This window comes from Hemitrygon akajei, chromosome 10 (genome assembly GCF_048418815.1).
Source record: "Hemitrygon akajei chromosome 10, sHemAka1.3, whole genome shotgun sequence".
Lineage (NCBI taxonomy): Eukaryota > Metazoa > Chordata > Chondrichthyes > Myliobatiformes > Dasyatidae > Hemitrygon > Hemitrygon akajei.
In genome coordinates this window covers 156,301,720-156,373,808 of record NC_133133.1, presented here as the reverse complement: position 1 = coordinate 156,373,808, position 72,089 = coordinate 156,301,720, and the positions used below count along the sequence as shown (strand labels likewise).

Genomic DNA, 72,089 nt, shown 5'->3' with positions numbered 1-72,089 from the left:
TCTGCCGCCTGCATGGGATGACGAGTCTATCGGGACCCTGAGGACTTGATTTAACGACTATCGTCCAGTAGCACTCACATTTATGATAGTGAAGTGCTTTGAGAGATTGGTTATGGCTAGAATTAACTCCCTGCTCAGCTACAGACAGACAGACAAACAGACATACTTTATTGATCCCAAGGGAAATTGGGTTTCATTACAGCCGCACCAAGAATAGTGAAGAAATATAGCAATATAAAACCATAAATAATTAAATAATAATAAGTTAATCATGCCAAGTGGAAATAAGTCCAGGACCAGCCTATTGGCTCAGGGTGTCTGACACTCCGAGGGAGGAGTTGTAAAGTTTGATGGCCACAGGTAGGAATGACTTCCTATGATGCTCAGTGTTGCATCTCGGTGGAATGAGTCTCTGGCTGAATGTACTCCTGTGCCTAACCAGTACATTGTGGAGTGGATGGGAATCATTGTCCAAGATGGCATGCATCTTGGACAGCATCCTCTTTTCAGACACCACTGTCAGAGAGTCCAATTCCACCCCAACAACATCACTGGCCTTACGAATGAGTTTGTTGATTCTGTTGGTGTCTGCTACCCTCAGCCTGCTGCCCCAGCACACAACAGCAAACATGATAGCACTGGCCACCACAGACTCGTAGAACATCCTCAGCATCATCCGGCAGATGTTAAAGGACCTCAGTCTCCTCAGGAAATAGAGACGGCTCTGCCCCTTCTTGTAGACAGCCTCAGTGTTCTTTGACCAGTCCAGTTTATTGTCAATTCGTATCCCCAGGTATTTGTAATCCTCCACCATGTCCACACTGACGCCTTGGATGGAAACAGAGCTAGGACATGGACCCAGTGCAATCTCCCTATCTCCACAATAGGTCACAGTGGATGAAATCTCACTGGTCCTTCGTGCAGCCTCGGTTCTCCTGGATAATACAAATACCTATGTCAGGATGCTACTTATTGACAACCGCTCAGTGTTTAGCACAATCATTCCTACAGTTCTGACAAAGAAAGCTTTAAAACCTGGGACTCTATACACCCACTGCAACTGGATCCTTGACCTCCTAACCAGAAGACCACAATCTGTGTGGATCGGAAATAACATCTCCACTTCACCACAATCTACACTGGTGCACTTCAAGGATGAGAGCTTAACCCACTGCTCTACTCTCTCTACACCCATGACTGTGTGGCTAGGCACAGCTCAAATCCCATTGCTGATGACATAGCTATTGTTGGCAGAATTTCAGACGGTGGTGAGAGGGCGTACAGGAGTGAGGTATATCAGCTAGTTGAGTGGGTGTTGCAGTGACAATCCTGCACTCAACGTCAGCAAGACCAAAGTGCTGATTGTGGGCTTCAGAAAGGGTAAGGAGAGGGAACACAAACCAATCCTCATGGAGGGATCAGAAGTGGAGAGATTGAACAGTTTGAAGCTCCTGGGTGTCAACATCTCTGAGGATCTATCCTGGGCCCAATATATCGATGGAGTTACAAAGAAGGTCCTACAGTGGCTATATTTCATTAGGAGTTTGAGGAAGTTTCACCAAAGGCACTGGCAAATTTCTACAGATGTACAATGGACAGCATTCTAACTGGCTGCATGACAATCTGGTATGGGGGTAAGGGGGGGCTACTGAACAGGATCTAAGTTAGCTGCAGAGAGTTGTAAATTTACTCAGCTACATCATGGGCACTAGTCTCCATAGCATCAAGGACATCCTCGAGGAGTGATGCCTCAAAAAGGTGCATCCATCATTAAGGATCCTACCACCCAGGGCATGCCCTCTTCTCATTGCTACCATCAGGAAGGAGGTACAGAAACCTGAAGGCACACACTCAATGATTCAGGAACAGCTTCTTCCCTTCTGCTATCTGATTGGACCCATGAATACTGCCTCACTACTTTTTTGCAGGATTTACTTAATTTAACTGTTATTTATATTTATATTTACTGTAATTAAGTTTTTTATTATTATGTATTGCAATATACTGCTACTGCAAAAACACCAAATTTCACGACATATGTTGGTGATATTAAACCTGATTCTGAATCTGGTTTTGACTAATCCGGATCACAGAACTTCACTCTAGTGAAGCCAGAACTAATCTTATTCTCAGTTGAGCTATTCAAAATATTTGCAGTGCATTTGAGTGAAACACATAAAAAGGAGGGAAATATCAATTAGATTAAAAGAGAATAAAAGAGACAGAATTTTTAAAAATTCTATTTTTGAAATTTGCAATACTCCCATGGCAATTAAAAACGTAAAATGTCAATCTCAGCAAGGTTGGCTGGTAATGTTAAATATTTATCATGAAAAGAAATGCTTATATTGAAACGAACGAGACCTTTTGTGGCTATTTCTGTTCATATCAATTAAATCCAGCAAATTCATCCAGTCAATATATTTTAATGGTGACCCTAGATGCCAGATGCAATTTTCCTGAAGCTGACAGTGGAATAGTTCATCTGAAATAACAGCTTATGGATTTTCACTTTCAACCTCAAATATGCCATTGCTTTAAATTGCTCTTACATACATTTCTGCATAAATAACACTGAATAGCATTAACCTTACAATTGATTTGACAGTATATTGCAACCATTATAAAATTACAGTTCAATTAACATATCCTGTATATACAAGTGAGGAAATTGTTATCAATCTGAAAATCAGAAGGAATTATAATGAGAAATTATAAACTATCATCAACATATTGTCTGGCCCGCAGAGGCAGGCACCTCCCAGACTCCACCCAGCTAACAGGAGCCACCTGTCACTCATTTCCAAATCATTAACTGCACCCTATTTAAACCCAGCTTTCATCTAAAGTCATTATTCACTCATTGAACCAGCTGGCAACTAATTGTTTCCAGCTTTCAGTTACCTTGTTGTCTATTGTGTTTAGTATCTGTTCACTCTTGTTTTGTGGCTCCTCATAGCTTGTCACTTTGCACTTTATTAAGAAAGGGCTGTTTATTCTAAACCCGCTCTGCTTTTGGATCAAGACTCCTCTATGTTTCCTGACAGAATGGGTGAATCTAAGATTGCATTTGCTTGCCTAAAGGAAGTTGTCTGTTGACATAAGCCCCCATGATCCAGGAGCAGCAGGAAACCATCAGCCATCTGTTTGTCGTTTGTTAATCAACCCTCTGTCTCGAAACAGCAACTCCGCAGCAGTCAACTTCCTTCCTTGGAGCCCCAGTTTCCGGTGCCAGAATGCTTCAACAGATCCCCAACCTGAAGCCACAGCTTCCCATCCCTGTGTATCTTGCACTTCGAGCTCCAGCTATCTCTGTATGCTATGGACAGAGCCAAGTTTGCCTTCATTATCTCCCTCTTGACCGGGTGCGGTCTGACCTGGGCTGCCTCTCACCAGGACAATAAGACCCCTACTTGCAAAAGATGTGAGGATTTTACCACTGAGATGCGCTGGGTTTTCAACCATCTGGGAAGCGGAAAGGAAGCAGCAGATCAGATACTTTGCCTGCATCAGCGCTCGTGCTTGGTGCCAGACTTCACTGCGTAATTCAGGATCCCCGTAGTGCAGTGTGACTGGAATGTGGAAGAACTGTTGGCCCATTACCATCATGGACTTTCGGAGCACTTGAAAGATGAGCTGTCCACCTGGGAGATGCACACCAACCTCAAAAGCCTCATCATTTTGGCTCTCCAAATTGACATGTTTTATGGAACAACCCTCCAGATCATCAGCCAGACCCCCCTTTCTGTTCAGCTCCCTTGAGACCCCAAAAGCACGAGCATATAAAGAAACAAGTAGTGTGCCTACTGCAGAGCAGCTGACTACAAATGTATCAAACAGCCACAGTGTCTGGCACCTCCAGGTAGAGACGAGGCAATATAGCAAGTTCTCCCCCAGCCACTCATTTCAGCACCATAACCCAGCTCATTCTCTCTGTCCTTTCCCAACACTCCAATGGTTATACAAGTACAAGAGGTTCTCGTAGATTCTGGCGCAGCAGGCAACCTTCCGAACTGGACTGGACTACGTGCGTGAAGCTTGAACTCCCTCCTGAGCACATCTCTTACCCCTTCTGTGTCATGGCTATCTTGGGGTCTGGGATAGTCAGAGAGAGCACAAGGCCTGTGCACATCAGCATGGGAGAGCATCACCAGTTCATCCAATTCCTCCTGTTCAACTCACCGAAGACTCATCTCATCTTGGGTTACCCGTCTCTTCACTCATGACCCTTATTTCACCTGGTCATCTGGTTCACTGCTGAACTGGGGACCCACCTGCCAGACCATCTTCCTGCAGCCTCGGGTGACTTCGTCCAATAAATCCATGGAGACTGAGGGAGCACTTGACCTCACCAGACTCCCGAAGGAATACCACATCCTTACCATCACCTTCAGTAGCACCCTGCCACCTCACAAGTCACATGACTGCCAGATTTACCTCCTCCCAGGAACCAGCCCTCCCCGAGGTCATCTGTTCCCCCTCTCCCCTCCTGAGACCCAAGCCAGAATAACTACATCGCCAAAGCGCTACACCATGGCTTAATTCATCCACCCCAGTATTCAGCCAGTGCAGGATATTTTCTTTGTCAATAAGAAAGATGGGAGTCTCTGTCCCTACCTCAACTACCATGGCCTCCATAAAATCCACATTACAAACTGCTACCCTCTTCCCCTTGATGGATAGTCCATTTGAAACACTCCGTAGGGCCCTGATCTTCACCAAACTGGATCTATAGATCTCCTGTAACCTGATCTGCATCCGCCAGGGATGAGTCGAAGATGACATTCATAAAACCCATTGGCCTCTATGAATAGTTGGTGATGACTTTAGGACTTTCCAGTAGTCCAGCCATTTTCCAGAACTTCATTCACAAGATCCTTGGAGATGTGTGTTCGTCAACCTCAGCAACACTCTTATGTTCTCCAAGTGCCTCCAAGACCACATCTGTGACATCCATTCAGTTCCTCAGTGTCTCCTCAAAGTACTGCGAATTGTAGATATTCCAGTTCCACACTGGAGTCACTTCCTTGCTGGACCACATCTATTTATCCAAAGGCAGAACAATAGACCCAGAAATTGTGCACCATCAAGTTCCCTCAAACAGTTACAATGCTTCTTTTGGGCTTCCCCAACTTCTACAGAAATTTCATCAGTAATTACAACCAAATCACCACTCCTCTCGCCTCTCACCTCCCTCAGCAAGTCACCTACCTCACAGATAAGTTGGCCTGCTGTCATAGACCATGTTTTCAAGGCACTCAAGATGCTTCACACCACTTCCAATCTCCGCCATCCGAACCCCTCCAGACCTTACGTCAGAGGTGGGTACAAGCACAAGCAAATGATGTACCTGCTTTTTTTAAAAGGATGACCCATGTGTTTGTAAAGATCCAAGCATTCTGTCAATTTTGTTTTGTCTACTGGGTTTTTTTCATTGAAGGCTAACACCTTTAAAGTTATTTTTAATCAAACATATTGAATACAAAGTAGTGACAAATAACAACATTTGTTACAAGTTTTAAGTGGAATTGTGAGCATATATTTATCACACAATAAATTCATGAACTTAAAAATGTTAAAGTTGAGTTAATTGGCATATACAAACAGGACAGCAGGCTAGGGGAACCTTGGATATCAAGAAAGATGAGGAATTTGGCCAAGAAGAGAAAAAAAAAGAGAAAGTAAGTATAAGGTTTAGGAAGCCAAAACTAAACAGACCCAAGAAAGAATTCGAGAAAAGAATTAGGTGAGCCAGGAGAGGCCATTCAAAGTCCTAGGCAAGTCGGATTAAATCAAATTTCAAGCCATTCTATATACATATACAGTACGTCAAGCCATTCTATAAACGTATACAGTACGTCAAGAGCCAGAGAATAACTAGAGAGCTGGTAGGATGACTCAAGGATAAAGGAGGAAACATGCACTTGGAGACAGAGGATGTGGGTAAGGTCCTCCAAAGGTGAATGCAGCTCTTAGACCATGCCCTCAGCGTGCCAAATACCGGCCATTTGTGAAACCCCGAGAGCGGGTCCTATTCCCGCAATGAACCGTAGTCAGCGTGTAACTCCAGGTCAGGGTCTTTAAAAGAACCCTGAAAGGGAGAAATAGAGATTTTAAGAATGGAAATAGAGCTGTTTCTGAAGATGCAAGCAAAGGAGTCACCATTAGGCACCATTGAGTCTCCTAAGCACCTCTATACCATGTATTCAACCTGTTTGATTAAATGAACTGTAAAGGAGTTAACCTTCAATGTAAACACACAGTAGATAAAATAAAATTGGGGCATCCATTACAGGGAAATCTTTACTCACAACATTTCAGACTTTCTATATCTTTTCGGATTGCTGCTGTGGCTGTCGCCTCGTTTAGGTGGTGGATGGTCATATGAGCAGCTGGTGCATATCGCAAGTCCTGGTTATGCAACCACTGATGCCAGGCAGACAATCTCCAAAGAATATTAGTAATGGCTGGGGTCACCTGTCTTGTAAAGACAGTACTGAGAAGAAAACAATGGCAAACCACTTCTGCAGAATAATTTGCCAAGAACTATCATGATCATGGATGCCCACGTCGTACAACAAGGCACGTAATGAATGAACGAACTTCTATATTATTAAGGAGATCAGGCTCTGGCTCAGAACTTAAGCAAAACATCCATCTTTCCCACAGTTCATTGAACTAGCTACATAGAGTCCGTTCCACTTCGGAGTCCCTGAAGCATCAAGTCTCACAGACAATAGACATTCCTTAAAGCATCTGCAATTTGGAGATAGCTGCATGGTTGCTGTGTGTTGATCTCCAACTGTCACTGTTTGGTTGCCAATCGGTCTGCCGGAAGTTCAACGTTCCGCCACTCTACTCAATTCCCAGCTCTCCTTAGATATTGAATAAAAACTTTTTTTTGGTTAGAAGCAAATCACTCATGTGTTTTTGCTTCCAGGACCTCCTCCTCGCCTTCTTTATTCATCTCATTTCCCATTATACCTGATCCCAATCACTAGATTCCCTCTGTTGAGTTGATTTTACTAACCTTTGGTCCCAATCTGTGTGATTACATTGAATACCCAAACACTAACATGTGGAAATCTGAAAAAAGAACAGAAAGAGCTGGAAACATTCATCAGACCTAGCAACATCTGTGGAGAGAGGAATTGAGCTAGCATTTTCAGTCAATGACTTTAATCAAAAGTGAAGAAATGTGAAAATAAGTGTTTTTTTAATTTGTAGAAAGAGGGAAGAATGAAGTAAAGAAAGTGAATGTCTGTGATGGGATGGAGACCAATGGTGTTCAGGTGACAAAAATGCTACTGGACCCATCTGATTAAGGCCGTTAGAGAATCTATAAAAAATGAAAGGCACCTTGCAGCCCACAGGATGCAATATAGAATTCAATAACTTCAGATAGCCAGACTTTCCTGTTTGTGTCAGTCTGAGCAGTTCTAAAGTCATCCATTTTAACTCATTTTCCTCTCCCTCAGATGTTGATAGGTACTTCAAGTATTGTTTGTTTTTTTCTGATTTCCAACAAATGTTCCATTCTCCTATTCACGGTTCCAGTGTGCCCTTTTGTTTTTCCTTGTTCATTCTAGTTTCCCCTCAATAGTCTTTTAAATGGACAGGTCTGAAAGCAGTACCTACCCTGGACAAACTTGGCATCCATTTTATTTACAGACATTCTCTGTGTTCCTTCCACCATTCCCCATTTTACCAATTGAAAACACACTTGTTTTCTCAAATACTCAAAAGCCCTCAAGAAAATGAATCTTCGGGTTGTATAAGGTGACATATACGTATGTATTTTATTAATAAATTTACTTTGAGCCTTTGAATACTGTATATAAAAATTGAAAAGGCTGGAAACATTCAGCAAGTAAGACAGCATCTTTACAAGGAGAATATTTTAGGTTTAAGACTATAAGAAAGAAAACATGGTAGTTTTAAGCTGTAGAGGTGTTGTGGGAGGGATGGATAAAACAAAAGGAATTCCTGTAATAGGCTATGGACCGACTATAGGGATAGGTTGCAGGGGAACATCCAGCCAATGGATTAATGAGGACAATTAAGGAGAGATTATTATACAAAGAAGTGTAAGAAGTATGTGAAATTCACAAATGAAGATCATGTCTTGTAAGTCAAGTTGTGCTAATTATGGTATCACAAATTGATGACTCACCATAAAAACCGACAGTTTTGATATAACTAAAGAAGTTATTTTAAGTTATGGAATTTGAAACTGGTTTGGCTTATTATTGATCATGGTTTATTAATATTTTTGTGTGTGCTGAGATATAGTGAAAAGCTTGTCTTGTATATTGTTCATACAGATCAAATTATTGCATAGTGCATTGCGGCAGAACAAGATAAACCAATAACAATGCAGAATAAAGAATAAAGTCTACAGAGGAAGTGCAGTGCAGGTGAACAATAAAGTGCAAGATCATAATGAGGTAGATTTTGAGGCCAAGAGTCCATTTTATTGTATTAGAGGAGTGAACAAGAGCCTGGTAACAGTGGGATTGAAGCTATCCTTGAGCCTGGGGGTATGTGTGGTCAGATGTTGTATCTTCTGCCCCAATGGAAGAGGGGATAAGAAAGATAGTCTGGGGTGAGTGGGGTCTTTGATTATGCTGGCTGCTTTACAATCCGGCAAGAAGCAACGACAGAGTCCACAGAGGGGAGGCTGTTTCCTGTGATGTGCTGAGCTGTGTTCACAACTCTCTGCAGTTTCTTGCATCGTGTGCAGAACAGTTGTCATGCCAAGCCATTGTGCATTCAGATCAATGTTTTCTACGGGACATTGATGAAAATTGGTGAGGGTTGACAAAGATTTGCCAAATATCTTTAGTGCCCTGAGGAATTAGAGGCATTGATGAGCTTTTTTGTCCTTATGATCAATATGGTTGCACTCCAACAGGCTATTAGTGGTGTTCACTCCTAGGAATCTGTAAACCTCCACACTCTCAACCTCAACACCACTGACATAGGCAGGAACACGTGTACTACCACCTCCCTGCTCCTTTTTTTCACTTCTTTAAAGTCCATTCAACAGGAGATTGTTCAAATCAAAACATTATTGTAATAGAATTATAGTACAAGTTGTTTCCAAGACTGACATTCGCCACCAATCAAATTATACTACCCACACAGACTTGATCTTAATGAGAATGTGAAAGATGCTTCTGTACAAAATGGTTCAATGCCAACGTTTAATTTCTCATAAATTAATCATGATTCCAGGCAATTTCTAGAGACATTGAGGTTTCAAACACATGGAGTGAATTTGGAATCCCACACAGGCCATACTGAGTAAGTATAGCAGATTTCTTCCTGTTGAAGGACATCAGATTATTTGTAAAAAAAAAACTTCCAAATTGTTTTTATGACAATCTGGAAGTCTTTACAGTCCTCATTACTAGCTAGAGTTGATGTATTTGTCCAAATTCCAAATTATTAATGGGATATTAAATTCCACAGCTGCCATGACAAGATTTGGCCTTGGTTTCTGGATTCGTAATCCAAGCCTCTGGTGGCAAGTTCCCAATTTAGGATGTTTGTGCTGCCAGTTAAATTCTATTAAGTTTGTCAGTCATTTTCTGTCATTTTCTTTAGTTTCACTACCATGAATATCAATATGTCAGAGAAAGGGGTATCACTGCATTCTCTAAATATTCCAAATATTATAACACATGTCATTGTAATCTTAGTTAATACAATGTTGGTGTGATGGCAGGAGATTGCCCTGAAACCAAAGAAAGTAATGTCTCTAATTCTACTATGCTAATTTATAAAATGAAGAAACACCTCAAACATGTGGATTTTATTTGCAGTTATCCTCCATGCATTGTCTTGAAAGCATTCATTAATCAAACACACTCTTTGCTTCCCACCAGATGGTAAGTATCTGACAACATAAGCCTGAGATCATTTTTACTCCAGCCAAAAATGTATTGACTTTTTTTCTGTAATGGATGGCTACCAGATGAGGGTACTGGAATTCAGAACTTGGAGCAATCATTCATCACATGGAAAACTCTACGGATGGAAAAGAGCTAAGTAATTGGATCGAGCTGTCGTTTGTCAATGTGCCATTGCAGATTTGAGAAATTCACAAATAGGTTAAACTGAGAGGATATCCCATTCCAGTGGAAAATAATTACTTAGCCTTTGATATATTGATGCAATGGTGCATGAGCACCGACTGAGTTAGACACACTGAAAAACTGGATGTCTTTTGAATTCCTCTGGCCTCTTCATAAGGTATGGCTTTAGTTTTTGAGAACGCATCTCAAATTACATTTCAACTATCCAATAAACAGAAAATTGAAGTATCACTACTCGTATATTTGACTAAAAATATTATCAGACCAAAACTGGGGTAATGCAATTCCCTGAGTCTGATGACTCTAAATGTTCAACAATAGGAACTCTTTCTTTCATGTGAATAAACTTGGAATGTGTCAACTCAAGTCAGCATGAGTCTAGAGTTTAGATTGGACCATTAACGTCTATGTGTGGATCATGAATTCTTCATCTGTTTGTGATTCTGTATTTTGAACACATATGGGCTCTCTCCAATTCACTGCACAATTTGTGGAAAATCATGAAGCAGTTTCACCAGCAGAACTCAAGATGCTTACAAATCCTGCACCTAATATTGTTCACTGAAGGAGACAGTGTTGAGCTAGGGTACAGCTGAGGTCTCAATGGAAAATTTGGTGCTTTAAAAGTACATTATGTTATTGCTGAAAATAGAATGTTTATGTAGGCACGTGACAAAAATTCAGTCCCATTTGCTTGAAAATGATGTATTAGCCAACTATTTTATGCTCACATTCATATTTTTCCACATAATAAAACATTTTGAATATAAACAGATTAATAAAAAAGTAAATAAAATCTCCTGACAAGCTCCTCTCCAGTTCAAATAAATATTCTTCTTGAGGGTGAAGTTTTATATTGAATAGCATTCCTCAAGTATTTCAAGTGTGATGATAATTGAATTAACACGTTAACTCTTTGATTATGGAAGATAACTTGATCCTCTAGTAAATTTACTTATTGATTTCTACTGACTTTTGATTGTGGGAGCTTTCTCAATACTTCTGGTGGACATTTAATGTCAATTATTCCTTAAGGATGGTGCACTATTATTTACCACACTGAGCTCCAGGCTCTATTTGGCCTGATACTGAATATGTACAAAAGGGGTCGAGGAAGGAAATTGCCAATGAAGAACTTCAGTTGCTGGTAAAATTTAACTATGTACACCTCTTACTGTTAAGTGAAAAGACCTCAAGGTCCCAGTCCATGTTTTTTTTATTTATTGAGAGATACAGCATGGTAACAAAACCAATTATACCCACGTGACCAATTAACCCACTAACCCATACATCTGCGGTAAACCTACACAATTGTGGAGAGAACATACAAACTCTTTACAGACAATTGAACCTGGTTGGTGATGCTGTAACAGCGTTGCATTGCCAATACAGTACCATCACTCTACTGGACTAACTTTATGGGGAGAAATTGGATAACCTGTTATTGCTTTTGTAGTGCTTTAATTCACAAAGATTTACATTGAATTTAACAAACAGCATCTGATCCTATGCTTATTACCAAGGTCTAACCAACAAAAATTGTTGGCAAGAAGAGCTTCCTTTACCTTAAGAGCCTCTTTTATTTCTGCTGCACTTTAGTAAATTATGGGCTGGGTGCACTCTGGTTTGTACACGCCAAATTTAATTAAAAATTAAAAGTGAAGTAACCGGAACAGAAAATTACACATGGAACAAAGTCAGCACGGACTGAACAGGATTCCAAGGGATGAAATTTCATCCAATTGCACGTGACTACAACATGTCACTGTAACAAGCTTGGCAGACAGAAATTGGCTCAGTCTGAAATAGTTTTCATTATTTAATCATACTGTTATAAAATTAAGGCAAGAATTAATATAGTCTGTTTCGACCCACATCACACCCTGACGCCCTATAATCTACATTCAAAGTACACATTTTTACCATTCAGCCAAAGACTTGCTATGAAAGCTGGAGAGTGTACTGTATATGCCGTTGAGCTCTGGATCTGGAATTCTCATCAACAAAACCTGCTCTAATAAACAAGATGTAACAGTTATCACTGCTCTCCCAGAATAGCTTCTTGCGTTTTGCTGAAACTACTGAATGATTTTGAAATTAATTAGATGGAACAGCATGTCAAAATTTAGCCATTTAATCCTGGGATCTAATAACAATATATTAGAGCCAGTGAAATGAGTTTACACAGTCTTAATTTTTCTGTTGCTTAAATGACAAAAGAGGCTACAGAATTGCTTTTTGCAATACATTAACAATGCCAGCAATATCAGTTAGCTCATAAAAACATTTCAAATGGAAATAAACTCTTTAGGTATTACGGCTTTGCAAAACTGGATCTCAGGGTCCATTTGTTCTGAATAACCAGGAAAATCCTCACTGTCAGGCTATCGAAGATTACGATTAGCTTCATTTGTCACGTATACATCAAAACACCTAGTGAAACGTGTTAGTTGCATCTTCGTTTGCGATGCGCTGAGGGCAGCTCACAACCTGATCTGTATGTCTTTTTGGAATGTGCGAGGAAACCAGAGAACGTGGAGGAAATCCACTCAGTCACGGGGGAGGAAGTACAAATTCCTTACATATAGTGATGGGAATTGAACCACGATCTCAATATCACCAAGACCAAGGAGATGGTGGTGGACTTTAGGAGACCTAGGCCTCATATGGAGCCAGTGATCATTAATGGAGAATGTGTGGAGCAGGTTAAGACCTACAAGTATCTGGGAGTACAGTTAGACGAGAAGCTAGACTGGACTGCCAACACAGATGCCTTGTGCAGGAAGGCACAGAGTCGACTGTACTTCCTTAGAAGGTTGGCGTCATTCAATGTCTGTAGTGAGATGCTGAAGATGTTCTATAGGTCAGTTGTGGAGAGCGCCCTCTTCTTTGTGGTGGCGTGTTGGGGAGGAAGCATTAAGAAGAGGGACGCCTCACGTCTTAATAAGCTGGTAAGGAAGGCGGGCTCTGTCGTGGGCAAAGTACTGGAGAGTTTAACATCGGTAGCTGAGCGAAGGGCGCTGAGTAGGCTACGGTCAATTATGGAAAACTCTGAACATCCTCTACATAGCACCATCCAGAGACAGAGAAGCAGTTTCAGCGACAGGTTACTATCGATGCAATGCTCCTCAGACAGGATGAAGAGGTCAATACTCCCCAATGCCATTAGGCTTTACAATTCAACCGCCAGGACTTAAGAACTTTTTAAAAGCTATTATTAATGCTTTTTGAGATAGTGATTTAGATGCATATCATATTTTTTACTGAGTTAAGTCTTGTATGTTATTAGTTTTGCTACAACAAGTGTATGGGACATTGGAAAAAAAAGTTGAATTTCCCCATGGGGATGAATAAAGTATCTATCTATCTATCTATCTATCTATCTATCTATCATCGAACTGCAGGTGCTATAAAGCATGACACTAACTGCTATACCACCGTACTGCTCTCAATCTATTGCGACGAATCATCTACAGGAGGAAGTCAGTGAGCTGAGCTGCTTCTCTGCACAGCAGCTGAAGTCCTGGTGCTGGGCTTTGACCCAAAAAAAGGGAAATTCTTCACCCCCACAGATGCTGCACAACCTGCAGCACATTGCTTGTTGCTCCAGATTCCAGCATCGGCCGTTTCTTGTGTCTAATAACTTGATTACCTTATTCAGAAAAGTAGCTAGTCCAAGAAATTGGGGGAGTAAGATCACAGTCAGAAAATAAGTTACGGGCTCTGCAGCTGAAGTTGGGACATGATTTGGGGCTTCAGATTCTGAAACTGGCTGACCCAGGACAGTTCATGTCCATTGCCAGTAATTCTATGATTAAGCACTCCATTCCCATCAACGTGTTTCATCTTCATCATTATATATTTTTTTTAAAAATCATTCAAAGTTCAATTTATTATCAAACTACATATATGTCACCATATACAACCCAGAGATTTATTTTCTTGTGAGCATACTCAATAAATCCATAATAAAATAATAACCACAATAGAATCAATGAAAGTCCGCACCGACTTAGGCATTCAACCAGTGTGCAGAAGACAACAAAACTGTGCAATTCAGAAAGAAAGAAGTAATAATAAATAAATAAGCAGTAATTATTGAGAACATTATATGAAGAGCCCTTGAAAGAGAGTCTATAGGTTGAGGGAATAATTCAGTGAAGAGGCAAATGAAGCTGAGTGAAGTTATCTTCTTTGGCTCAAGAGCCTGATGGTTGAGTGGTAATAATTGTTCCTGAACCTGGTGGTATGAGTCCTGAGACTTCTGTGCGGAGAGAAGTAAGCAAGAAGGGGGCAGTTAATGTGGAAAAAGTTAGGGTTATTTACCTTGAAGGAAAAATAAAAAAGAACCTTGTGAAGTGGTAAGAAATTAGTAAGTATTAGTTTAGATAAGTATTTTGGTGCACAGCAAGTAAACATGAAGGTACGTTAAATAAACTGGAAAACAAAAGGTTTATTAGGCATAATTGCAAGCTAGTTGGAGCAGAAAAAGGGATAAAATCTTGCTGCAAAGATTAATGACAGGACTCCTCCTGGAGAAATGTGTCTGATTCCAATGTCCACACCAAGGAAGCTTGCACATGCCCTTGAGGTAATTGACCAGCTTGGATTCACTCGGTTGATTCTAGTTTGTGGAGGTTGTTCTGTGGACACGGATTGGAATACCCACAAACAAGAGAAAATCTGAAGATTCTAGAAATCCAAGGAACACATACAAAATCCTGGAGGAACTAAGCAGGCCAAGCAGCATCTCTGGAAAGGAGTACAGTCGACATTTCGGAAGAGGCCTCTTGTCAGGACAGTCCTTCATCAGAATGACATTTTAAAAGAATGTGAACAGATGTCAATGAAAAATAAAAGATTCTCAAACAACTATGCCTCATTTGCTTGTTGGAAAGTCAGATAATGTGATTAGTTGGGTGATACAGCTGTTTTGAATTCCTAATTTCAAGGCTCTTGGAATTTGTGACCATTGAAGCAGTTGTAGCAAACATTGTCCAACTGAGATTCACTATGGAGATGCAAATTTCTCATTTATGATCCTGTTTGCTCATCATTTGCTTATCAAATTACATCAACTGAATTTCAAAAAGGTTCTACATTTGATATCTGTTGAATATATAATTGTTCCTGGTACTGGAACTTCGGGAAATGAAACCGAATCAATTGTGCTGCTTTTCAGTTCAGACAAAATGATATATATACAAATAGATAATCTATGAACATCCTGAGGTTTACCATTGACAGGAAACTGAACTAGTCTAGCCATATAAACACTGTGGCTACCAGAGCAGGTCAAAGGCTAGGAAGCCTGCAGTGGGTAACTCACCTTGTGACTCCCGAAAACCTGTCCACCATCTACAAGGCTCAGGTCAGGAATGTAATGGAATATTCGCCACTCACCTGGAGGAGTGAATTCTATCAACACTCAATAAGTTTTTGTCACCATACAGTACAAGGCAGCCCACTTGATTAGTACCCCTTCCACAAGCTTCCAATCCCTCCACCACTGACGAACAGTTTCAGCAGTGTGTACAAGTACACAACAACACACCGAAGTTCCTAAGGCAGCACCTTCTAGACCCATGACCACTGCCATCTAGAAGGATGAGAACAGCAGATACCTGGGAACACCACCATCTGGAAATCCCCTCCAAGTCACTCACCATCCTGACTTGGAAACATTCTTTCATTGTCGTAGGGTCAAAATCATGGAATTCCCTCCCTAACAGCACTGTGACTGTAACGGCTCAAGAAGGCAGCTCATCACCGCCTGCTCAGGGGCATCTAGAGATGGGCAATAAATACTGGCACAGTTGGCGATGTCCACATCCCGTAAGTGAATGAAAAAATAAGTAATTGAAGAGTTACAACGTGTGGATGATGTCGATTTTTTTATGTCTTTCTGATTATGGTCCAGTTGTGCATGCCCTTATAAAACAAAGTACATAATATTTCCCAGCACAGGCTGAAGTTAATGAGGTAATTGTCCAATGACTGCAGACTGATAATAGATAGATGTTATTATGCATTCAATTTTTCGAATTTGTGCTCTGCATTTCATCACCACATCAAATTCAACTTGATAAAGTCCTTGAAGAAAAATAGAATTCATATATGTATGTAGGACTTCAAGACTCCTGAGCACATAGTGTATTGTCATTGATGAAATTTAACTTTGAACAAAATTAGCAGCATTTGAGGAGATCTCAACAAGTCCATGAGATTTTACAAGTTCCTCATGGAATGTCTGGGAGGAGCAATGGATGTCCACGTTGTGTCAAAGAGCTAAAAAAGTACTTCTTTAGTGTATGCTTTTGATGTGATATGCATTATTATATAGACTAATCATGGTGTTTCTTGAGTTTCTCAAAGAAGATATTTAATGATACTTTAAATTAGTCAATATAAAATAATATTGTGACAAGAATGCACAAATGTGTTTTTACAGAATGGACTAGATATTGTTCCATGCTTCTTTGGCATTAAAATAGCATTATGGGTACCCCATTGTCATAGAGTATGTAAACAGGCCATTTGACCCAGCATGTCCACACCCATCCATATTAATCCCATTTTCCAACATTTGACCCATATCCTTCAATACCTAGGAGTTAAGTGTTTATATAGACCACTCACAGATGCTATCAGTGACTTAGCTTCCACCACTCTCTCACCTGGCTCTCCTAGGTACTCACCAGTCTCAGGTGAAAAAGATCCCTTTGAGATCTCCTCTAAATCTCTTATTGCTTACACCAAATCAGTGTTTTCTAGTTTAGTTCACTTCTGATAAACAGAAAGGATTCAGCCAGTCTACCCTGTCTATACCTCATAATGTGTTTATGGAGTTATATGAACAGTGAAAACTTCATTGCCCATTCTGGACCGTCTATTTACCTGCACAGACACTGCCTGGTCTGCTGAGCTCCTCTAGCTTTCTGTATTACCCAGATTCCAGTGGTCTCTTGTGTCTGTAAGAAAACTTCAAGTGTTGGTTCCATTGTGTAACTTCAAGCATAAACAGGCATTGTCATTTCCATACAGTATCTTCCATTGATGTGTTGTGAGTTCTTGCAATTCTCAGCGTGTAACACATCAGGTTGCTTTCATAAAGGGACACTCCACAATGCAAGTTTCATTCTTCTGGTTGCTGATTTAAAATGAGCACACTACAATGATGGGAGGATGTCAGAGAGTTCTCCCAGGAATAAGAGGGACATAGACCAGCAGATCCATCCAGGAGGGATGTTCTCTTTGAAAATGAAAACCTTCCAGAGCCACAGCCAACCACTCCTGCCAGGATGTAGCCAAAAGTTTTCCACAGGAACTGCCTGAACTTTAGAGTGATGGGTTTATACAATATAGAAACAAGCTTTCAGCCCACTTATATTAATCCATGTGACAACATTGGATTTGATTCCTGCTCTGCCTTGCATACTCAAGTGTCTCTTAAATGTAATGATTCCACTACCTCCTCTGGAAACAAGTTCCAGCTGTCATCTACTCAATGTGTAAAAACTGGTGTCCAATCAAATTCCTTTAAAGCTTCTTCCTCTCACCTTAAAATGATGTTGTCTTGTTTCTGACACCTCTCCCAAGGGAAAAGGATCCTGACTATCTGTCTTGTCCATGCCTCTTGTAATATTTAAACATCTCACAGTAATCCACTGCTGGATCTGCCTGCCCCAGCAGGGGAAGGGGAAACCAGCCCAAACGACATTTCGAAGGATCGACATCATAAAAAGGAAGAACGGGCAAGTTCCAAAATCTCTCTCTCTTGACTCCAACCAAAGGCTGCAGCCTGCATGAACTTGAGTGACTTTTATATTTCCATCGGACAATACATTATCCCCTAGACAACAATAGAGCTATTTCTTATTGATTATTATTATACCTGCGCTTTTAGATTTAGTATTGACGACGTATATTATCTGTATGTTTGCATTGATATTATTTTTGTGTATTTTTATCAATAAATACTGTTAAAAATAGTACCATCAGACTTCAACGGACGTCTCTATCTTTGCTGGTAAGTGACCCAGTTACGGGGTACATAATAGTACACTTGAAAAAGAGTAAACAGTCGACATCTCAGGCCTGTTCACTCCAGCATCTTGTGTGTGTGTTGCTTGGATTTCCAGCATCGGCAGACTTTCTTTTGTTTGTGACTGAGTACAATTACATGGAGCACTGCCACAAGAAAGCAGCATCCATCATCAAATATCCTCACCATCCAGGGCATGCTCTCTTTTAATTACTACCATTAGGCTGGGGGTAAAGAAGCCTTAGGTCCTACAACACCAGGTTCAGGAACTGTTATTACCCTATAAGCAGCAGGCGCCTGAACCGGTCTGGATAACGTCACTCACCGCAATTCTGAACTGATTCTATGACACATAGACTCAATTTCAAGGACTTGTTACAACTCATGTTCTCAGTATTACTTTTATTTGCACAATTTGTCTTCTTTTGTACATTGTTTGTATATAGATTTTCGTAGATTTTGTTGTACTTCTTTATTACTGGAAATGCCTGTAAGAAAATAAATCTTAAGGTAGTATATGGTATTATATACGTACTTGGATAATAAATTTACTTTGAACTTTGACACAGTTACTTGTACAAGAAGAAGCTGAATCTCCATACCTTTCCCAAGCTGAACTTTCCCAACATTGAACTGAGCATATGCACATAACTAATTTCAAGGCCTTTTACTGAAAGCATGTTCAGTCATCTGTATTAAGACTTAGATGTACTGTTTTGAAAAAGTTGGACACAGGTTATATTTATACTTTCTCAAATGGTAGGAGCCTAGGTATGTAGTGAGGACTGGCAAGCAAACAGGCTTCAGTAATCATATTTACGAAGTATGAGATTATGTACAAATATGCGCACACACACACACACACACACACACACACACACACACACACACACACACACACACACACACACACACACACACACACACACACACACACACACACACACACACACACACACACACACACACACACACACACACACACACCCTTTTCCAGCAGTTGATAATTGAAATCCTACATGCCCCACTATCACTTGGTGCCACTTTGACAGAGCTGCCTGCTGAAATAGTTTCTGATGTGGCAAGAAGTGAGAGACCAATACAAAACAACCAGATCCCTAACACCACCAACACTGCCCTTCTTCCAGCACCTTCCCAAGCATCTGCAGCAAATACAACACCTGGCCCTTTATTTCTTCTCTTCCTGATATCCAGGAACCCAAGTCCTGCCAAGTGAAGAAGCGATTCACTTGCATACCTTCCAGTCTAGTGCGCTGCAGCTGTTGTTCATGGTGTGGTCTGCCCTACACTGGCGAAATAAATTATAGACCGGGTGACTGCTTCGTGGAGAACATACATTCAGTCCATGGCAGTGACCCAGAACTCCCTGCTGCCTGCCACTTTAATTCACAATCCCACTCCCACGCTGACCTATTTCTGTATAGCCTCCTGCAATATTATGATGAAGAGCACCTTATTTCCATCTGGGTACTTTGCAGCGGTTGGGAACCAGTGTCAAATTCTCCAGCTTCAGATTATTCACTTTCTTTGTCTGTATTAGAACTGGTCATTCCAGACACAAGTCATCCATCAATTATATTGGTCCTATTTAACTCTTTCTCTCTCTATTGGCATAGGTGAACCTACATCCCTAAATGTTGTATTTTTATGTTCTTTCGTTTGAGCTCTTAATCTCTAACGACCCTCATTTTACAGCTTTTCTCTCTCTCTCTCTCTCTCTCTCTCTCTCTCTCTCTCTCTCTCTCTCTCTCTCTCTCTCTCTCTCTCTCTCTCTCTCTCTCTCTCTCTCTCTCTCTCCCTCCCTCCCTCCCTCCCCTCCCCCCCCATATATATATATCTCCCACCCTGCACCTATTTACCAGGTGACCTCAACAACATACAACATATCTCATGGCAACCTTGGTCTCACCCTATTATGGATTTCTCTTATCCCATCCATTCTTCCACCATCCTCTCTGCAAATTAATAATAACATTTTTTGCCTCTTCCCCAGTACTAACAAAGATAATTTGACTGATATTCTGGTACAGTTTTACCAGCATTTCTTTTATTTTATTTCAGATTTGCAGAACCTGCAGCTTTCCATTGCCATAAATGTGCAAGTTTTGTTCACGGGGTTTATAGCTGCCAGTAAAATCTATTTAATTGCTATGAGCATGTTAAAGAAAGCTAAGTCAGTATTGTTCAAGTGTAGGAACTCACTTAACAAAATCCTATTTAACACTCTGATGGATATTCCCTTTCCAGGACCCAAGAGACTTATTGCCAACCTCAGCTTTCTTGCACAGCAGCATAACTTTTCCAAAGGGTCAGAGTTCTTTGTGACAAAGTTAAACTTTTAACCAATATTCCTTGCTCAGCTTCTTGCTGTAAACAAGTAAACAGTGAATTCTTATAAGCCCATGTTTAATCAATGTAAAACCATGGGGCTATGTTAATTGGCCTGCATCAAAGTAGATATGACTACTTTACACCATTGTGATTGAGTTTAAGGAAGCTTGATCTACCAATAGTTTGGATATTTATACACACAGAAAGTCAGCCTTCACAATACTAATCCTGGGCACCTAGCTCTCTGTCAACACCATCTGTGTGAATTACTCTGTTGTCACAAAAATATTTGAAAAACATCACATGCAGATAATGTCACCTGGTAGCAAAGGAATATAAATGTTAGAATGCATTGGGGATTGTTAGGAATGACAAGGAGAATGACAGTAAGACAGGATAACAGAAAAAAGAACCAGAATTCATTCCTCAACTTTCCATTTCTGCGATGGATGACTCATTCATCTGCAATGCTTTGATGTATTCTTTCAGTTTGTAAGAATTGCACCTGTCCTTCGAAATCCTCTGTTGTTTGTAAATCTTTTGTAATTCAGAAATCTTTAGTAAATCAGAAATTCTCTGAGAATGTTAGATGTGTGTTAAGAACTGGTGACGATGATGGCATCCGTTAGTCTCGCCAGACCATGGATCTGCGCCTGGAAAGTCTTGCTTCAGTCTGTGGTGGTAGAGCAGCGTCTGTTGTGTAGAAGCCCACACAGGAGTGACAGTCTCGGCTGCAGCAACTGCACATAAAGGCGATGTCCTCCGCTGTTGTCTTGGTGCTGTTCTTTCGACCAGTGCGCTTTTCTTCAGCAGCAAGCCTCAGCTTCTCTTCTCCTCTTTTTAGACCTCTGCGTAGTTCCAGCCTCCAGCGAGAGCGATCGCTTGCAATGTCCTCCCACCTCTCAACATTCATGTTCAGTGACTTCATGTCTCTCTTGCAGACATCTTTGAAGTGAAGATCCAATTTTAATCATGTTTCAATAAAAATAAAATAAAATGTATTTGAATTACTTTGTTAACTGGAAGTATCTTTTCCTTGGTAGGAAGGGAGGGCCCACCACTCATATAGTGGGTACTTCCAGCAAGACTTCACCAAAGAGACTAGACAGGAACATAAGCTAGTCTTTGAAGTGTAGGTTGATACAGTATAACCTCCCTATACTGAAGGTACCTGTAGAAATCTATATCAGATAGGACTTAAAATCTCCTTTTGAGTTTAGAGTTTTGTGGACAGTGAAACCAATACCATCACAATACCCGGTTCAGTATTCCTTGGGTAGTTATTTATCATTCGGCCACTTCTGCAGTTTGACTTGTATATTCCCTCAGTGGCCATTTTATTAGGTACTTCAATAAAGTGGCCATTGAGTCTATGTTCATGGTCACTTCTGTGGATGTTCTGTGACTTAGAAGGGAAAGGGGGAGAAGAGGTATACTATGGTGATGGGAAGATTTGTTGGTTAGGGGAATGGACAGGAGGTTCCATGGGCAAGAACAAGGTTCTGGATAGTATGTTGCCTCCAGGGTGCCAGGGTCCGGAATATCTTAGATCAAGTCCCCAGCATTCTTAAATGGGAGGGTGAACAGCCAGAAGTCATGGTCCACGTAGGTATCAATGACATGGCTAGGACGAGTGACGAGGCTCTGCATAGGGAATTCAGGGAGTTCGGAGCTATTTAAAGGGCAGGACCTCCATGGATGTGATCTCAAGATTTCTACCTGTGCCACATGCTGGTGGGTCAGAACTAGGAAGATTATACAGTTTAATACGTGGCTAAGGAGTTGGTGTAGGACAGAGGACATAAGATTTTTGGATCATTGGGATCTTTTCCAGGGAAGGTGGGACTTGTACAGAAGGGATGGTTTGCACCAGAAATGGGGGTCTGATATCCTGGTAAGAAGGTTTGTTAACGCTGCATAGTGGGGTTTAAACCAGGGTTGCAGGAGGATGGGAACCAGAATGCCAGAACAGTTAGTACAGAGGTGGTGGAGCCAGATATTGGTAAAACCTCAGATGAAGTCAGGAATCAAAAGGTTGAGCATGGTGCCACTAGTGTCCTGAGCTGCGTATATTTCACTGCAGGAAATTTTGTAGGAAACGCAGATGATAGCGCTGAGGATGAGGTGCTGGATTACAAACAGAAGCAATGTGCAGTGAGGAGCGGCTGTTGATAGAACAAAATTGCAGTCAACAGGATGAGTTGCAACGTAAAAGGCCAACAAAGTCAAAAAGGGTAAATACAGTACTGAAGTTGTTATATAATAATATAGATGAATTTGCAGCACAGTTGCAGATTGGCAGGTATGATGTTGACGGCATCAATGAATCATGTTTGAAAGAAGATTATAGGCAGGAGCTTAATATCCAAGTTTAACATTCATTGTATTGAAAAGACAGGCAGGAAGGCAGAAGAGGCGGCATTGCTCTGTTGGTAAAAATGAAATCAAATAACTAGAAAGAGGTGACACAGGGTTGGAAGATGTTGAATCATGGTGGATAGAGCTAAGGAACCACAAAACGACCTTGATGGGAGTTGCATGCAGACACCCAAACAGTCGTAAGGATGTGATCTACAAACTACAACAGAAGCTAGAAAATGCATGCCAAAAGGACAATGTTAAAATAGCCATGGGGGACGCAGGTAACAGGGAAAATCAGGTTGATGCTGGATTCCAGGAGGGGGAATTTCTAGAGTGCCTACAAGATGGCTTTTTAGAGCAGCTCACGGTTGAGCCCACTACAGGATCAGCTATTCTGGATTGGGTGTTGTGCAATGAACCAGAATTGATTAGAGAGCTTAAAGTAATAGAACCCGTAGGGGAGAGTGATCATAATTTGATCGAATTCACCCTGAAATTTGAGAAGGAGAAGCTAAAGACAGATGTATCAGTATTACAGTGGAGTAATGGGAATTACAGAGGCATGAGAGAGGAGTTGGCCAGAATTGAATAGAAAAGAACACTGGCAGGGATGATGGCAAAGCTGGAATTTCTGGAAGCAATTCAGAAGGCACAAGACATATACATCCCAAAGAGGAAGAAGTATTCTAAAGGAAAGATGACACAACTGTGGCGAACAGAAGTCAGAGCCAGCATAAAAACAAAAGAGAGGGTATATCATAGAACAAAAATTAGTGAAAAGTTAAAGGATTGGGAAGCTTTTAAAAATCAACAGAAGGTAACTAAAAAGTCATTAAGAAGGTAAGGAATATGAATGAAAGCTAGCCAATAATATTAAGGAGGATACAAAAAGTTCCTTCAGATACATAAAGTATAAAAGAGAGCTAAGAGTGGATATCGGACTCCTGGAAAATGACACTGGAGAGGTAGCGATGGGGGCAACGAAATGTCAGACAAACTGAATGAGTAATTTGCACCAGTCTTCTCCGTGAAGACACTAGCAGTATGGTGGAAGTTCCAGATATCAGGGGTCATGAAGTGTGTGAAGTAACTAGATGGAAGGTTCTTGGGGAATCTAGAAGGTCTGAATGTAGATAAGTCACCTGGACCAGATGGTATACAGCCCAGGGTTCTGAAAGAGATGACTGAATAGATCATGGAAACATTAGTAATGATCTTTCAAGAATCACGAGATTCTGCAATGGTTCTGGAAGACTGGAAAATTGCAAACGTCATTCCACTCTTCAGGAAGGAAAAAAGGCAGATGAAAGGAAACTATAGGCCACTTAGTTTGACCTCAGTAGTTCGGAAGATGTTGGAGTCGATTAGTAAGGATGAAGTCTCAGGGTACTTGGAGGCACAGGATAAAATAGGCCGTAGTCAGCATGGTTTCCTCAGGAGAAAATTTTGCCTGATAAATCTGTTGGAATCCCTTGAAGAAATATCAAGCAGGTTAGACAAAGGAGAATCAGCTGATGTTGTGTACTTCGATTTTCAGAAGGCCTTTGACAAGGTGCCACACATGAGGCTGCTTTACAAGCTACAAGCCCATGGTATTACAGGAAAGATTCAAGCATGGATAAAGCAGTGGCTGATTAGCAGGAAGCAAAGAGTGGGAATAAAGGGAGCCTTTTCTGGTTGGCTTCTGGTGATTAATGGTGTTCCACACGGGTCTGTGTTGGGATCAATTCTTTTTGTGTTATATGTCAATGATTTAGATGAGGGAATTGATGGCTTTGTTGCAAAGTTTGCAGATGTAATGAATAGGTGGAGGGGCGGGTAGTTTTGAGGATGTAGAGAGGCTACAGAAGGACTTAGACAGGATAGGAGAATGAGCAAAGAAATGGCAGATGGAATACAGTGTAGGAAGAGTATGGTCATGCATTTTGGAAGAAGAAATGAAAGTGATGACTATTTTCTAATTGGAGAGAAAATTCAGAAAACTGGGGTGCAAAGGGATTTGGGAATCCTTGTGCAGGATTCCCTAAAGGTTAATTTGCAGGTTGAGTCTGTAGTGAGGAAAGCAAATGTGATGTTAGCATTCCTTTTAAGAGGACTAGAATATAAAAACAAGGATGTAGTGTTGAGACTTTATAAAGCGCTGGTGAAGCCTCACTTATTAGAGTATTGTGAGCAATTTTGGGCCCCTTATCTTAGAAAGGATGTGCTGAAACTGGAGAAGATTCAAAGGAGGTTCATGAAAATGATTCCAGGATTGAATGACGTCATATGAAGAGCATTTGATGGCTCTGCGGCTGTATTCTCTGGAATTCAAAAGAATGGGAGGGGTGACCTCACTGAAATCTATCAAATGGTGAAAGGCCTTGATAGAGTGGATGTGGAGAGGATGCTTCCTATGGTGGGAGAGTCTACGACCAGAGGACACAGCCTCAAAATAATGGGGTATCCTTTTAGACAGAGAGGAGGAGAATTTCTTTAGCCAGAAAGTAGTGAATCTGTGGAATTCTTTGTCACAGGCAGCTGTGGAGGCAAAGTCTTTATGTATATTTGATTATATATATGTTGATTGGTCAAGGCATGAAGGGATATGGGGGGAAGGCAGGCGATTGGGGCTGAGAGGAAAATACGATCAGCCATGATGAAATGACAGAGCAGACTCGATGGGCCAAATGGCCTAATTCTGCTCCTATATCTTATGCTGCGCTACTGCTGTAGTCCATTCACTTCAAGATTCAATGTGTTGTGCATTCAGAGATGCTCTTCTGCACATCACTCTTGTAAGGCATGGTTACTTGTGCTATTGTCACCTTCCTGTCAGCTTGAATCATTCTGGCCATTCTTCTCTGACTTCCCTCATTTACAAGACATTTTTCCACACAAAACAGCCATTCACTGGAAGTCTTTTAGTTCTTCACACCATTGTCAGTTAACTGCAGAGACTGTTGTGCGTGATAATCCCAGCAAATCAGCAGTTTCTGAGATTTTCAACCCACCTCAACTGGCACCAACAATCATTCCACAGTCAAAGTCACTGACATCACATTTCTTTCCCATTCGGATGTTTGGTCTGAGCACCTTCTGAACATCTTGACCACGTCTGGATGCTTTCATGCATTGAGTTGTTGCCGCAAGATTGGCTGATTAAATTAAATTAACGAGGTGTACCTAATAAAGTGACTGCTGAGGGACTTGCATATACAAACGTTTGTAAAATAGAGTCATTAACCTTAAATACTTAAGGAACTCAAATAAGTACGTAGTTAAAAGCACAAGATGCTGGCAGAACTCAGCAGACCAGACAGCATCTACGGGAGGAGGTAGTGACAACGTTTCGGGACGAAACCCTTTATCACTGCCTCCTCCCATAGATGCTGTCTGGCCTGCTGAGTTCTGCCAGCATTTTGTGTTTTTATATATTTCCAGCATCTGCAGATTCACTCGAGTTGCCCTCAAATAAGTAGTTATTATTTTTTTGCATTTCCAAAGATCAAAGTAGACACGAGAAAAATAGTGAGTTATATGATTGCCTTACAGGTATCACTATTATCCCCTGAAGGTTAACTTGCAGGTTGAGTCAGTGGTGAGGAAGGCAAATGCAAGGTTAATATTCATTGCAAGAGGAGTAGAATATTAAAGCAAGGATGTAATGCTAAGGCTTTATAAGGCTCTGGTGAGGCCGCACTTGGAGTATTGTGAGCAGTTTTGGACCACTTGTCCAAGACAGAACGTGCTGACATTGGAGAAGGTTTCGAGGATGTTCGCGGGAATGGTTCCAGGAATGAAAGGGTTATCTGATGAGGAGCATCTGATGGCTCTGGGCTAGTATTTGCCGAAATTTAGAAGAATGGTTGGGGAATCTCATTGAAACTTATCGAAAGTTGAAAGTCCTGGATAGAGTGGATGTGGAGAGGGCATTTCCTATAGTGGGGAGCAGAGAGCACAGCTTCAGAATAGAAGGATGTCCTTTAGAACAAAGGTGAGGAGGAATTTCTTTAGTCAGAGGGTGGTGAATCGGTGGAATTTGTTACCTCAGGCTGCTGTGGAGTCCAGGTCATTGGGTGTATTTAAGTTCTTGATTAGTCTGGGTGTGAAAGGTTACAGAAAAAAAGACAGGACAATGGGGTTGAGAGGGAGAACGGATCAGCCATGGTGGAGCAGACTCAGCAGTCCGAATAGCCCAATTTTGCTCCTATCTCTTATAGTGTTATGGTATAAATTATTGTGAAGAAAGCTGCTTAACAAGATCAGGCATACTGTGACATGGACTTCCAGTTATCTTGCAATTATTAGGTACAGGCTGTTAGGGATTGCTGGCATCCAGACACACTGACATTTGTGTGGACTCTGAATAGCTAATCACATTGAAGAATGCATGTGGAAAGTATCGAACATGCACACTGACATACATTTAAAGCTCTTTTCAAAGATTGGAACAGTGCAGGAAAAAAAAGAGGCAGCTTAAATATCTGATGCAATGGCTACCACTGTTCCATTATGGCCAAGCTAATGCCAGAGGCATGTGAATATTGCAGCTGCTTGTGTTTGAAGAAAGTGCATTCAAAGCACTGTTTTAAACATTAAGGCACTCACTCTAGATTATATTACCCGGTCATTGAACTGCTGGCATTGTCAATCCCAATTATGTGGTAATTCACTCCAGAAGGACTTTCCAGGAGCTACTATTTCCTTCATTTTAGTTTCAAGTATCATCCTGGAAACACTATCATGGGTGATTTTCTCCTGCTCTTCACCTCATCTGTAAGAATTTGATTAGACCATAGATGCACATCAATTTCCAGTAGTACCGTGGCCTATGGTGGAGTCACTTACCACAGCCGAAGACCTGACATTTATTTGCTCTGGAATGAGTCAACATGAGTCATAGAAACTTAGAAAACCTACAGCACAATACAGGCTCTTTGGCCCACAAAGCTGTGCTGAACATGTCCCTAACTCAGAACTACCTAGGTTTTACCCACAGCCCTCTACTTTTGTACCTATCCAAAAGTCTCTTAAAAGACTGTATCGATTCCTCCTCCACCACCGCTGCCGGCAGCCCATTCCACGCACTCACCACTCTCTGCGTAAAAAGCATACCCCTGACATCTCCTCTGTACCTACTTCCAAGCACCTTAAAACTATGCCCTCTCGTACTAGCCACTTCAGCCCTGGGAAAAAGCCTCTGACTATCCACACGATCAATGCCTCTCATTATCTTGAACACCTCTATCAGGACACCTCTCATCCTCCGTCGCTCCAAGGAGAAAAAGCCGAGTTCACTCAACCTATTCTCATAAGGCATGCCCCCCCCAATCCAGGCAACATCCTTGTAAATCTCTTTTGCACCTTTTCTATGGCTTCCACATCCTTCCTGTAGTGAGGCGACCAGGATTGAGCACAGTACTCCAAGTGGGGTCTGACCAGGGTCCTATATAGCTGCAACATTACCTCTCAGCTCTTAAACTCAATCCCACGATTGATGAAGGCCAATGCAAAGTATGCCTTCTTAACCACAGAGTCAACCTGTAGAGCAGCTTTGAGCGTCCTATGGACTTGGACCCCAAGATCCCTCTGATCCTCTACACTGCCAAGAGTCTTACCATTAATGCTATATTCTGCCATCATATTTGACCTACCAAAATGAACCACCTCTCACTTATCTGGGTTGAACTCCATCTGCCACTTCTCAGCCCAGTTTTGCATCCCATTGTAACCGCTGACAGCCTTCCACACTATCCACAACACCTCCAACCTTTGTGTCATCAGCAAACTTACTCACCCATCCCTCCACTTCCTCATCCAGATCATTTATAAAAATCACAAGGAGTAGGGGGTCCCAGAACTGATCCCTGAGGCACTCCACTGGTCACCGGCCTCCATACAGGATATGACCCGTCTACAACAACTCTCTGCCTTTTGTGGGCAAGCCAGTTCTGGATCCACAAAGCAATGTCCCCTTGAGTCAATGAGTTAACTGTTGTGGTTATTGTCAGCACCCACACCAATTGCAACAAGACGGTAAGACATAGGAGCCACTCGGCCCACTGAGTCGATCATGGCTGATTTATTTTCCCTTTCAATCCCATTCACCTGCCTTCTCCCTGTAACCTTTAACATCCTGACTAACCAACAACCTATCAATCTCCATTTTAAATATACCCCAATGATTTGGCTTCCACAGCCATCTGTAGCAAGAATTCCATGGAACCACAACCCTCTATCTAAAGAAATTCCTCCTCATCTTTGTTCTAAAGGGATAACCTTCTATTGGTCTTAGAATCTGCCACTACTGGAAACATCCTCTCCACGTCCACTCCATCTGGATGATTTAATATTTGATAGGTTTCAATGAAATCCCCTTCATTCTTCTAAACTTCAGTGATTACTGGCGCAGAGGTAATAAACACTGCTAATGTGTTAACCATTTCATAACTGGGATCATTCTCCTCTGGACCCTCTCCAATGCCAGCATATCCTTTCTTAGACTGAAGCCCAAAACTGCTGACAATACACCAGTCCTGACGAAGGGTCTCGGCCCGAAACGTCGACAGCGCTTCTCCCTATAGATGCTGCCTGGCCTGCTGCGTTCCACCAGCATTTTGTGTGTGTTGCTGTGACAATACACCTAATGTGTTCCAACCAGTATCTTGTAAAGCCTCAGCATTATTTCCTTACTTTTATATTCTAGTCATCTTGAAATTGATGTTAACATTGCATACCCCTTCCCTACTACCAACTCAACCTGCAGGTTAATCTTTAGGAAGTCTTAACATGGACACCCAAAGCCTATTTGCACCACTAATTTCTGAATTCACTCCCTGATTAGTCAATAGTCTATGCCTGAATTCCTTCTTCCAAAGTGCATAACCATATACTTCCCTGTATTGTATTTCAATTGCCACCCTTTTGTCCATTCTACTAATCTGTCCAAGTCTTTCTGCAGACTCCTTGCTTCCATACTATCTTTGTATCATCCATAAAATCTGCAGTTCAGGGGGACATTCAAAGCTTTCTTTGGAGAAATGATATTTAACAAGAGTGGGGCAGAGAGCCTGAGAGATTAAGCAAGATTGTAGCTTGTCTTTTTTTTTAAACAATAAAATGCTCTTCAACTACATGGGAAGCACATGATGAGAGTGAGCCTATTAAACGGGGTCGGACTCCCACGGCCCACTTTTCATCAATCAAGTCGCACTTCATTCTGTGAAGAGGGTGATAATAGCCTTATAGAGGCCCTCGATTTCTTAGCCAATCAACAAGCCACAACCAATGGAAAAATCATTAAATAGAAGTTAATTTTATTCAATTATTTCACAAGTAATATATTGCACTCCTTACTTTCAGCCATTACTACAAAGCATTTGCAGGTAGATTGAACTATATCTTGATGTTAAGGTCTAATTTAGTCCTGCTGGTGTCACTGTCTTGCTGGTAGGACTAATACAGAGATGCTGATGATACAGTTTGGTATCTGGCTAACTGTGTCAATCCATGAGTATAACTATTTTATCCTACAACTTGATAAGTCTGTAATTCAACTGTACCAGCTTTGGCATTGAATTCCAGATGTTAATGGAAGGATCAACAGATCTGATTCAATGCCTCGGAAACAGCTGAATTTTACACCCTAGTTTTATCCCTGCTTCTCTTTCCTGTGACTTGATGCAACAAAGCAGCTTTATGAGCCACCAGAGGGCAGTCAGGAGAGTAAATAGATCTCCCTTCTTAAAGGGCAATAGTAAACTAATTGCTTTTTGGCTTCCTGGTTAGTTTTACTGATCTTAGATTTCTAGATTTGGTCTCTGATATGTTATATGGGGATTGTGGCTATAAAAAAACATTTTTAGGCCTTCTTTTTAAATCGTATTTTCACCATGGATGTCCAGTTCCTATATACCTCCATCCCTCACCAGGAAGGCCTCAAAGCTCTCTGTTCCTTTCTGGACATCAGACCCAACCAGATCCACTCCACCCCCACTCTCCTCCATCTGGCAGAACTTGTCTTCACTCTCAACAATTTCTCCTTTGGCTCCTCCCACTTCCTTCAAAGAAAAGGGGTAACCATGGGTACTCGCATGGGTCCCAGCTATGCCTGCCTTTTTGTTGACTATGTGGAATTGTCTCTCTTCCAAGCATACACAGGTGTCACTCTCCAACTTTTCCTACGCTACGTCAACGACTGCATTGGTGCTGCTTCCTGCACCCGTACAGAGCTCCCCAACTTCATCAACTTTACCTCCAACTTCCACCCTACCCTCAAATTTACTTGGTCCATTCCTGACACCTCCCTCACCTTTCTCTCTGTCTCTGGAGACAGCTTATCTGCTGATGTCTATTATAAACCCACTGACTCTCACATCTACCTGAACTACATGTCTTCCCACCCTTCTCTCAAGTCCTCCATCTCTGCCGCATCTGCTCTCAGGATGAGACTTTTCATTCCAGATCAAAGGAGATGTCCTCCTTTTACAAAGAAAGCAGCTTCCCTTCTTCCACCATCAGCACTGCCCTCAACCACATCTCTTTCATTTCATGCACGTCTGCCCTCACCCTAGCCTCCCGCTACCCTACCAGGGATAGGGTTCCTCTTTTCCTCACCCACCAGCCTCTGGGTCCAGCACATAATTCTCTGTAACTTCCTCCAACAAGATCCCACCACCAAGCACATCTTTCCCTCCTTTCCACAGAGGTCATTTCCTACACAACTCCCTTGTCCATTCATCCCTCCCTACTGATCTCCCTCCTGGCAATTATCCTTGCAAGTGGAACAAGTGCTACACCTGCCCCTACACCCTCCTCCTTCACCACCATTCAGAGCCCCAAACAGTCCTTCCAGGTGAGGCAACACTTCACCTGTGAGTCTGTTGGGGTCACCTTCTGTATCCGGTGCTCCTGCTGTGGTCTCCTGGATATCAATGAGAACAAACGTAGATTGGGAGACCACTTTGCTGAGCACCTATGCTCCATCCACCAGAAAAAGCAGGATCTCCCAGTGGCCAACCATTTTAATTCCACTTCCCATTCCCACCCTGATATGTCCATCCATGGCCTCCTCTACTATTGCAATGTGGCCACAGTCAGGTTAGAGGAGCAACATCTTATATTCCGTCTGGGTAGCCTCCAACCTGATGGCATGAACATCAATTTATCAAACTTCTGGTAATGGCGCCTCCCCCCTCCCCCCCATCATTCCCCATTCCCTTTCTCACCATATCTCCTTACCTGCCCTTCACCTCCTTCTGGTGCTCCTCCCACTTTTCTTTCTTCCATGGCCTTCTGTTCTCTCCTATCAGATTCTCCCTTCTCCAGCCCTATATCTCTTTCACCAATTTCCCAGCTCTTTACTTCACCCCTACCCCCCTCCTCTCGGTTTCACCTATCACCACCACCACCACCACCACCACCTCCTCCTCCTCCTCTTCCTCCTCCTCCTCCTCCTCCTCGTCTTCCTCCTCCTCCTCCTCCTCCTCCTCCTCCTTCTTCCCATGGTTATAAAAGATGAGGTCGGTCGGTCGGTCAGTCAGTCACCCACCCACCCTGGACTGAGCTCCCTTCCTATACCTTATTTCTGTTGGGTAAGTCAGGCTGGACTGCTGTTGCCTGGTGCAGGGCTCTGCCCTTCTGACCCCTTGCCTCCTATGGGTTGTGCCCTATGACCTGCCCAGGTGACCTGCCCAGGTACCCTGCCTGGGAAGTCTTGGCCCTGCCCAGGAGTTCTGCGGCCTGCCCAGAGGACTCTGCCCCTTCTGATCCCTCGCCTCCTATGGATTGTGCACTGTGTCCTGCCCAGGGGGACACAAAACCCCTAGTCCCAAAACCCCATCCTCTAGCCTAGCCTTGTGACCACTCTGAACTCCAGGATCCACTCTGAACTCCAAAGACCCTCTGTGAACTCCTCTTGAATGCCAAGGTCTCCACATCTTGTTCTATTGTTTAGTTGTTCCTGTCCTGCCCCTAGTACTTCAGCGCCTGCGTCCTGCATTTGGGTCCAGTCTCACGTCCCCTTATGACACTCTGATCCTCATATATTTTCTCCAGCCCTGCTGAAGGGTTTCAGCCCAAAACATTGACTGTGCTCTTTTCCATAGATGCTGCCTGGCCTGCTGAGTTCCTCTGGCATTTTGTGTGTGTTGCTTGGATTTCCAGCATCTGCAGCTTCTCTTGTTTGTTGTTTAGGCCTTGATTGTAACATTCCAAGTATTTCTTGGTGTTCATTGATCAGGTCACTTGAGGCATAGATAGGTCCACTTGAACTTCATGAAAGTTTGGAAGAGAAGCAAAGTGTTTTATTCACTTGAATGAATAAAGTGCAGGGCCACTTCACAGTTTGCAAGAGATTCTGGAAAGTAAATAACATTTACGAACTGCATAGTATACTGGATTATCACTAAAGGAGTACTGTTGAAGTTGAGATACACTCCCCCCCCCCCCCAAAGTAATTTAGAAAATATGCTTTTTGAGAAGCTGTTTTACAGTCAAAAACTAGGAGGAGGGTGATAAAACTGATTACTTCACTGAGAAGCAGGGGTTCCCAACCTTTTTTTATGCCATGGGCCCCTACCATTAACCAAGGTGTCTGTGGGCCCCTGTCATTAAGCTAATTTCATCCACTACTGGCATCTAGCATAAAACTGTTATTTTTATACTACTTAGATAAGGAAAATTCCATTCAAATGTGTAGCTGAGACAACAAATTAGAAAGCATTCATTTGAACACTACAGTACCAAGTCAACAAATAAGAAAGCACTTATTAAGTAATGCAGAATAAGGAAACTTCCAGAATTATACTTTGTATAACCACTAAAGGAATATTAAACTGTTATGTGGAATTAGGAATCATAGAAAGTAGTTATTTATATAAAGTAATTATATAAAATACAAAAAGATAATCAATTGTTAAACTGCAAAGAAAATGACAATTAAACAAATAAATTCTACTCAGGCTTCCAGCCGAGAACAGGTGTTGATTTTAACCAATGTTTCAAAGACAAACTCAGCCATCTTCTTCAGAGATGATGACTGGGCAAGTCTAGTCTGGTGGTTTTTATAACCCTCTATTCCGTCCTTCCTGATTGGTTAGCCCTCATCCAATCAGCCTTCCGCTCTCCCACCCTTACAATCAAATTCCAGTTCTTACCTAGAACGAGACCTTCATCTTCTTTAAAATTCTTTTCCTCGTGTTTTATTTCAATTGCTTCCTTTACCAGACGATCCCAAAAGCCACTGGCATGGCACAGTAGTTTTGTGCTGTCAAAATCAATTCTATGGCCATTGCGAACGCAGTGTTCTGCTAATGCCAATCTCGCCAGGTAACCCAAATGGATACTCCTCCTGTGCAACATCACCTGGGAGTCAGTTCGGCTGGCATTCCCTGTGAATGCCGAGCAGCATATGTTGGCCAGAAACCCACATCAAAGAGTGATGTAAATAGAGGATTTACTTTGGTGCAGAAAATGGATTAAAATTGATGGACATTGAATCAGAACCAGAACCAGAATTAGGCTTACTATCACAAACGTAAGTTGTGAAAAATGTTGCTTTACAGTATCTGTACACTGCAAAAAATAAAAGTTACTATAAATTACAGTAAGAAATCATAATGTAAAATGGGAGCAAAATAGTGAGCTAGTGTTCATGAACGGTTCAGAAATCTAATGGTGGAGAAGAAACTGTTCCTAAACCATTAATTGTAGAGATATATCACAGAAAAAGGTCTATCAACCCATTAAGTCAATGCCAACCATCAAACACCCATTTACAGTAAACCTACACTGATCCCATTTTATCCTCACTGCATTCCCATCTGTGCCACTAAGTTCTACCACTTACCTATCAGGGAAATTTACAGTGGTCAATTAACAGTGGCAGTTTTAAGGATTTTTACAGTGGCCAAACAAATTCCTGATGTACAGGAATTTCTCAGGAAGAAAAGTTTAGAGACCTAGGTAATGTTAGAGATCTTAATCTTAATGTTAAGATTATAAGGCTAACAGGAAGGAGCTTAAGAAGGAAATTAGGAGAGCCAGAAGGGGCTTTGAGAAGGCCTTGGCGGACAGGATTAAGGAAAACCCTAAGGCATTCTACAAGTATGTGAAGAGCAAGAGGATAAGATGTGAAAGAATAGGACCTATCAAGTGTGACAGCGGGGAAGTGTGTATGGAACTGGAGGAAATAGCAGAGGTACTTAATGAATACCTTCAGTATTCACTATGGAAAATGATCTTAGTGATTGTAGTGATGACTTGCAGCAGACTGAAAAGCTTAAGCATGTAGATATAAAGAAAGAGGATGTGCTGGAGCTTTTGGAAAGCATCAAGTTGGATAAGTCGCCAGGACCAGATGAGATGTAGCCCAGGCTACTGTGGGAGGCGAGGGAGGAGATTGTTGAGCCTCTGGCGATGATCTTTGCATTATCAATGGGGACGGGAGAGGTTCCAGAGGATTGGAGGGTTGTGGATGTTGTTTCCTTATTCAAGAAAGGAAGTAGAGATAGCCCAGGAAATTGTAGACCAGTGAGTCTTACTTCAGTGGTTGGTAAGTTGATGGAGAAGATCCTGAGAGGCAGGATTTATGAACATTTGGAGAGGTATAATATGATGAGGAACAGTCAGCATGGCGTTGTCAAGGGCAGGTCGTGCCTTACGAGCCTGATTGAAGTTTTTGAGGATGTGACTAAACACATTGATGAAGGTAGAGCAGTAGATGTAGTGAATATGGATTTCAGCAAGGCATTTGATAAGGTACCCCATGCAAGGCTTATTGAGAAAGTAAGGAGGCATGGGATCCAAGGGGACATTGCTTTGTGGATCCAGAACTGGCTTGCCCACAGAAGGCAACAAGTGGTTGTAGATGGGTCATATTCTGCATGGAGGTCGAAGACCAGTGGTATGCCTCAGGGATCTGTTCTGGGACCCTTACTCTTCGTGATTTTTCTAAATGACCTGGATGAGGAAGTGGAGGGATGGGTTAGTAAGTTTGCTGATGACACTAAGGTTGGGAGTGTTGTGGATAGTGTGGAAGGCTGTCAGAAGTTACAGCGGGACATTGATAAGATGCAAAACTGGACTGAGAAGTGGCAGATGGAGTTCAACCTAGATAAGTGTGAAGTGATTCATTTTGGTAGGTCAATACGATGGCAGAATATAGTATTAATGGTCAGACTCTTGGTAGTGTGGAGGATCAGAGGTGTCTTAGGGTCCGAGTCCATAGGACATTCAAAGCAGCTGCGCAGGTTGACTCTGTGCTTAAGAAGGCATATGGTATATTGGCCTTCATCAATCGTGGAACTAAATTTAGGAGCTGAGAAGTAATGTTGCAGCCATATAGGACACTGGTCAGACCCCACTTGGAGAGCTGTGCTCAGTTCTAGTCGCCTCACTTCAGGAAGAATGTGGAAACCATAGAAAGGGGACAAAGGAGATTTACAAGGATGTTGCCTGGATTAGGGAGCATGCCTTATGAAAACAGGTTGAGTGAACTCGGCCTTTTCTCCTTGGAGCAATGGAGAGTGAGAGGTGACCTGATAGAGGTGTATAAGATGAGAGGCATTGATTGTGTGGATAGTCAGAGGCTTTTTCCCAGGGCTGAAATGGTTGCCACAAGAGGACACAGGTTTAAGGTGCTGGGGAATAGGTACAGAGGAGATGTCAGGAGTAAGTTTTGTTACACAGAGTGGTGAGTGCGTGGAATGGGCTGCCGGCAACGGTGGTGGAGGCAGATACGATAGGGTCTTTTAAGAGACTTTTGGATAGGTACATAGAGCTTAGAAAAATGGAGGGCTATGGCTAACCCTAGTAATTTCTAAGGTAGGGACATGTTCTGCATGACTTTGTGGACTGAAGGGCCTGTATTGTGTTGTAGGTTTTCTACTTTTCTACACATTTTTGGCACACGGGAGGAAATCCACACAGCGAGAGGCTGAATGCCCAAACTTCTCTCTCTCTCTCTCTCTCTCTCTCTCTCTCTCTGTCACACACACACACACACACCTGACGATCATGTTTGAACAGTGGTCACTGGGGCTGAGAAGCAGTGATTCTGTCATCTACGCCACTGTGCAGCCCGTTATTGCATGTGGAAAACTTCGAAAGGCAACTCGTGTCTCTCTGAACCTTAAGTTGTTGTTTTTAAAGAAGGAATCTGATAACGTTCCACATAAAGAATAACCTGCTGTTGGAACTCAGCATTTGTGGAGGGGGAAGGAATTGTCAATGTTTCAGGTTGGAACAGTGCACCAAAACGTCCACCTATCCCCCTTTACCCATTACAGATGCTGCTTCACATACTGAGTTCCCCCAGCACGTTGCCTGTTACTCTATGTTCCAACATCTACAGTCTCCTGTATCTCCACTTAAGAATCAGTTGACAAAAATATAATGACTTAAAATTAGAGGCAATCCATTAGTTGGAACAAAGAAGAAGTTTTAAGCTAGGAAACAATAAAACAGGCATCTAAGTTGGCAGACTGTGACAAATAGCATCCTTGAGGGGTCTGTACTGGTCTCTCAAATTTTTCATCATATTTAAACAGGATTTGGATGATGGAACACGATTCCCCATATCTAGGTTTGTTGACAAGGTTATTAATTGGATCATAAGAATGCAAAGGGATTTGTTAGGATTAATAAGCAGGCAAAACAATGACAGATGAAATCCAATGCGGAATATTCTGGAAGATTCATATATGAGGATATTTTCCAAGGGGAAGAAGCTTGAAACTGTGAATGACAAATAATATTTTAGGCTTGAGGTAAATAAATCCCTAAAAGTTGGAAAATGGGTAAAGAAAAATATTGAAAGCCTAACAATATGATGGGTTTTATCTTAAATAGGCTAGAATACAAAGAGGTAGAGGTTCTACTAAAGCTGTGCACCAACATTAGTTGGCCCCACCTGGCATAACACGTTGACATCTGAAGGCACACACCAGTAATTCACCAGAATGATACACCAGCTAAAAAAGTATGGTTACAAGGACAAGTTCTATCAGCTTGCCTTGCATTTCTATGGACGCTGAAGGTTAGAGTGATCTAATTGAGCTATCTCATTAGACTAATATATTAAGGGAGTTGATAGGATAGATTAAGGCAGTATCTCTTCAAATGGGGGAGTCAGCAAAGGTGTCATCACCAATATTATTTCAGCCGTGAAATTAGGATACATTTCTTCACAAATAAATCTATGTAAAGTATCCCATTGCAAATTACCCCCACACCAATAAAGCTGTAATGTCAATTCAGTAGAAAATGTTAAAACTGAAATTTAATAAGGTTTAGTTGGCAAGGATATCACAGATTTTGAAACTAAGGTGAGTGGACGGAATTAGAATGCGAGAAACCCATGATCAATTAAACAGCCTATCAGGTGCAAGGTGGGTGAATAACCAACTGAAATCTCTCTGTTACAGTTTGTCAAGATGACTTATTTAGTGTAGTACCTGGTTACTTACACAACCTGGCCAAGCAGCAAGTAACATGTGTCACTTACTCTGTGTTTTCCATTCTGCTTTCTGAAAGGACAAGCAGACCTAGTGACGTGGCTTTAAATAAATGCAGCAAGGGATTCATTATGATGATCATTTTGGCTTGATGTTTGGCTGCAAAAAGGTTGGGAACCCCTGCTATAGAGGATGGGGATTCTACTTACCAGAGTAACTGGACAGCTCAATAGGACATCTGTCTATGCCAGTTAAATTGTTTCATTTCCCCTTTCACGATTACTAACATTAACAAGCAATTGCATTTTCAAATTTTTCCCTCAAAGGCAGCTAGAATTTTCTCCACATGGGAAAATCATGCAAGATTACATTAATGGTGTTAAGTAACATACCCCACAGAAATCAAAACGGTCAGGTTTCTATTTAACCAGCAGGAGGACGTCGCTATGAATCTTGAATTGGTCCTTATGTGTTGCCTGCCATCAAAATAATAAGCAGGAATTTTCTATAGCGCTTGTAAATGCTTCACAATATTCAATCTGCAATTCATCTGCAGGTAAAATCCTGATACAATTGCAGCATTCAGTCAATAAAGTATAAAATAATTATGTATGTCCAGTGTATAGTCAGAGTCATAGGAATCCCAACATAAACATACTTGCTAAAATATCTTGGCTAAGTAATATATAGAAATTTATTGGCTCATTTATTTGACAAACTGTTCCAAAAACAATCAACCAATGTAAATATGTATTTCAAATGGAAATGAATGTATATAGTCTCTTAGAACACAATTTATTTGGCTAATATAAATTAATATGGAAATAAAACACGCAGGAGACAGAATGGACCCTCTTAATTATCTAGAAAAAGCATTAAAATTTTCAAGAGGCAGAATTTTTATCGCTTACATGTTTCTGACACAAACTTTGAAAGATTAATTTATTCATTTTGAGTATTATTTGCCATCTATTTTGAGTTACATATACTTTCTATGTGTTTTTGAGATGTCTATTAAGGTATTAGCATTATATTCCTCAATGGGACCAAATGATGAGGTATACCTTCATTGAAGTTACATCATTATTATTTTCTTCAATAAAAATTGGTTGCAAGTATTTTTCATTGGTGGGGTCTTAATTGCATTTCAGCTTATTTGGAATTACATTAAATATCCTCCTTGCTTCCATGCAAGACTGTAATTTCAGTTGACAACCAAGACAGTCACCTCAGAAATAATGCTGCTTCCACTGAAGTTGAGAGATATCTTTCCCAAATTGTTCTGGATCTTCCAAGATACTTTCAGTTAAAATCTGAATTCCTCACATGAATTCTTATTTAAATTCTTCTAAAAATAAATCAGCTTTCATAGGCAGATCTTCCTCTCCATGGTCCTGTACAGCACTGCAAGTAGAACAAATCTAATGCAGTGTGTTCTGTTCTGGTAGTTAGAACAGAAGATAAATATTCAACTGTGGATGTTGGAAAGGTCAATCAGTTGATTCCTAAGGGATGATTTTTGTGAATGATGTACATGAGAGAGTTCAGTTCCTGGATGAGAAGCAGAGGAATATGCTGCCTTACCTCCGTTTCTCCCAGGATTGTGATGGGAATGGAGGAAGGTGCCAAAACCATAGCGTGGTTTATCACAAAGTACTGAACAACTAACAGGTAGAATATACAAGTCAGAGGCTCACATTATGGAAAAGATGAACTAAGAAAATTAGTTCAAACAAAAAGGTAAATAGAAATTAACATTTGTAAGGATTTGGGTATAGCAACAAAAGTGAAACTACTGGAATCACTGTGACCTTCCAAATGGATGACCTGTTACTGGTTTATACAGCCATAGTCATAGAACACTACAGCACAGAAACAGGCCCTTCAGCCCAACTAGTCCATGCCAAACTATTAACCCGCCAAGTCTCATTGATATGCACCTGGACCAAAGCCCTCCATACCCCTCCCTTCCATGTACTTAAAATGTTGTAATCGACCATGCATCCACCACTTGTGCTGCCAGCTCTCTCCACACACTCACCACGCTCAGGGTAAGGTCATTCCCCCTCAAATCCCCCTTAAACAGTTCACCTTTCAACTTTAACCCATGATCTCCAGTTCTAGTTTCACCCAACCTCAATGGTAAAAGCCTGTTTTCATTTACCCTATCTATACCCTTCATAATTTTGTAATCCACTATCAAATCTCCCCTCATTATTTTATGCTCTAGGGAATAAAATTCTAACCTAATCAATCTTTCTCTATAACTCAGGTCCTTAAGTCCTGGAAACAAAAACACTACTTCCATCAAGCGAGTCCAAAGACAGGCAGCCGGATTTGTCACAAATACCTACAAGAGAGAAGCGAGTGTTACCCAACTTTTGAATTCATTAAAGTGGAACTCTCTCCAAGATAGAGTTGTAAGAACCATCTGACCCATTTGTACAAAATGTTAAATGGTCAGCTTGACATAGAATACTAATCCTACATCAAACCCAAACCTATTAGGAACAGACGAAGGCACTCATTTCAATTTGAAATACTAACTACCAAGTCAGATGTGTGTAGTAATTCATTCTTCCCCTGCACAATTAAAGCATGGAATAATCTTCATCCTACCATAGTCACACAATCAAACCCAATTAAATTTAAGACAGTTCTTCTTCTTCATCAAATATCTTCTTCTTAAGTCCACCCTCCGCCACCTCCAGTTTAAATTCCATGCGGAATATTTTGGAGGACCAAGAACCAAGAACATCCCTGTAAATTTTCTCTGTACTCTTTCAATCTTATTGATATCTTCCCTTTAGGTAGGTAGCCAAAACTGCACACAATATTCCAAATTAGTCCTCACTAACATCTTATACAACTTCAACTTAACATCTCAATTTCTGCACTCAATACAATAATTTATGGACAATATTTCAAAAGCTTTCTTTATGACCCTATCTACCTGTGACCACCACTTTCAATGAATTATGGATCTGTATTCCCAGATCACTCTATTCTACCACACTCCTCAGGGCCTTACCGCTCACTGTGTAAGACCTACCTTGGTCGATCCTTCCAAAGTGTCATACTTCACACTTGACTGCATTAAAGTCCATCTGCCATTTTCCAGCCCATTTTCCCAACTGGTCCAGATCCCAATGCAAGCTTTGATAATCTGCCTCGCTGTCCACTATATCCCCAATTTCGGTGTCATTCACAAATTTGCTGACTTGACTACTTGACAGATAGACCTCAGTATGTGCGGTTGGGAGACTGTAGGTCTGACACGGTGGTCAGCAGCACAGGAGCGCCACAGGGAACCGTACTCTCGCCGGTCCTGTTCACCCTGTACACATCAGACTTCCAATATAACTCGGAGTCCTGCCATGTGCAGAAGTTCGCTGATGACACGGCCATAGTGGGGTGTCAGGAATGGACAGGAGGAGGAGTATAGGAAACTGATACAGGACTTTGTGATATGGTGCAACTCAAACTACCTGCGTCTCAATGTCACCAAGACCAAGGAGATGGTGGTGGACTTTAGGAGATCTAGGCCTCATATGGAGCCAGTGATCATTAATGGAGAATGTGTGGAGCAGGTTAAGACCTACAAGTATCTGGGAGTACAGTTAGACGAGAAGCTAGACTGGACTGCCAACACAGATGCCTTGTGCAGGAAGGCACAGAGTCGATTGTACTTCCTTAGAAGGTTGGCGTCATTCAATGTCTGCAGTGAGATGCTGAAGATGTTCTATAGGTCAGTTGTTGAGAGCGCCCTCTTCTTTGTGGTGGCGTGTTGGGGAGGAAGCATTAAGAAGAAGGTCGCCTCACGTCTTAATAAGCTGGTAAGGAAGGCGGGCTCTGTCGTGGGCAAAGTACTGGAGAGTTTAACATCGGTAGCTGAGCGAAGGGCGCTGAGTAGGCTACGGTCAATTATGGAAAACCCTGAACATCCTCTACATAGCACCATCCAGAGACAGAGAAGCAGTTTCAGCGACAGGTTACTGTCGATGCAATGCTCCTCAGACAGGATGAAGAGGTCAATACTCCCCAATGCCATTAGGCTTTACAATTCAACTGCCAGGACTTAAGAACTTTTTTTAAAGCTATTATTAATGCTTTTTGAGTTAGTGATTTAGATGCATATCATATTATTACTGAGTTAAGTATTGTATGTAATGAGTTTTTGCTACAACAAGTATATGGGACATTGGAAAAAAATGTTGAATTTCCCCATGGGGATGAATAAAGTATCTATCTATCTATCTATCTATCAATTTACCATATTATCATCCAAAACATTGATATAAATGACAAACAACAATGGACTCAGCACCAATTCCTGTAGCTCATGACAAGTCACAGGCCTCCAGAGAGGCAATCATTTACTACCACTGTCTGGCTCCTCCCGCAAACCCAAAGTCTAATCCAATTTACTATTTCACCTTGAATGACAAGCAACCGAACCTTGTTCACCAGCCTCCCATGTGAGACCCTGCAAAGTCCTTTCTAAAGTTGATGTAGACAACATCCACTATGCTGCCTTCATCAACTTTCCTGGTAACTTCCTCGAAAAACTCTATACAATTGGTTAGACACGACCTAGCATACACACAGCCACATTGACAATCAGTCCATGTCTATGCAAATACTCATAGATCCAGTCTCTTAGAATACCTTTCAATAATTTTCCCACTACTTATGTCAGGCTCATTGGCCCATAAGTTCATAGCTTATTCTTAGAGCTTTTCTTAAACAATGGAACAACATTAGCTATCTCCAATCCTCTGGCACCAAGTATGTTTTAAATATCTGTTAGAGCCCCTGCAATTTCTGCACTAGCCTCCCACAGGGCCCAATAGAACACCGTTTTCAGGTCCTGGAGATTTGTCCACCTGAATTTTCCCCAAGACAGCAAACACCTCCTCCTCCTCCATAATCTGAATAGGCTCCATGACTTCACTGCTGCTTTATCTCACTTCTGTAAACTCTCTGTCTGTCTCCCGAGTAAATATAGATGTAAAACATCCATTTAAGATCTCCTCTAGCTCTTTCAGATCCACACATAGACTCCAATCTTCCAGAGCACCAATTTTATCCTTTACTCTCCCTTTGCTTTTAATATACTATATCTGAAGCCCTTAGGATTTTCCTTCACCTTGTCTGCTAGTGCAACCTCACGTCTTCATTCAGCCCTTCTGGTTTCCTTCTGAAGTGTTATCTTGCAGTTCTTATACTCCTGCATAAGGATTGTTGCTGACATCCCATTATATCCCAAGGAACTGATTGGCAAATATTTATCAACCCTATTTTCATCAGAAATGAATGTTTTTATTTATATCATGTACTTTGCAGAATCACATTTCATTATTACCACTATGTGAAACATAGCAGAATTAATTGTGGTTCGGTGCCAAGTATAAAACACAGAACAATGCCATAATACACAACACAATAGAAGCCAACAAGTTACAAGACAATAGTGCAAATAGCCAAGGGCAATCAACAACTAGCAGAACAGTCACATGCACAAACATCAATAATCAAACTTAAATAATTATGATCATATGAACAGACTCAACAATTATCAACAGAACAAGGAGCGCAGGAAAGACCATTTAACGAATGTTGTACAGAGACAGTTAGAGTACTACACCGGAGTGTCTTTTGAGAAGCTGGATAGCTACAGGAAAGAAGTTTGGAGATGGTGTGGTCCTGATGGCGATGGACTTGTAGTGTCTCCCGAATGGCAATTTAGTAAGGAGGTGACTGGTAGGCTGGGTGGAGTCAGCAGTAATTTTTTCACCTCTTTTGTTCGCTCTGGCGGTGAACGTGTATTTTAATGTCAGTAGCTGACAACTAATGATTTTCTCTGCTGAATGGACTGCTATCTGGTGTTGGAAAGGGAGGCAGCGAGAAACCAAACGGTGATACAGGTGTCACAACACTCCCGGTGATGATTCAAACTACTCCGAACCCACCCGAAGCAATGTCTGCGTACCCTACCTACACAGGACTATCAACCAGCTCAAGAAGAGAGTGGAAGTCATCCTCAACATGCGGTCTAGGCCAAAATGAATGTGAAGAAAACAAGTAATACATCTCCAGCAAAAGCAAAGTTGCTTACTATCTAGTGTAATATGAAAGATCAGCTGCATCGAAGAATACTTTATCCTTCAGATGAAAGTTTAAACTCCTGGTCACATGATCGTGTTCTGCCGATAATCCCGGATTCCATACCACGGCCCCACGCGTCGTTAGAATTACAGACAACCCCCGCTGGAGAACGGCACACAATACTCCTCCCAACCTATGGTAGGAGCTATTGTTCATCATTGATGACAGGAATTAACAAATAAGAACAATTTCCTTTGCATAAACAATTACTACTCAACAGTTTTATTAAATGGCGCGAGACTAGTTGCTAGTTCTATGGTTTTTAATGGGGAGGCAACAGGTTGATTCAAGCGCCTATGTCAATGGTTGAGCGTGTATATTGTTAACTCAATCAGAGGGCAAAATGAAAGCGTGAGTCTTGTAAAACAAACCGCGCACAGCATAAAGGATCTCAGCGCCGCTTCACGCTGCCGCCTGTGAATGGAAGCAACGCCCCGAAGTTGAGGGCGGAAGTTGAGTGTGATCATCTGATAGAAGGAGATCAAGTGATCAGCCTGTCACATGCAACATGGCTTCCTGGTGGGGATTGCAGTCGGTGCGCACGGTGCTGATCATGCTGCTGGCGGCGGTGCCGGGAGCCCAGGCTCTGGACGGAGGGGACGCGGTGGCGTTGCTGCTGGGACTGGCGCTGAGCACGGTGGGGCTGTGCGCCTGCCTGGGCTGGTACGCCCGCAGGAGGAGCGGCCAGCTCTGAGCCGAGGAGGGACAGCCGAGCCGAGCCTCAGGGGTGCCAGGGTAGCAGCGGTCGGGTCCCCAAAGCAGCCGATCTGTCGAGACTCCGAGAGAGAGAGAGAGAGAGATGCGGGTCGCCAGCATTGCGGAGTTTCCACGCCGGGGCTCTTGCGCGCTCAGCCGCGGGGAACTCGCTCCATTCATTTCCCCGGCTTGCTGCACTTCTGAACCGGCCACATGGGCGTCCCTGCAAGGCGACAACTTTTGGATCTCTCTGCCTCTCCACCCTCCCTAAAGTCATGAGACCGTGCTACTGACCAGGTGCCCTGGCTCGCAGTCCTTCAAAGTGACGTTTAAAAGTTTCTCCAAAGGCCGAATTGGAGCAGAAACGAAATTACAACGCGGAAGTGCTAGTCCTTGCTTTGGTTTTCTGGTACCCGCAGGAAAACGCACTGCTTTGGACGAGAAGTCGGGACTTTTACACCTAAGGATGCTTGCGCAAAACGTTCAGTAATCTATTTCGCCAGGGTAAAAGTTGGACTTATGTTTGAGTTGAAGTGTTACGTTTCGGTTATTGAAACCCCCACCTTAGTTTGAATATTGCCACCTAGTGTCGCAAAAACCAAGTATTTGCGATAACGTTTCACTTCTGTTCATTTGCAGCCTTTTTGTTCCACGCTTAGTTTTTACATTGCTGTCAGTTGGTACAAAGAAACGGTGAGATCAGTCTTGAACCAGTAGATTTCTTTAGTGACTAGAGTACTTAATACTTTGCGATTTGTATTAATTTGCCTTTCTTGTGAAGATCGCACAACGTATCAATTTTGGTGTGTTTCTTTGAAGAATTGGTTTTAAAACGTGTTCATTAATCACGGGCATCAACTTGTTACTAGAGCTGTCCGTTCTATAAATTCGGATGGTATAAATTTGATTGTATAACTCTTGTACTTTTATAATTGTGATAGTGAACGTTTTAAACAGCAAGAGAGGAATCCAGATCAGAATTCCTGTCGATTTAAAACAAGCTTCTGGACCATCTGTAGCTACAATGGGATAAGTCAGCATTTTAGGTTGAGACCCTGCATTAGGACCTGAAAAATTGAGTATCCCATTGCCTCCACAGATGCTGACTGACCTGCTGAGTTCCTGCAGCAGTTTTTTTTTGTTCCAGATTCCAGCATCTACAATCACTTGTCTCCCCTGTGATTTTGATGCAGCCAGCTCTTAAGTCAGGGCTTCCCAACCTTTTTAATGCCACGGAAACTTAACACTAACCTGGGTCCGTCTCACCAGGTTGAGAAGCCGTGTCTTAAATTGCGTGGCTTAAAAACAACCACAGGCTGAGTTTCTACAGGCAAATAGCTACATACAGCACAGCTTAACTGACATTTTGCCACTTGCCAACAGCTGAGTACACGATTGCAAAGCCAACTTAAAATGTCCACGTCCAATAATCGTTTATGTATTGAAATATGACAGGCTGAGTTGAATCCAAGATAATATGCAGCAATGTTTTGAAACTTCCAACTGATAACTAACCATTTCTCACATCTGTGTTTGCCAAGCTATATTTTTCAGAAAAGACCATGCCCTATGAACCAGCTTCAAAGGGAGTTTGCTGTGATTGTGAATTAGGATATGTAGGCTACAGCACTACCTGGAGCTTGGTTATAAGAAGAATGGTTACACATACTACATTGGGCCTTCATACGATAATTTATTTCCCTAATTAGCATTTGCAAATAGTTTGTTTCAAGCTTTGCTTTCAGAGTCTATTAAATGTGATAATTACTCAATTAGAAATTGAAAATTGCCTATTTACAAAGATACAGATGATTGAAAACTTTATTGGCAGTGTAAAGTTTTTTTTATTGACCCCACTTTCCATTGAACCTACTTGCAGCTTGTAAACTTCCTGTTCTTTAAGTCTCAAACACTTGTACTAGTAGTTTTCATTATCCTGAGTTATTTTCATGATCTAGTCCATTAATTTTATGCGTAATATGCACACAAGATTGTTATGGAATATGTGGAGTCAAGTAATTGTATTAGTGATACCAATGCTAATTTTATGAACTTATCAATGCATATCTATATTAAAGTCTTGTGGTATAGTTAGTCATATAGAGAACAGCATTGATAAAGTCATATTTTGCATTTGTCAATCATTCGTCCTTCAATAAGTACTCCATTTGATAACAGCCGCAAGGAATATTTTGGCTCATTTACTGTGATACATTATCCTTGTATCAATGGAATAGAAATGTCTAAGACAATAAGTACTGTAATAAAATGTAATTGGACGTACATTCAATATGTTAATAGCTTGTGGTGTGCACTGGCCTTTTGCACCTTCTTATCTGCCTTTATTCTCTTCCCAAATTCAGAATAATTAATCTCTTGAAGTCTTGTGATGTTATTTACTAGAAATAAAATGCATTAGCTTAAGACCACAAACAATAAAATAGAAGCAGAAGCAGGCTATTTGGCTACTGCCTGTCCACCGCTCAATAAAATCATGGCTCAACTTTTGCAAGGTTATTTTAGTAAATTAGAAACTTCTGTAGATGGCCATTGTGCTGGTCATATCTTCGCAGCCTGACAATCTTTCTGTGGAAAAATTCTGGCATTGTGTTTTGCAGCTAATTTTCGTGTAAATTTCAAATCAGTTCAAGAATATGTGGTAGTTGCTATTTGAAGTATATACCTTGAATCAATTTAGGGATAGGGTAAGTTGAGGTATAGACTGACTATTGTTAAGTTAAATGATTTAAGGGGTTGAAGGCCACTATCTCCATGTTTGTTTTAATTTTATTCCTGCAAGTATTGTGCCACTTGTTTCTATAAATAACTATTAGCTCACAATTATCAGCTCACCTGTTGTTGGGAATTTTGTAGTCCCTGGTGTCTGCCAAAAGCTATGTGACATTTTTCACTTTCAATCTATCTGAAAACAGATTGAGCAAATATTTAGTTAACTGGGAATAGATACAGATCATTAAGTTGCTCTGTTTCACAAATAAACATTTAGACATTGAATATGTTTACAGCACAGTTGTGATAATGATACACTGCTCTCTCACCTTATTGCTAGGCTTAAACAAAATGAGTTAGAATTAATCTTTGTACTCCAATTGTCTTAATGCCCTTTGATTGACATTCCATCTCTCTTACTTTCTGTAAGAGAAAGATAGAAAGGCACAGTAAAACAGGAGGCTCAAAAGTAAATGCTGCAAAGCAATGCGGGGAGCAATCAAATGTCAAGAACCTACAGAACCAGTACACCTACCTGATGAAGGGAATAGCTGTTACCTGTAAATATAAACCTCACTGCATCATCCAACGTACCTCTAACCTTTAGGAAGGTGGTAGTTTCAAATTTGGGACTTGATAAGTTGGGGGGGGGGGAGTCAAAACTGATTGCTCAAAACTAAGCAATATTAGAAAGCAATAGATTTAGTAGTTAGTCATGAGCGTGCATGAAATTGTTCTTGCGAGGGATAAGCAATATATTGTGACTAAAATTGCATATGTTTTGTGGAGGAGGGATGAGCATTTTTGTAATTGTGTGTTGATGCATTTCGTAATTTGCACATTTTAGAAATGATTTTTTTCAAGTATCAGTAAAATCTATAAGATCTTTCCTAATCCTTTGCCTAATATGTACTTGCCTTCTTGCTGCTTGTTTACTCATCCACTGTTTAATGACATATGTTTCAATCTAGTGTCACTGGCTGTGTTCTCAGTATTCTTTCTATTAGCCTCTGTTAATACTATATGTATAGTTTCAAAGTTTCTTCCACAATTAATTTGACTTTTTTTTGTCTTGTCCATGCTGAAAACAAAGGATTCTGTTCACTGGCCATCTCAGTACTGACTTTAGTTTTGGTAGCTAAAGACACTTTGCTTCTAATTATATCCATCTTGTACAACTACAGTATCTGATTTTATTTTAAGTGTGGTCTCTGTAGTCAGTTTGAAGCATGAGAGGTGCAATAGCTAGATTAGCTTGATCAGCTCAGTTAATTATACTAGCAAACGATAAAAGGTAAGATAGTTGTGATGGTTGGTGTGCCAATATTATAGACTACATTTCCCCTGTCAGTAATATACACAACAAAAGTTTTGGTGCTACCTGAGATGACCAAGATGAGTTTATATGTTAATAAACGCTTCATTAAAGTGTTCATTCACTTGAATAGAGTAATTTCAAAGCTACAAATCCAATTCTGGACATCCATCAGCAACCTTTTAATTGCATTTGATCACAACGTGTAACATTGTGGCTTGGATACTGTCACGTGAGTACAGCAGTGTTACAGGGTGTTTGGTCTGTGATATCTGCTGACCATAATGCAAATTTAAACTAATCTCGTATGCATGCTCATTGTCCATATCCTGCAGGCCTCTCCCTGTCTCTGTTCCTGTCATCTCCTTCGGGTGCTCCTCCCCCTTCGCTTTCTTCCATGGCCTTCAGTCCTCTCCGATCAGATTCTCCCTTCTCCAGCCCTTTATCTCTTCACTTGACTTCCCAGGTCTTTACCTCACCCCTACACCCCCCACCATTTTTCACCTATCACCTACTACATTGTATGTTTGTATTTCATTTCTCCCCCCCCCCCCCCCACCTTCTTACTCTGACTTCCCATCTTTTTTTCTCCAGTTCTGATGGAGGGTCTTGTCCCAAAACGTTGGCTGCTTACTCTTTTCTATAGATGCTGCCTGGCCTGCTGAGTTCCTCCAGCATTGGGTGTGTGTGTGTGTGTGTGTGTGTTGCTTTGTATTTCCAGCATCTGTAGGGGTTTTTTTTTTGTTTTTGTTCCTGTCTGATTGCCTCTTAAATGTTGCTATCATAACTGCTTCCACCATTTTCCCTGAACCTATGCTCTGTTTTTAAGCGAAAACTTGCTTCCATAATCTCCTTTTAAACTTCCTCCCTCTCACTTTAAATTTATGTCCTCCAGATTCTGACACTTCCACACTGGGGGGAGGGGGGAAGACTCTGTTTGCCCCATTTTTGCCTATGTTCTTGTGTACTATCAGGTTGCTCCTCAGCTTCTGTTGCTCCAGATAAAATATTCCAAGTTTGATTTAATTGGTTTATGTATGTTAAATATTAGCTTTATTTGTCACATGTACATCAATACATATCGTGAAGTGCTGGGGGCAGCATACAGGTGTTGCCTTACTTCCAACTCCAAGACAGCATGCCCACAACTTACTAACTAACCCCTAAATACAAGGGTTAAAAGGTATTCTGGCTGTAGTGCTGAATACTTGCTCCAGAACTAGCTATGGCTTTTATTAAGCAGCTGTAGTTACCCACAAAATTGGCATCTACCCAAAAATATGAAAATCATCAAAGCACCCTATGTCCAGAAAAAGTCAAATTCAATCTGATCTAAACCATTTGTTTCTGTATTTCTTCAGAATCTTGATCAAAGCATGGGAGACAAAGCCTAAATTCCAGAGGTGAGGTAATACCAATATTAACTACCTATATCAGAGCTTGCACTTCCTTGGGGTGTGAACAATGGACAAGCTCCAGCACAACAAGCACTCCGCAACATAAGGATAGGTATAATATGCAGTATGAATTACATTCCAACCAAAGTAAGCGAATTTAAATTCCTGTGTTGCCCTTGCATAGGTGAAAACACATTCAACCTGTTTCATTAACACACTTCCCATTTATTATGAGATTGAAAGTGGGCTGTTTGCTGATGCTAAGACGGTTTTCAGCTACGTTCTCAATTTCCGAGCAAATGAAGCATTCTGAATGCAGGAATTCTTGGACAACATCCAAGGTCTGACCAATAAGTGACAAGTAACGTTGAAACCACACAAGCTTCGGGTGATGATCATTGTCAAGAGAGAACATAACCGGCTCACATTGACTTCCAATGGCATTTTCATTACAGAGTCTGACCATCAGCATTCTCGAGGTCACCAGTGACAGAGCTCAATGGGAGCAGGTGCATAAATCATAGAGCGGTGCAGCAAAGGGAGATGGTTGAAAGAAGTTACCAGCCTTTTCAGTTGTTAGTCACTCTGCTACACCCTTTATGCAATAGATTCCAGATCCAAACAAAGCACTGAACAAAACCTTCAGCTTAGTGGAGGCGTTCACCCCATAAACACCACAGGATACATGCGTCTCCTCTGCTTGTCAACCTTGCACCTCTCGTTCATTTTCATATCACCTCACGATTTTGAACACTGCCATTCCCATTCTGATATGTCTATCCATGGCCTCCTCTACTGTCAAGATGAAGCCACACTCAGGTTGGAGGAACAACACCTTATATACCGGCTGGGTAGCCTCCAACCTGATGGCATGAACATTGACTTCTCTAACTTCCGTTAATGGCCCTCCTCCCCTTCTTACCCCATCCCTGACATATTTAGTTGTTTTCCTGTTCTCCATCTCCCTCTGGTGCTTCTTCCCTCCCCCCCCCCCCTTTCTTTCTCCCGAGGCCTCCCGTCCCATGATCCTTTCCCTTCTCCAGCTCTGTATCACTTTCGCCAATCACCTTCCAGCTCTTAGCTTCATCCCACCCCCTCCGGTCTTCTCCTATCATTTCGCATTTCCCCCTCCCCCCACTACTTTCAAATCTCTTACTGTCTTTCCTTTCGGTTAGTCCTGACGAAGGATCTCGGTCCGAAACGTCAACATCACTTCTCCCAATGGATGCTGCCTGGCCTGCTGTGTTCCACCAGCATTTTGTGTGTGTTGTTGTCTCTTTTTACATGTTATCAGGATGAGATTAAGGTCTAGGCTATATTATTTACATATATAATATGAAAATACTCTAGGAAAGTTCATACCCTCTAATCAAGGTAGCACCTCTTCTGCACTCTCTCCTGTGTCCACATCCTTTTTATAATGGGGCAGGCAGAATTATATGCAATACTCAAGTGCAGTCTGACTAGAGTTTTGTGTTCATGGAGCGGCTGATAATACAGAATCTGAGGCCACAAACCAGGCACGCCCAGGATCCTCTTCAGTTTGCATATAAGGAGAAGGTGGGAGTGGAGGATGCTATCACGTATTTGCTGCACAAATCACTCTCTCACCTAGAGGGAGTCAGTTGTGCTGTGAGGATTACATTCCTTGACTTCTCTAGTGCCTTTAACACCATCCAGCCCAAGATCTTAAGGCACAAACTAACGGAGATGGGAGTAGACTCTCACATGGTGGATTGGATAGTGGACTACTTGACAGATAGACTTCAGTATGTGCGGTTGGGAGACTGTAGGTCTGACACGGTGGTCAGCAGCACAGGGGCGCCGCAGGGAACCGTACTCTCTCCGGTCCTGTTCACCCTGTACACATCAGACTTCCAATATAACTCAGAGTCCTGCCATGTGCAGAAGTTCGCTGATGACACGGCCATAGTGGGGTGTGTCAGGAATGGACAGGAGGAGGAGTATAGGAAACTGATACAGGACTTTGTGATATGGTGCAACTCAAACTACCTGCGTCTCAATATCACCAAGACCAAGGAGATGGTGGTGGACTTTAGGAGATCTAGGCCTCATATGGAGCCAGTGATCATTAATGGAGAATGTGTGGAGCAGGTTAAGACCTACAAGTATCTGGGAGTACAGTTAGACGAGAAGCTTGACTGGACTGCCAACGCAGATGCCTTGTGCAGGAAGGCAGAGTCGAATGTACTTCCTAAGAAGGTTGGCGTCATTCAATGTCTGTAGTGAGATGCTGAAGATGTTCTATAGGTCAGTTGTGGAGAGCGCCCTCTTCTTTGTGGTGGCGTGTTGGGGAGGAAGCATTAAGAAGAGGGACGCCTCACGTCTTAATAAGCTGGTAAGGAAGGCGGGCTCTGTCGTGGGCAAAGTACTGGAGAGTTTAACATCGGTAGCTGAGCGAAGGGCGCTGAGTAGGCTACGGTCAATTATGGATAACTCTGAACATCCTCTACATAGCACCATCCAGAGACAGAGAAGCAGTTTCAGTGACAGGTTACTATCGATGCAATGCTCCTCAGACAGGATGAAGAGGTCAATACTCCCCAATGCCATTAGGCTTTACAATTCTACCGCCAGGACTTAAGAACTTTTTAAAAGCTATTATTAATGCTTTTTGAGATGGTGATTTAGATGCATATCATATTTTTTTACTGAGTTAAGTATTGTATGTAATTAGTTTTGCTACAACAAGTGTATGGGACATTGGAAAAAAAAGTTGAATTTCCCCATGGTGATGAATAAAGTATCTATCTATCTATCTATAAGTTCCTTACTCTTGTATTGAAATCCCGATGAAGGTAATGCCTTATTAAATTTCATAGCCACTTTCAGTGAAGTCTGGACGTGAACCCATCTCAATGTTATGAAAGGGTATACTGTCTCCTTTCATTTGACTTCCCAAAGTGCCACACTTCACACTTCCCTAGATTAAACTTAATCTGCCACTTTTCTGCCCATATTTGTAACAGGTCTATATCATGCTGTATTCTTTGATAGTCCTTGGCACTATCCACAACTACATAATCTTAGATTCATCCACAAACTTATTAATCCAACCCTCTACATTTTCACCCAAACCATCACAAACAGAGGTCCCAGGGCCTGATGAAGAGTTGTGGCACAAAACATAGACAGTTTATTCTACTCCATGGATGCTGCTTGACCTGCTGAGTTTCCGCCAGCATTTTGTGTGTGCTACTCTAGATTTCCAGCATCAGCAGAATCTAATATATTTATGGCCACGGCACCAATCCTTGTGAAACGCCACTGGTCGTGAATCTCCGGCCAGAATTAGTCTTCCCTCACACCTGTTGTCATCTCCGATGACCCTGGAATTTTCAGGGCAAAATATTCTCCCTCAGAGACATGGTTGAGTCAAGGTATTACACGAGAGGTGCCCCTCATGGGGCTCTCCAGCTTCCTGTTCACAGATTTGCTTTTACATAAATTCTAATTGTCACTGAGGTACACTGAACTGTGCTCACTCCAGGAGACACCTGGCAAAGAGACAAGGTAAGCCCTTGAATTGATTGCCCAACATTGTCATTCTCGCCTGATCAATTGGCAATGCTTTTTCAAAACAAAATGACACAATTGCAATGACAGACTCAAATGATTTAATCTGTTAAAATGTATTCTCTTGATTCAGCTGTTTCAATGGAAATTGAAGTCCCCAATCGATTCAAGATTCCAATTTGTTTATCATGTGTACATGGAATGTACACATGAATTGTCATTTACATTAACAATCAAATATGAAAACTAAAAATTAAATAAAGTTAATAACACAAAAGCTGAGCTAACAGTCAGAAATTGAGTGAACTCTGGGACCCTGATTGTCCTAAGGGAAGAAAGAGACCCCAAAAGAAGTTAAACATGAGTACAACGATGGCTTTTCTTGTGTTCCTCTGGCCTAAATTCTGCAGTACTGTATAAGGCCCAGTTCATCCAGGGTAACGTCCTCCCAACCATTGAGCACATCTACATGAAACACTGTTGTGGGAAAGCAGCATCCACCATCATTGGACCCCCTCCACCCAGGTCATGCTCTCGTCTCACTGGCACCACCGGGGAGAAGGTACAGGAACCTCAGGGCAGCCCCCAAAACCAGGTTCAGGAACAGTTTCTATCCCTCATCCATCAGGCTCCTGAACCAAAGGGGATAATTCATTCAACTTGCTCTATCATTGAAATGTTCCTGCAGCAATGCACTCACTTTCAAGGACTCTATCGCATGTTCTTAATATTTATAGTTTGTTTATTGTTTGTTTTTTGTATTTGCATATATTGTCTTCTACACTCCAATTGAACACCCAAGTTGGGCGGTCTTTAATTGATTCTTTTATGGTTATCCTATTGATTTATTGAGTATGCCCATGGGAAAATGAATCTCAGAGTTGTATATGGTGACATGCATGTACTTTAAATTTACTTTGAACTCACCAGACACAATGGGAAATTCAATAATGCTGACGAATCATATACTCCAAGTTTATAAACCTAGTTAAATAAAATAAATGGTATATCAGGTCATTAAGTCAAAGCTGCTTGCTGTGCAGTTTTGTAGTTAATCTAAACTATCCTAACTAACTTCAGAAAATAACATTCTCGATTATACGTAGAAAAACAAAGTGCGGTCCAAAATTGTAAAGTAACACAGTCAGTAATCACCATTTGACTTCCCAAAGGCGGTTCACAAGTGTTAAGTAGTGATGAATGAGTATGTGCAGCCAAAACACTCATTTTGCATACGAATATAATTAATGAAAATACGTATTAAAAGCTAATTGTTACACGGATGTAAGTTTGTCAATAGAATATGTAGCCACCACGAAGTGGCGAAATAAAGCTATTTCACAATGCAGCGTGTGTGCCAGAGGTTACCTTCACCGGGCTCGGCCGTAATGTAAAGCTTTGCAACGTCTGGCTGGGTTGGAGTAACATAAATTAGCGTTAATCGCGTTCCCGATGGAGCGGACGTGTTACATTTAAGCGCCTTTCCCTTTGCTCTGTGTGTGTGTGTGTGTGTGTGTGTGTGTGTGGAAGGAGGAGATGCGACAGCAGAAGACGCGGCAGGGATTACAAATAGGCTCGGTGCGCAGTCTCCGTCTCAGCCACTTGCAATCCATTCACTCCCAGCAAGCTACTGACAGCAGGAGACAGCAACTCCTTGTGACACCACAGCCAGCCCTACAGAGAGAGAGAGAGAGAGAAAGAGAGAGAGAGAGGAGGAAAAAAAACAACACAGGTACGTGCTTTTCCATCTTCCTGAATAAATGTATTTCTGCTCAAGACACGGAAAATGTCGATGAAATGATGCTTGAAAATGTTAACTGTCAGTTTGCTGTGCATCTTTCCACAGAAATAAGAGGCTGCTTTTTGAAATATATGATGATTCATTTTATAGGCTCCTCGCCGTAAATAATTGCCCGGGACCGGGTGGATTTTATAGATGCCTTTAATGAGAGTGACGCCCGGGTAGGGCCGGACACACCAGCTCTGGATTTTTTTCCACCTCTATCTATTTACACAGACGAGCTAGACGGGAGGGGTGGGAGACTGGATTTTTTTTATATACCGGCGCTCTCCTTCCATCATGACACTTCACTGCCGTGGTTGAGGCTGTTGCCAGATTCCCACTGTCTGGATCTATGGCGAACTACAGCCATGCGGGTACTGGGAGCAGCGAGAACCTAATGCAGAATGTGTCTCCCCTGGCGACGTTCTTCAAGCTGACATCGCTGGGATTCATAATTGGAGTCGGCGTGCTGGGCAACCTCCTCATCTCCTTCCTGCTGGTTAAAGACAAGACCCTACACCGGGCTCCTTACTACTTCTTGCTGGATCTCTGCTCATCTGATATCATCCGTTCGGCGGTGTGCTTCCCTTTTGTGTTCCTCTCGGTAAAAAACGGCTCCTCCTGGTCCTACGGGACCCTGAGCTGCAAAGTGATCGCCTTCGTCGGGGTCCTCTCCTGCTTCCACGCCGTCTTCATGCTCTTCTGCGTGAGTGTCACCCGCTACATCGCCATCGCCCACCACCGTTTCTACTCTAAGCGGCTGACTTTCTGGACCTGTTTGGCCATCATCTGTATGGTGTGGACCCTATCGGTGGCTATGGCTTTCCCTCCCGTCTTCGACGTGGGCACTTACACCTTCATCAGGGAGGAAGAGCAGTGTATCTTTGAGCACAGGTACTTCAAAGTCAACGACTCGCTGGGCTTCATGCTCATGTTCGTAGTCATCGTCCTGGCCACTCACATCGTGTATCTGAAGTTGATCTTCTTTGTGTATGACCGGCGCAAGATGAAGCCCGTCCAACTGGTGCCGGCAGTGAGCCAGAACTGGACTTTCCACGGACCCGGGGCCAACGGACAAGCGGCCGCCAACTGGATCGCTGGCTTTGGCCGAGGCCCAACCCCACCCACTCTGTTGGGAATCAGACAAAATCCTCAGGGCCAGGGCATGAGGAGGAGGCTGCTAGTCATGGACGAGTTCAAAACGGAGAAAAGAATTGGCAGGATGTTCTACCTGATTACCTTTTTCTTCGTAGCTCTCTGGTGCCCATATCTAGTGGCTTGCTACTGGCGCGTCTTTGTGAAAGGTCCCGCTGTTCCACGTGGTTACATGACGGCTGCTGTCTGGATGACTTTTGCCCAAGCTGGAGTCAATCCATTTATCTGCATCTTCTCCAACAGGGAGCTAAGACGTTGTTTCAGCACCAACATCCTTTACTGTCGAAAATCCAGGTTACCAAGGGAACCTTACTGCGTTATATGAGCACTAGTGCTGTATGTTTCTGAGACTTCATCGACGGAAATTACCCTAATTTTATCAAGCAACAGACGGAACAGTAATTGTCGTGGTCTGCGGCACTGGGCCCCTTTTGGTGTTCTGGCGAGGGCGATTTGCAAAGAAACGATCATCAACCTTTCGCAGAATGGTCTTTAATTTATTTCTGCTATCTCTGTCTTAATGTTCAAGGTATTTCAATACAGTTTCTGTGGAAATTGGTATTATTATCATGCCATCTGCACATTCATGTACACGTTTGTTTTTGAAATAACCAACCCATAAATCATAAATTACAGTTTTAGAATATATATTGACTTTTATACTTTTTGGAAAAAAAAAGGTCTTTTGCATTCATGAATGCACACCAGACAGAACATGTTTAAATGATTTGACTTAATTAAAAGTGACAGTACCTTCATCAGTTGACTGGCGGGTATGCATGACCGACCGGGTTAATGTTTGATTATGTACAGATTAGTTTCCTCAACTTTTCCTTTAAATCAACACTGGATCTAAACTTGTACCAGGTACAGGCACCCTGCCCAAGTGGTTAAGCCTGCCGCGTAATTACATTTATGCAACATGGTTGATGTCTGTTTCTATATTTTTAGACCGTGGTCATATCCACAGCAGAACGAGTTGGTTTCAAACCTTGCGCAATCTGTGAGAAATTTGTTCTATGGTTGCATATTGTTTACAATATTTTCCTCCTCATTGTTCAGTTCAGTCTTTCGTGTTTCAACTGTGATATTGTTCTATTATCATTTTCTCTCAAAAAGGTGATATGGCTTATACCATTTCCTTAGTGTTGGGGGGGAGGGGTGGAATGTATGTGAATTGAAGTAAAACTGCATCCAGTAAAATGTGTGGGATCTCATCAACATTTTGGAAATAAAATGTATATCATATTATACAGTTATCAATTCGCATAAGTCCAGCTGCTTTTTCTTGAAGTAGACGATAATTATTTTCGCAAATATGCACAGAATTTCAACATTACGATTCTTTGTAATAAGTTTAAAAGAGATAACATCTGACTGAATACGTGAATGATTGATGGGAACCACAAGATGGATCGAAGGCGTAATACCAAAGAATTCCTGTGCACTTTATTGTCCTTAATTTTTCAATGTTGTAACATTCTTTGTAAGTGTCCTGTACATTAATATAAAATAATTTAACGTGGGGAAAATCAGAGAGAAAAATGTAAAATTGCTTATAGATGTTGTGTATGTATTAACAATTGTGAAACTAATTGAACTGGTATCACTTACAGAGCCATATAATTAATGATATCTGACTAGAAATTTCTTAGACTTTTCATTCTCTATTCTTACATTTCCCAGAGACTGCAACCATGAGATTGTTTAATGATCTCATGCCTTACACATTTTCAGTTTTGCTTTTCAATCTGTTCATGATTTAGATTTTGTCTGACATTTTTGGATTGCCTTATTACATCAGCAATTCACTTTTATTTTCATTTGTTCCTTAATACCATTGCATTTTCTTATTTCAACGTATCTTGTTTATATTTTCTTAAGTTACCTTTCCTTCAAAATGCTTCCCATTCTTTTTTCAAATTTCTAGTTAAATGCACCTGTCAAACATTTATTTTCCCTAGTAGTACCATTAATTTCCTATTTCCATTTTATATTGTTTGCTTACGGTGTTATTTTTAATGTTTTTCCATAATATTAATCTGCAAAGCTAGGTACCTTCATTCTTAACATCATTTATATGGTTAGTTTTCTGGAAGTACCAATCTTTCATAATTACTGAAGGCTCCAGCCCATAACAAGAAATTCACCTAAAATAAAAAAAAACAGTAAATGTAATTTAAATCAATCTTTTATCTTCATTTCCTGATCTGACCAGATGGTCTAGGTATAGTCATGCAGTACACATTATTTGCATTACTAAGGTGGTCGAATGGAAGAGCGGAAGACTTGGATTCAAGCCCTGATCTGGGCCGCATCCTAACTTGCTTCTTGCTGGGTTCTGAGTTGTTTATCTCAGGTAGGTTGCCACAGCACCAAAGAATGAAAGCACTGACCTAACAGGAGTGACCTGACTCCAACTACTGCCAAAGTTGCTGTCAGTAGCTAACCTTAATTATTAAAGGATATAGAAAATATCCAGTATTGGAATAATGCATATACAACAAAGCAGCTCTTAATTTTTTTTCATAAAATGCACTATGGTCCCAATATCTGAACTAGGGTAGTTGTTTCATAATTTAAGTATCATACCTTGAAAGTGATCCCTAAGTACTTTGATCCAATTAGATAAATAAATACACAGGCACCTGTAGATAACAATTTTAAAAAAGAAGTTTGTTGGGAGAAAGACAAAAATTGAAAGAAGTTTTTTGTGTCTGCTGGTTAATATATTAGTGATTTCATCGTATGCATAGTCAAAACTTAATCCACATTTCGAATCTAAAGTTAAGACATAATGCAATATGCTTTGTTTCTTTTTTCTCAACATTTGTTCCAATTCGAAACACATGATGCCCAAGTATTTGGAATCATTCATTATTCTATAGTTATATTGAGTAATAATAACTCAGAGCAATAGCAAAATGATAATTAAATATCCAAGAGTTTGATTACATATAAGTACTTATCTTGTCTTGAACCCAGCCCATGAAATAGGCTTTGAAGTTCCACTGATAATGTATAAGCGATAATGGCAAATTAAATGGATGCTGCCTGTGAATGCTTTTTAATGTTTATTGTGTCTGACATACATTTTATGGTATGTTGTCGTATGTTAATTTTCAATAGATTTATGAATTATTCCTTCATGAAAACACTTCACTGTAATTCATAGCTGACACATTTCAATCATCATTATATGACAAATTGCATTGTTTCACTTTTGCTGTTTAAGCAGGTTCTCTCAACATAAGGCACTGGAGTGGAAATTGCTGCTGTTAGATCTTCTGATGAATACCAGTGCCATTAGGCCATTATGGCTGAAAATTAATAATTAAGCAATGCAACCTTGTTATACTGTAAAACCTGCTCAACAAAGTGCTTATAAATATTTTTAAATCCTTTGTTCATTATATCTATTTATGTTTAAAAATGCTGTAAAATGGGAGGATATTTTAATGTTTTTTACATCTGTATTGTATATTTTCTTTGAGGAAAATAAAAATAGAAAATGCTGGAAATAATCAGCAGCTGTGGATGGCATTTCAAGGACAATGTTTTAAGTTAAAAGTACGTTATCAAACTGGAAATAGTTAGAGGTGCACAGGTTTTAAGATGTAGAAAAGAGGAGGAGGGCAGGGAATTGTCCACCTTGAAATTTTTCTCTTCCTCTGTGATTTCTGTTCGTGTCTTCTGCTTCTTTACCTTTAAGGCCTTCCCTTCTCTTTATATCTTTCATTGGTTACCCGCCAAAACCCGCTTTCACAGCTCAGATTCAGCCCACATGAATTCATATTGAAATTCCACATCAAATACAAACAAGATATTCATTGTTTCTTAAAAGTTGTTCTCAAGACAACCTGCAACCCATGCTTTATGTAAGTGCCAGCACATACCTGGCCATGACCTCCCTCTGTACCAGCACTGATTCTCCTTTTCTCACAACTGTTGTGACCTACTGCTTCAGTTCATCTTCCTCCTCATCTGGTGCTATAACTGACTTCCATTCCTTGCTTTTTGCATCTAAAAACCTGTGTGTTTGGCAAATATACTTGGTTGTTATGAAAGATAATTGAATTAAACATTAATTGTTTCTTGATAAAACTCTGACAAAAACTTTTTCTAAGAAAAAGTTTTTATTGTACTTTTGGAAGTAGTACCAGTTTTCGTTAAAATTGACTATGCAATTTCGTGAACTTCTGCCTTGTGATAATATTTAGGGAATTGTAAGCAAAAGCAACAAAAACAAGTTGCAGTTTTTAATCTTTTAACTGTAAACAGCAATGTGTCTCAATAAGAGATAGACAATAGGTATTTGGTGAAAATATAGTTCAAGCTCCCAGCAATTCATATTTCAGCATTCTGTTAATTATTATGTTCTGCCAAATGTTCAAATGACAGCTGCAGTAGGTTAACATTTAATCTTTTCCTTGCTCTCTTCTTCATCTGGCTAAGTTGATGAAATAACAATATATCAAAGTTATCATTCTCTGCACCCAGAAAAAGATGCCAATGCTTTCCTTCACACCCAGAAAATTTCATTTAGTTGTAGAAAGCTGATTGATATGTTGTTTAAACAAGAAGTGGGCTTCAGAGGGTGTCTAATATAATTCCATCTTTATCCAACACTCTATCTTTGATCCACCACTGTAGAACACATTTTCATGTTTTTGTTATCTCATGATTTGGTATTTGAACAGGACCATGTTGGCTTTCAGAATCTTCTTTGTACTAACTTAATCTTTTCCAAAAAGATAACTGCTCCCAGGTTATCTCACTCTGAGTCCCTTTTTCCATCACCTAGTAATTGCACTTCAAAAATAACAAAACTTTAATATGAATTAGTTGTATGTGATTTCCTTTGAAACGTTCTGAAAATGTAGAAGATTTAGAAGATTCTGTTATGGGTCTCTATTGTGGACTGAGGGTGGGAAGAAGGCAGGGAGAGGAGAATCATGGTTGGGAAAAGAGGAAGGGAGAGGGGAAGGAGTGGGAAACACCAGAGAAACATTCTGTAATGATCAATAAACCCTGCATGGTGACTCGGGGCTGGGAGTGTCTGCACCCACCCTGGCACCCCTCTTCCATGAGTCACACCCCTGTGGTGCTCCATCCTCACTATTCCCAACATCCTTTGCTCCCAACAGATTTACAAACTCACTCTCTGCCCCATGTTGACAAAAATAGTACTATACAAAAGTCTTAGGCACCTTAGCTATATATATGTGCATAAGACTTTTGTACACTGTTCTTTATTTTTTTAAAAATCATGATTATATCATGCTGTATCTTTATAGCCCTCTCTATTACCTAAACCAATGACAACTTAAGCTCTTATAACATTGGTCCCCAGTGCATCATTCCCTCATCCTTCACCAGAGGCCCTTAACCACTGAGCTTCAATATTCTTCAACTCTGCCACTGAAAATTTGTCTCCTATCTTAAAAAGTCTCCACGAAACGAATCCTTTCTATTTCATGTTTAGTTATTAATCACAATTCTGTGCTACTCTAATAATTTCCTTAAATTCCTATATTGATTTCCCAGCCCATGGGACTAAGGTCAAATGTATACTTTATTTTTGAAAATATTTAATTAAATACGAAGATTAATTTTACAGATTAACTTTTGTTTTCTTTTTGCTCTATTGCTAAGATTGCATTCCATAATTCGCAATACCCCTAGATATTATCAGGTTACCAAGCCAACTTTCTTCATCATTTCCAAATGCGCTAACCTATTTGGTTCTAAGGCTATAAAGGTTAAATTGCAAGAACAGTTTGAATATAAGGTTCTAGTTCAATGCATATAAATGATTAAGGGAAAACTAATTGAGGTTTTTAAGATAATTAAACAATTTAATAGTTTTATTTCTCTTTCAGTGCTATTTCACTGATGTTGGAGTTTTGAAAAGTGAATTACAAGAATTGTTTAGTTCACATGATAGGTTTGGAATTACTTCTTCAGACGAAGGTACAGTGGAAATCTGGAGTTTCAAAATGTTGCTGGGAAGGCAGTGATTTGAAAATGTCAGAACTAATATTATTCCCATTTTTGTCAGGCGAGTGTACAAAGAATTATGAAACCTAGGCTGATAAATAAGAAACACTAGAGATTCTGTAGATGCTGGAAATCTTGAGAAACACACAGAAAAGTCTAGAGTAACTCAGTATGTAAGATAGCATCAGGAACTGACATAAAGCATGAATATTTGGCGTTCATACGAGTGCCTATGGCAACACCTTTGGTTTGGTAGTCCTGATGAAGAGCAGAATGTAGTCATTTTATTCCCCCTCATAGATATTATCTGACTTGCAAATAAATAAGTTATAAATCAGGCTTCATTTAGTTGTAAGGTGGAAAAAGCTTGAGGGGTTCAGTTATCCACTCCTGACTTTATGCTTCTCTGCATCATTTTCTTAGAATAAATAATCCAAGTGTATCAGGTCTTTTAATACAGTTTAGTCTTGTGTTACAGATATTGCACAAATGCTTCATAGTTACACTTCCTCTAAGTTCTAAAGTGAGGCACTTAGAACTAACCACAATATTCCAAATGAAGTTCTGTGTAATAGCAAGAGCACTTGATCATTCTTACATTTTATACCTAAAGCAATTAATTATACTATCTTAGTACATTTTGTACTAGATTGTAATGGATTTTCAATACCTAAAACTTGTAGTTAAGCTGTCATAATATTTCTCAATTTAGATTTTCTGTCACCCGCCAGTTTTGTACCATTATGTGTTACAGCTGCAGTATGCTTTGTTTTCTTTTGGTCTTACCTTTGAGCTAATTGTGTCCTTATGCAATTTTATGTCTTCCATAATTTTATGTTTACTTCACCATTCAGTATACCTCCTAACCTGTCAGTTTCTGCTGTAGCTTATTATATAGAGAGATGATGACATGATAATAAAATGAACATGTCCATTTGTTCAAGAAATTAAATGACACAGATGTTACAATTATTTTGCATCTGTAGTAATAGTATGAAAGGTTAAATTTAAATACTATGCAACTAAGCCACTTAATGTTTGTGATAGATCTGTTTGTTAATATTCATGTGCAATAGCCTGTGTTTTGGTTGAACCCAGCCAAAATTAATAAACTGAAATACACTTTTGATGGAATCAAAACATCATTCCCATATTTGTATAATTCCATTCCATATTTGCTTAATTGGTGTTGATACTGGTCCAACTACAGGTCAGCATCTACCTTCTTAGTCTACCAAATTAATTAAGCTGAAGTATTAACACCTAATCTGTTAAATTACTAAAAATCTTAGGCCTAAATCACTTTGTACATCAATTACAGTGCTTTGAAGTGTGCAAGATTTGAACCTAGATAAAGAAATCTGTCATTTGACACTTAATGAATGAATGATGATTTATTCTATTGCATCCAATTAATTTTAGGACTAACAAATACAGAAATAATGCCTAAATAATTTATCATGGAAGCATCAGGTACGGAAAACATGCATTCCCAGAGAAGTAATTGGACTTTAGTTTATGTTGCTTAAGTCATGCAAAAATTGACCACTCCTATCTGCACTTTAAGTTCCGGAGAGGTCAATGGAAACAAATATGCAAAGGTGTGTACTTCTGGTATATTTCTGCATGTTTTAATGGTAAATGACATTCCTTATCTGGAATATTGATTTGATCTTTCTGATTCTAATCCATACTAGTATTGAATTTCCACCTACAACATATTGTCATTTGATTTCAGTTTTATGGTTCCTACAGTAAACCATCTTTCAAGATAATGCACCTTTATGTAAATTCTGTAAAAGTATATTTCTGCAAATGTTTACTTTCAAATGTTACAATGTAGATTGAGAGAAATGTTCAAATTTAAAGAATTTTATTCGGTTTCCACTACTCTGAAAATAAAGTAAAATACTAGTTTTCTCTCTTGGAGTTTTATTCCATAAACATTTTTTATGAGTCACCACAGTATGACAACATGACTCAGAAGAAATCAGATTCTGCCCCCATTACTTTTCTATTAGCTTCCAATGACACTCACAAGCTTCTTTGTAGTATATCAATGAGGACTCCAAAGTAGGTGATGCTACCCTTTCAAATCTATTTCAGTATATTTTTTCATGGACCCCCTGTACATGCAGGTACACTCATCCTTTTCTCATGCACATTCACATCTGCAGCACTCATTGCTAATCAGCTTTTTCTTTACAAAATTATATCCTCTTCCTCACAATTACCAGCTAAAATCAATATCTATCCGTATGTTTTAGAGAATAGTATCACTCAATGGCGTCTTCTTGCCCTCATGGGAGAAGGGAGCATGAAGCTATTTAAATGTATAGAATCCAAAATTGCCTTCTAGCCTTCACCCACTAATTTCTGCAAATAAAAAACCAGGGACATTAGAATATATGGTCCTTTGAGGATGGGCAGGAGGAGGATTTATTATGATCTGTGATAGAATTACATCTCATCCAGGCATCTTGCTTAAAACATTCACTGGATTGGATGTCAGCAAAAATTAAAAAGTAATCGGGTATAAAATTAAAATCTTCTTAAAAATACCTTGAGAATAGTAATTCACATCTTTAAACTCCCATGGACATACAGCAGGAGGGCAATGTTGAAGACTCTTCCAAGGTGGTCCTCACTCTGAGGCTCTGTTTCGTAGGCCTCATGCTCATTCTCCAGGCACAGGTTCTCACACTATAAGACAGGCTCAAAATCACAAATATGCAGAATGGAGGAGGCAATGGCAGTAGTGGAATTTCTAGAAGACGCAGGGCCCTCCAAACTCGACTCAGCTGGATATAGATGATGCAGCTTGGGAAACACAAATGCAAAGGTGCATAAATAGATAATCCCAGCATCAAAGTACAGAATCGTCCTTGAGATGGCGGGTCATTACGTTGTGGACCACTGTGACGATATTATTTGATGACCATCATTGAGCAACAAGTGTGGCATAGGAGTGAATACAAATCCTTGCTGAGAATTGCACACTGAATGATAGACATCCTAATCTGGGTCATTCTGTGTGCCACTGACCTACAGACACACAGCAAAACTATTAGCAGAGTAGTTTTAACCATAAATATAGGAAAGTGAGGTGATGAGAACAAACATGCAAGTAGAACTTCAATCAATGCTCCTCCCTTTTCCTAGAGAGCATTCACCCACTATTTAGTGCCCTGATGGTATTGTTGTAGGGAAGGAAGGTTCTGGAATGTGCAAAACACTCGGGAAGTGACAAGTATTTCAGACATTTAGAGAAAACTGCCACTTACTCTCGAAGCTATGGATAATACGTTCCATTGCAACATCAGGAAAGGGAAAGTAAGGACAATGATATTTACACAACATTAGAGTTTTATGTTTGTGTTGGTTGCAATGGCATAAAATAAGTTACAACATTTTCTGAGCAATAATTATAGATTTTGAATAACAAATACATTTTTAAAATCTATAATGGTGATTTCATGGTCTAACTCTACTATCAGAGTTGACAACTGAACTATGGTGGTGCATACGAAGTTGTTTTGGATTTTGTGAAGGAAGTGAGATAACGTTAATATTGGATATTGCAGATGTTTGATAGTTTACATGGACTACAAAGGTGGTTCTGAAATAGGTAGTTGAAGAGACTGTGGAGGTATTAGTAATGCTCTGTGAAAAATCACTAGATAATGGAGTGGTTCTGGAGGACCTGAAAATCGCAGATGTTTGGCCACACTTCAAGAAGAGATTGAAGCAGAAGAAAGGAAAGTATAGACTAGTTAGCCTGATTTCAGTGGTTGGGAAGAGGTTGGAGTCCATTATTAATGATAAAGCTTCAGAGTACTAATCAGGTTTCAGGCACATGATAAGTAGGCCAAAGTCAACACGGTTTCTTTAAGGGGAAATCTTGCCTAACACATTGGGAGATAATAGGATAGACAAAGAATAGTTAGTGGATGTTATTTCTTTGTATTTTCAGAAGGCCTTTGACAAGGTGCCACAAATGAGGCTGCTTAACAAGAGCCCATGGCATTACAGTAAAGCTACTAGTATGAATAGAAGATTGGCTGATTGGCATGAGGCAAAGAGTCATTATAAAGGGGGCCTATTCTGGTTGGCTGCCTTTGACAAGTGGTGTTCCACGGGGGATGGTATTGGGACCATTTATTTTCACATTAATGTTGGTGATTTGGATGGCTTTATAACCAAGTTTGCAGATGATGCAAAGATAGGTGGAGGAGCCAACAGTGGTGAGAAAGCAGGGAGTCTGCAGAAGGTCTTGGACAGACTGGGAGAATGGGCAAAGAAGTGGTAGATAGAATATGGTGGAGGGAAGTGTATAGCCATACAATTTGGTAGAAGGATGAACGTATACACTATTTTCTCAATGGAGAACAAATTCAAAAATCAGAGTTGCAGAGGGACTTGGGAGTCCTTTTGCTGGGTTCCATAAAGGTTGACTTTCAGGTTGAGTCTGTGGTAAGGAAGCCGAAAGCGATGTTAGCAAGGCTGTGATTCTGAGCCTTTATAAGGCTTTGGTCAGAACACACTTGGAGTGTTGTGAGCAGTTTTGGGTCCCTTTTCGAAGAAACTATGCGCAGGCATTGGACTGGGTCCAAAAGAGGTTCACAAAAAATGAAAGGGTTAACATATGAGGAGTGTTTGATGTTCTGGGCCTGAATACCCTGGAGTTTAGAAGAATGAGGGGTATTCTCGTTGAAATCTATCGAACATTGAAAAGCCTGGACAGGTGGATGTGGAGAGGATGTTTTCTATAATGTGTGAGTCTAGTGATAGGAAAACAGTCTCAGAATAGAGGGATGCCCATTTAGAACAGAGATGAGAATGAATTTCTTTAGCCAAAGGGTGGTAAATCTGTGGGAATCATTGCCACGGATATCTGTGGAGGCCAAATCATTGAGTTAGTTAGGGCATCAAAGGTAATAGGCAGAAAGCAGGAGAATGGTGTTAAGAGGGATAATAAATCAGCCATGATAGAATAATGGAGCAGACTTGATGTACCAAGAGGCCTAATTTTACTCCTATATATTATGGTCTTTCCTCTTCAGGATCTGGTTGTCATCTACAAAGTCCACCACTTAATTTCCATCTCTAATTCCCTTGGAAAAAGTGGTGATGAGCTAGAATTTTCCATCTCAACAGTACACATAGAGAACATTTTTCCTAGTACTTAGGTACAATGTGACTACCAAGTGCAGACCACAGTGCTTTGGGACTAAAGTCATCAGATTTCCCTGCCAAAAAGACGTAAGTGGTCCAGTTGGGTTTTGATGACTAGCTGGTAGTTTCACGATTAGTTTTGATGATACCAGTTTTTAAAATTCCACATGATGTAATAAACTACAGGTGTCCCCCACTTTACGGATGTTCGCTTTACGCCACTTCGCTTTTACAAAAGACCTACATTAGTACCTGTTTTCGCATTACAAAGAAGTTTTTCGCTTTTACAAAAATGTTTCCTGTAGAAATTAATGGTTCTTCGCTTTATGCCATTTCGGCTTAAGAAAGGTTTCATAGGAATGCTCTACCTTTGTAAAGGGGGGGGGGGTGGGGGTCACCTGTATTTACATTTCTCGTTTGCATTGAAGGAATTTTATCTCATGCCTTAGGATCTTTAGTCCAGTTTTCTGGATTATGGTTCCAACAGTTTCACTTGAGGGACTTCAGCCAGAGCAGTGAGTTCATGTTCCTTCTCAGTCTGTGGTCTGTCACAAATAGAACACCTGGATCTGCCTTGTGCATGAGTGTACAGCAGATTAAGAAATCCTGGCAACATCTCTATCAGAATGTTGAAATAATCCAAAAGTATAGAAGTCTACGACTATGGCCAAAAGTAAACTGTGTCCATCAGGTTGTGAAATCAACAGATCTTATTCAAGCCTGCCAAGATTTGATAGCTTGAGCCACATTCCATAGTTCTTATGAAGGATGAGCAATGCGTCTCTATCTCTGATGCAACTGCAGATAGCTGGCTGTCCAGGCAGTGCCTCTTTTGAGATATTACAGTGCAACGCTGATCCACAGAGTTGCAATGAAGAAGTTGGAACAAAAAGGTGAGCACGGCCCCACTCTGAGGTTAGCTGAAGGAAAGAAAATCAAATCTGCTCTTGAGGAGTGCAAACGTGGAATAAAATCTTGGAAATCACAGGTCAGGCAGCATCTGTGGAAACTGAAACGGAATTAGCATTTCAGGTCAAAGACCCTCTGTTAGACCAGTGAGTCGGAACTTTCAGAGCTGGTGATCAGTTGTACCCATGTCTGGCCTGTAGCATATGCTGAACATGCCTGTTGTGGTGTGCAGGCGTTGATATCCAAAGCACACACTGGAGCTTCCCAGAGGTCCGCTACAGGCACACGATGAACAGTCAACGTGACCCACCCGTTATTTTCTCATTACACCAATAGACACTCTGCTTTTGCCAGATTTTTCTGAGACTGGGAAACACGTGCCCTAGTAATTGTACTTCCAACCTGCTGGTGAAGTGACTGTAAACTAGCAATTAACTTTAAATTACCAAACCATCAGAGAAACACACTTCGATTAAACCTGGAAATTGGCTGCTGTAGTTTGGTGGCAATAAACCTCCGTCTACCATGAAACACAGTCACTCCCTGGGATTAAATTTCTCCCCCAATCCCTTGTTCCAAGAATGGATGTAAAGCATCAGGATTCTGGCAGAAGTGCCATTATTGAATTTAACTATGACATAAATGAGTCCTTTATTTAAACAGACTGCCTTTATGGCAGCGTCAACAGGTTACCTCACTAAAATGCTTTCTTACCAGTTCCTATTTTTAAAATAGCATTTAAAGTCAGAATGTTCTTTTCCAAACTAAGAAGGAAGGCTATGGTTAATGTCAATATTAGCATTTGCCTATTGCATTCAATTTAGATATCATATCTGCACCATACCATATCAAAACCTAGCATCAGTAAAATTATAATACAAGATTAAAGGAGAGTTCTTTACTCAGGAGTATGGCTAATAACTGCTATTTGATCTGCATACTACAAATCAAATACATAGTTTGTAATAAACCCTAGTTCCCTTTCTCTTCTTAACAAGTACATCAAATAGCTTATTTTAATAATTACCTTGTCAATTTGTGCTATAATGCATTTTGGAAAATTTCCAAAGGAAACCTGATTGAAACAGAATAACAATGCCTTTGAACAGAAAATCCTACAAAAAGTAGTGGATTTGGCGCAGTTCATCACAGGTAAAGCCTTCCCAACCATTGAGCATATCTGCACGAAACACCGTCAGAGGAAAGCAGCATCGGGAGCCCCACCGCCCAGATCATACTCTCTTCTCACTGTCGCCATCAGCTAGAAGGCACAAGAGTTTCAGGACTTGCACCACCAGGTTCAGGAACAGTTACTACACCTGAACCATCAGACTTTTGAACATAAGGGGTTAACTACACTCAACTTCACTTGCCCCATCATTGAAATGTTCCCACAACCAATGAACTCATTTTCATGGACTCTTCATCTCATGTTCTCTTTATTTATTGCTATTTATTTATATTTGCATTTGCACAATTTGTTGTCTTCTATAACAATGATTGATCTTTCATTGTTCCTGTTACAGTTACAATTCTATAGATTTGTTGAGGATGTCCTAAAGAAAATAAATCTCAGGGTTGTGTAAGGGACATTAATAGACTTTGATTAAAAAGTGTACTTTGAACTTTGAACCTTAACCTTTATTTATGCAATACAACTTCTTTTCCGATATACAGTTGTCTTGTTGCATGGTAACTTTAATTACTTGTTAATACATTGGTTACTTACATCTTACATAAGTAACCCTGGGATTGGGTACATAGCTATGATGTACGTATTACAAATAGTAAGAAAATACATTGCAGAAGACAGAATGCTATTTACTTCTTGGATTCACCAGAAATTCCTTTCTTAGTCACATCTGGGACAATCTTACAGAGTGGTGTTTGGAAGAAGCTGAATCTATGAAGGTTAAATAAACTGACCCTGTTAAATTGGTGACCAGTCCTGGGCTGCATTGAAGTAAGTGATTAATGTGCACTCATTTCTGAAGACTAGTATATGATCTCTAATTAAATAGGTGCAACATCTTGGAAGTGGAATAAAACAGATAAGCAAATAACTTTCATATTATTTGATTTTGGCTAGCTATTTTTATAAAGAAACTAAAGATATGTGAATTTCTAGCCAAAATATAGAATTGCTGTAGGGAAATCACACCAAGACTGAAGCGGCATGACAATCTTCATTTGATGCCATAAAATGCGTGGTGCTTGCCGATATGCACATGTCACAAAATCTCATGATGCTAATTGGATCATTGACAAGCATTCTGCAGTTATTCACTAACTATTATGAATCAGTTTATTTCAATTTCCACCACAACAACATCGCAATAATGTTTAAATCACCATAAGTGAAAACAAAGTGTTTTCTGAGTGAGTGATAAAGTTTACATTCAAATTCTGAGATCAGTCATACTTGAAAATAAATCAAGATTACACATGGTTTGATATTATCATCTTTGATTGACACTCAAGAGGGTGTATTGTACTGTATCTATTTTAGAATACATTTAATATCCACAATAAAAATAGAATTAAAAGGACATACATATCTTTAGTTACATTACTAGTGCAATATCCCACTAAATTTAAGCCCTTGAAGTGTATTTGTCGTATTTTGCTATATGTACCTTATACTACTTACTCCCATTTCTTTTATTTCTTCCTTTCAGCCACTAAATTACAAAATAAAGTTGGGAATATCCTCCACAATTTTCTTTTAGTTGATGTACCTGTCACAATTAAAAGTGATAAGGTCACTGAGCTGGGTAAAGAAAAATGGCACAACTTAATTCCTTATGAAGATACAATATATTGCAGATGTTGGTGTTGTGTATTTAATATTTCACAAGAGATAACAGGATGTTCTGTACTGAATGGATTTTGCAGTATTTTAAAGCAAATGGAATGGCCAATGAGAAACA

General features: G+C 40.7%; 2 protein-coding genes across 3 annotated transcripts; both read left to right on the top strand.

Moving 5' to 3' along the window:
- The first annotated feature begins 44,716 nt into the window (after window positions 1-44,716).
- LOC140734862 (small integral membrane protein 30) lies at window positions 44,717-47,665 on the top strand. Its single transcript, XM_073059473.1, has one exon. It carries the CDS (start codon window positions 44,971-44,973, stop codon window positions 45,154-45,156), a length of 186 nt encoding a protein of 61 aa, XP_072915574.1. The 5' UTR covers window positions 44,717-44,970; the 3' UTR covers window positions 45,157-47,665.
- An 8,082-nt stretch (window positions 47,666-55,747) lies between these two features.
- gpr85 (G protein-coupled receptor 85) lies at window positions 55,748-64,992 on the top strand. 2 transcript variants are annotated; one of them, XM_073059470.1, is made up of 2 exons: window positions 55,748-55,869; window positions 55,984-64,992. In XM_073059470.1, the coding sequence occupies exon 2, from the start codon at window positions 56,273-56,275 to the stop codon at window positions 57,398-57,400; it is 1,128 nt and encodes a 375-aa protein (XP_072915571.1). In that variant the 5' UTR covers window positions 55,748-55,869; window positions 55,984-56,272; the 3' UTR covers window positions 57,401-64,992. The 2 variants fall into 2 exon arrangements, with proteins under 2 accessions (XP_072915571.1, XP_072915573.1); XM_073059472.1 differs by having other exon boundaries at window positions 55,755-55,869; window positions 56,029-64,992.
- Window positions 64,993-72,089: the final 7,097 nt, after the last annotated feature.

What these genes read in the sequence shown, in the direction of transcription:
- LOC140734862 (XM_073059473.1), top strand. Translation starts at nt 44,971, where the DNA reads ATGGCTTCCTGGTGGGGATTGCAGTCGGTGCGCACGGTGCTGATCATG.
- gpr85 (XM_073059470.1), top strand. Translation starts at nt 56,273, where the DNA reads ATGGCGAACTACAGCCATGCGGGTACTGGGAGCAGCGAGAACCTAATG.